This window comes from Megalobrama amblycephala, linkage group LG15 (assembly GCF_018812025.1).
Source record: "Megalobrama amblycephala isolate DHTTF-2021 linkage group LG15, ASM1881202v1, whole genome shotgun sequence".
Taxonomy (NCBI): domain Eukaryota; kingdom Metazoa; phylum Chordata; class Actinopteri; order Cypriniformes; family Xenocyprididae; genus Megalobrama; species Megalobrama amblycephala.
In genome coordinates, this window is record NC_063058.1 from 32,816,460 (window position 1) to 32,888,548 (window position 72,089).

General features: G+C 32.6%; 2 protein-coding genes across 2 annotated transcripts; one reads left to right on the forward strand and one right to left on the reverse strand.

Annotated features, from left to right (window-relative positions):
• Positions 1-2,616: 2,616 nt before the first annotated feature.
• Positions 2,617-44,684, reverse strand: spg11 (SPG11 vesicle trafficking associated, spatacsin). The gene is given in 43 exon segments (XM_048159153.1): positions 2,617-2,934; positions 4,286-4,437; positions 4,808-4,963; positions 7,457-7,533; positions 7,637-7,805; positions 7,965-8,072; positions 8,149-8,282; positions 9,644-9,781; positions 9,856-10,060; positions 10,177-10,257; positions 10,259-10,323; positions 12,804-13,341; positions 14,198-14,347; positions 14,564-14,778; positions 17,896-18,064; positions 18,146-18,253; positions 18,366-18,566; positions 18,640-18,912; positions 19,996-20,155; positions 20,647-20,755; positions 22,028-22,236; positions 24,219-24,384; positions 24,491-24,557; positions 24,729-24,893; positions 24,974-25,119; positions 25,251-25,357; positions 26,732-26,941; positions 27,017-27,218; positions 27,418-27,593; positions 28,666-28,793; positions 28,934-29,005; positions 34,533-34,709; positions 35,215-35,393; positions 35,466-35,621; positions 37,262-37,394; positions 37,648-37,793; positions 39,257-39,630; positions 39,710-39,847; positions 41,482-41,567; positions 41,569-41,669; positions 41,761-41,985; positions 42,063-42,229; positions 44,206-44,684. Coding segments are annotated over 43 exon segments (7,143 nt in total). The 5' UTR covers positions 44,430-44,684; the 3' UTR covers positions 2,617-2,753.
• Positions 44,685-45,495: 811 nt separating this feature from the next.
• ciao2a (cytosolic iron-sulfur assembly component 2A) lies at positions 45,496-52,749 on the forward strand. The gene is made up of 5 exons (XM_048159160.1): positions 45,496-45,687; positions 46,091-46,255; positions 50,230-50,279; positions 50,587-50,632; positions 51,845-52,749. The coding sequence occupies exons 1-5, from the start codon at positions 45,576-45,578 to the stop codon at positions 51,943-51,945; spliced, it is 474 nt and encodes a 157-aa protein (XP_048015117.1). The 5' UTR covers positions 45,496-45,575; the 3' UTR covers positions 51,946-52,749.
• Positions 52,750-72,089: the final 19,340 nt, after the last annotated feature.

Below are 72,089 nucleotides of genomic sequence, written 5' to 3' on the forward strand. Positions count from 1 at the left end.
GACCAATTAAAACCTAGTAAAAATTACTATTAATAAAATATTATATTTTGTTTTATTATAATGACACCACTGACCAATTAAAACCTAGTAAAAATTACTATTAATAAAATATTATATTTTATGTTTATTATAATGACACCACTGACCAATTAAAACCTAGTAAAAATTACTATTAATAAAATATCATATTTTATGTTTTATTATAATGACACCACTGACCAATTAAAACCTAGTAAAAATTACTATTAATAATATTATATTTTATTATGTTTTATTATAATGACACCACTGACCAATTAAAACCTAGTAAAATTTCTATTAATAAAATATTATATTTTATGTTTTATTATAATGACACCACTGACCAATTAAAACCTAGTAAAAATTACTATTAATAAAATATTATATTTTATGTTTTATTATAATGACACCACTGACCAATTAAAACCTAGCAAAAATTACTATTAATAAAATATCATATTTTATGTTTTATTATAATGACACCACTGACCAATTAAAACCTAGTAAAAATTACTATTAATAATATTATATTTTATTATGTTTTATTATAATGACACCACTGACCAATTAAAACCTAGTAAAAATTACTATTAATAAAATATTATATTTTGTTTTATTATAATGACACCACTGACCAATTAAAACCTAGTAAAAATTACTATTAATAAAATATTATATTTTATGTTTTATTATAATGACACCACTGACCAATTAAAACCTAGTAAAAATTACTATTAATAAAATATTATATTTTATGTTTTATTATAATGACACCACTGACCAATTAAAACCTAGTAAAAATTACTATTAATAAAATATTATATTTTATGTTTTATTATAATGACACCACTGACCAATTAAAACCTAGTAAAATTACTATTAATAAAATATCATATTTTATTATGTTTTATTATAATGACACCACTGACCAATTAAAACCTAGTAAAAATTACTATTAATAAAATATTATATTTTGTTTTATTATAATGACACCACTGACCAATTAAAACCTAGTAAAAATTACTATTAATAAAATATTATATTTTATGTTTTATTATAATGACACCACTGACCAATTAAAACCTAGTAAAAATTACTATTAATAAAATATTATATTTTATGTTTTATTATAATGACACCACTGACCAATTAAAACCTAGTAAAAATTACTATTAATAAAATATTATACTTTATGTTTTATTATAATGACACCACTGACCAATTAAAACCTAGTAAAAATTACTATTAATAAAATATTATATTTTATGTTTTATTATAATGACACCACTGACCAATTAAAACCTAGTAAAATTACTATTAATAAAATATCATATTTTATTATGTTTTATTATAATGACACCACTGACCAATTAAAACCTAGTAAAAATTACTATTAATAAAATATTATATTTTGTTTTATTATAATGACACCACTGACCAATTAAAACCTAGTAAAAATTACTATTAATAAAATATTATATTTTATGTTTTATTATAATGACACCACTGACCAATTAAAACCTAGTAAAAATTACTATTAATAAAATATTATATTTTATGTTTTATTATAATGACACCACTGACCAATTAAAACCTAGTAAAAATTACTATTAATAAAATATTATATTTTATGTTTTATTATAATGACACCACTGACCAATTAAAACCTAGTAAAAATTACTATTAATAAAATATTATATTTTATGTTTTATTATAATGACACCACTGACCAATTAAAACCTAGTAAAATTACTATTAATAAAATATTATATTTTATTATGTTTTATTATAATGACACCACCGACCAATTAAAACCTAGTAAAAATTACTATTAATAAAATATTATATTTTTTATGTTTTATTATAATGACACCACCGACCAATTAAAACCTAGTAAAATTACTATTAATAAAATATTATATTTTATTATGTTTTATTATAATGACACCACCGACCAATTAAAACCTAGTAAAATTACTATTAATAAAATATTATATTTTATTATGTTTTATTATAATGACACCACTGACCAATTAATTATTATATTAATAAAACATATTTTATTGTTTTATTATAATAACACCAATGACCAATTACAATCAAGCATTTAAAGACATACAATAGAGTCTTATTTTCTGAAAAATGAATCAAAATTAAGTTTGCTAAAAATAAGAACAAATATCTGCCAACGGAGTCAAAAAATAATCTTGTTTCCCTTTGAATTCAGATGATTTTTCTGACTCCATTGTCAGATATTTGTTCTTATTTTAATCATAAACTCACTTCATTTTAATCATTTTTTAGTAAACAAGTCTTAATATCTTCAGTCATTTTTCTTCTTCAGTTTGCTTCTTATCTTGATTTAAAAATGTTTGGATATTTCTGATGGAAATACTGAGGAAGAGCATCATTTTTTGGAGCATAGATGTCTTCACTTTAAAAATGAGTCAAAAATGCATAAAAATATGCTTTATCGCTCATTCCATCATTAAACACGTCGGAGTCTCTCGCAGTCACAATAACAGCAGTTAAACACAGTATTTTACCGTGTTAATGGAGTAAAAACTTCAACATCAGGACATAAACACAGACGTCTGAAAATGGTCAAAAATAGTATTTTTACTGGAAATTTAGTTCTGATTTGTGTACATATTCAAGTCATGGTTAGTTTTGTACAAACACTGCATTGGTTGCGTTCACACAGTCTGAAGCGTGTCTCAGGCGGGCGGAGGTCAGGTGCCCAGCCGGTCGCTCAGGTAGCTGTTGCTCCTGGAGTCCTGCAGCAGCATGTTGGCCACGTCCAGGAACTTGTGCTCGTAAGCCAGTTTATAATGCGTGTAAACGTCCTCGCAGTGAGACAGAAGCTTCTTCAGATTCTGACTGGAGCTCGCCGGAGCCTTCTGATGACACATTCTGACAAACACAAGAGGATCAACACTTAAAACACTGAATATAACACACAAATATGCTCTAAACAACTCCAGATAGACAAATGAAACAAAAAAACATAATTCTGTGAATGCACACAGAGACAAAACTCTTCAAACTGATGTCTAGACTGAATGTTTTATATAACAACTAATGAATAAATGGACAGACCGTCTGAAACAAATCAACTTTGGCTACTACTTAAATAAATATTATTATATTAATGAAATTATATTATAAAATAAATAAAATATTTGTGTTGAAATTATTTTAATATTATTATAATTATATATTTTATTATATAAAATAATATTAGTTTAAGTTTAATTTTTTATTGTCCGAGTTACTTTTATTTTTTTATTTTATTTACAAATATTTACCTTTATATTTATATTATATAATAATATAAACTAATATGCGAGTTAACATTTTTTTATTATGGGAGTTAGTTACTTTTTTTTAATTTCATTTACAAATATGAGACCTTTATATTTATATAATATAATAATTTAAAATAATATTGGAATTAACACTTTTATTATGGGAGTTACTTTTATTTTTTTATTTCATTTACAAATATTTGACTAATAATAATAATAATAATAATAATAATAATAAAATCACAATATATTGTATTTATATGATACAATAATATAAAATAATAATTATTTAATGTATTAATTTATTACTTTTATTTTTATTTCATTTACAAATATTTGACTAATGATAATAATAATAATAATAATAATAATAAATCACAATATACTGTATTTATATGATACAATAATATAAAATAATAATTAATGTATTAATTTATTACTTTTACTTTTTTTATTTCATTTACAAATATTTGACTAATAATAATAATAATAATAAAAAAATCACAATATATTGTATTTATAAGATACAATAATATAAAATAATAATTATTTAATGTATTAATTTATTACTTTTATTTTTTTTATTTCATTTACAAATATTTGACTAATAATAATAATAATAATAAAAAATCACAATATATTGTATTTATATGATACAATATAAAATAATAATTTAATGTATTAATTTATTACTTTTATTTTTTTTAATTTCATTTACAAATATTTAACCAAATCAACACCATTGACCAATTACAATTAAGTAGTAATAAAAATGACTATATTAATGAAATATTATATTCATATTCTAAAGGATCATAAATATAATAGTTGAGTTGAAATTATTTTGTTATGTGCATGGCTTTTATTTCATTTACACATATTTGACTGTAAAACGACACCAGTGACCGATTACAATCAGGTACTCCAGAAAACTGGCTAAACAGATTTCAGCCTACTTCTTGGAAATGTCCTCGAACAGGCCGGCGCTCAGCGATCTGTGGCGTTTAAACTCCTCCAGGTAGTTGAATTCTCCGTTCAGGATGACCTTCTGATAGAGGATCTCGGCCCAGTCCGGGCTGTAGTCGTACGCTTCGGCCAACACGAACGCCTGCGACACACAATGAGTTCACAGATCACCGAATCACAATAAATCACAGTCCCGCTGCCCCTAAATGTCACATGACTCTGTTCTCCAGTGTGTTCATGTCTTAAAGAAACACTATAAGACACGAAGCTCGTTTCCACCACAGAATAAAAGAATAAAAAAGACTTTTTATCTCATAATTCTGACTTTTTTTCTCAGAACTGTGATATAAAATGTGAGATTAAAGAAGTTGCAATTACCTTTACTGGTACACTTTACAAGGTTTCATTAGTTAACATGAACTAACGTAACTAATTTACGCCACATGATGACAGAAGATTCAGAAGAATCAGTTCAGCTGTGAGCCGTCTGTATATTAGTAATGCGGTGAAACCTGGTAACAGCGCGGTAAAGACACGATGGTGCTCTGGATGTCTGACGGAGGCAGGTTGATGACGCGCTGCTCCTGTCCGTGATTCAGGAAGTGCAGCTGGAGCGTCACCAGTTTGGCCATCTTCACACACTTCACGGCCTGACGCACACACGAGTCCTGAAATCACACACATTAAACAACACTTTCAATAGCTATTTCTTTCCAAACCTAATACTGAAGTGCCCCATTATGTTTTATTATGTAATTACATTCATCCAAAGTCAAAAACACTTTAATTTTCTCATAATATCCACTGCAGCATCAGCTCAAACGGTTCGTTTGGAGATTCGGTCTCTTCTGAGAAATTAATAAATAAATAAATAAATAAAAAATAAATATGAAGAAAATAAACAAATATAAAGAGAGATTGGTAAATTATGAAGAGAAATTAATAATCAGAGAAATTAATAAATAAAGAAATGAAGAAAAATAAATATAAAGAGAAAAATAATCAAAGAAATAATAAAAAATAAAATAAGTAATAAAATATGAAGAGAAATAAATAAATTAAAAATTAAAAATAAATATGAAGAAAAATAAAATATGAAGAAAATAAACAAATATAAAGAGAGATTAATAAACAGAGAAATTAATAAATTAAAAAAATGAAGAAATAAATATAAAGAGAAAAATAAAGAAATAATAAAAAAATTAAATATGAAGAGCAATAAATAAATAAATTAATTAATTAAAAATAAATATGAAGAAAAATAAAATATTAAGAAAATAAACAAATATAAAGAGAGATTAATAAATTACGGAGAAATTAATAAACAGAGAAATTAATAAATAAAAAATGAAGAAAAATAAATATAAAGAGAAAAAACAAACAAAGAGAAATAATAAAAAATAAATATGAAGAGAAATAAATAAATAAATATGAAGAAAATAAACAAATATAAAGAGAGATTAATAAATTATGAAGAGAAATTAATAAATAAAAAATGAAGAAAAAAATATAAAGAGAAAAAACAGAAATAATAAAATATAAAATATGAAGAGCAATAAATAAATAAATAAATAAATATGAAGAAAATAAACAAATATAAAGAGATTAATAAATTATGAAGATAAATTAATAATCAGAGAAATTAATAAATTAAAAAAATGAAGAAAAATAAATATAAAGAGAAAAATAAAGAAATAATAAAAAAAAAATGTAATAAAATATGAAGAGAAATAAATAAATAAATAAATTAATTAAAAATAAATATGAAGAAAAATAAAATATGAAGAAAATAAACAAATATAAAGAGAGATTAATAAATTATGAAGAGAAATTAATAAATAAAAAATGAAGAAAAATAAATAAAGAGAAAAATAAACAAAGAAATAATAAAAAAATAAAATAAATACGGAATAAAATATGAAGAGAAATAAATAAATTAATTAATTAATTAAAAATAAATATGAAGAAAAATAAAATATTAAGAAAATAAACAAATATAAAGAGAGATTAATAAATTACGGAGAAATTAATAAACAGAGAAATTAATAAATCAAAAATGAAAAAATAAATATAAAGAGAAAAACAAAGAGAAATAATAAAAAAATAAAATATGAAGAGAAATAAATAAATAAAAAATAAATATGAAGAAAATAAACAAATATAAAGAGAGATTAATAAATTATGAAGAGAAATTAATAAATCAAAAATGAAGAAAAATAAATATAAAGAGAAAAATAAAGAAATAATAAAAAAATAAAATATGTAATAAAATATGAAGAGAAATAAATAAATTAATTAATTAATTAAAAATAAATATGAAGAAAAATAAAATATGAAGAAAATAAACAAATATAAAGAGAGATTAATAAATTACGGAGAAATTAATAAACAGAGAAATTAATAAATCAAAAATGAAGAAAAATAAATATAAAGAGAAAAAACAAACAAAGAGAAATAATAAAAAATAAAATATGAAGAGAAATAAACAAATATAAAGAGAGATTAATAAATTATGAAGAGAAATTAATAAATCAAAAATGAAGAAAAATAAATATAGAGAAAAATAAACAAAGAAATAATAAAAAAAATAAAATAAATACGGAATAAAATATGAAGAGAAATAAATAAATTAATTAATTAAAAATAAATATGAAGAAAAATAAAATATTAAGAAAATAAACAAATATAAAGAGAGATTAATAAATTACAGAGAAATTAATAAACAGAGAAATTAATAAATCAAAAATGAAGAAAAATAAATATAAAGAGAAAAAACAAAGAGAAATAATAAAAAAATAAAATATGAAGAGAAATAAATAAAATATGAAAATAAATAAATAAAAAATTAAAAATAAATATGAAGAAAAATAAATATAGAGAATAAACAACAAAAATAAACAAACAAAGAAAAATAAATCTTTTTTAAAAATAAATAAAATATGAAGAGAAATGAATAAACATGAAGAAAAATTAATATATAAAACATGAAAGAGAAATAATAAATATGAAGAACAAAAATAATAAAATAAAAATCTGTTAAAAAATACAAAAAGGATTTAAAAGTTTATATTTAATTTTTAAAAATCTAAGCGTGACTCTGGGCTCAGTTCATGAAGCATCTTCTCATTGGGAAGCACAGATTAGAGCAGTGAAGTGAAGACCTTTGAGTAGCTCTCAGCGGCGTCTTTCAGGAGCGTCAGGACCTTCACCAGAGCGCTCTTCAGGTCTGCAGTGATCACTGCGCTCACAAACACACACATTCACCAATCAATCATCACCGTAACATCCACATCATTAAAAAAAGTCATAAACTTCTGTCTTTGCATGTGTTAATCTCTGACCCCACGGCTGCGACTCGATGATTTTGAGTTGCGTTCGCGCCGCTGCCTCGTGGTTTTCTCCGATCTCTCGGCACATGCTGAAGCACAGCGCCACCATGTTGTGTTTCTCGCTGTCGCCCGGCAAACAGCGCTTGATGTAGTCCAACAGAGCCGTCTTCAGACGCACGTTCTGGAACACACACATATCTTTAAGTTGTGTGTATTATAGCAGAAAACACGATATTTTTGTGTGTGTCCCTTTAAATGCAAATGAGCTGCTGCTCCCGCCCCCTTTCCAGAAGAGGGCGGAGCTTTAACAGCTTGCGCTTCGGTTGCTCAACCGACTCACCGACTCGACTTTCTTCCTCAGCAGCATCTCGAAGCGATGGTTCTGATGCAGCAGGTCAAAGATGTAGGTCATGTCGGTGTACCTGCCGATGCCTGTGAGGAGACGCACCTGTGGAGACACACCAGCTGAACCAGCGCTCACAGACTCACTGGTCAATGATTGATTCAGACGTCGATGAACTCACCAGGAGCCCGTAGCCGTCGCCGTGAGCCAGGTGCGTGTGACTCAGGTGTCGCGCCGCCTGCAGGACCCTCACGATGCCCTCCATGTTACAGGTCAGACTGAAGCAGTCGTGAGCCAGAATCAACATCTCCACAGCTGCAGACGCAGAGAGGAAGACGACTTCGGTTCATATAATTCATGCGCTTTAACGGATATGGATATTTATATTGCCAAAGCATTTGCAGCTTAAACATACAGTGTGACTAGAATAGAAACAAATTAAAATAAAATAATAAATAAACAGGCAAAGAAACTAATCAAAAATGGGAAGAGAAAACTAATTATATTACAGTAAAAATCAAATTACATGAGAGTACATTACAAAATTAAAATAAAAATTAAATTAAATAAGTAACAATAATAAAATATAAACAACAAAAAAATAAAAATAAAAACTAATCAAAAATGGGAAGAGAAAACTAATTATACTACAGAAAAAACTATTTAAATAAGACAAAATAATAAAATAAAATAAATAAATCTTTAAAAACAAAATCTAATTACATGACAGAATAAAAAAAAAGATTAATATTAATTAAATTAATAATAAAATAATATAAAACAAACAAACAAAAATAAATAAATTATAAAATAAAAATTAAACTAAATAATAAAAAATAATAAAATATAAACAAAATAAATAAATAAATTAAAATCTAAACTAATGAAAATGGGAAGAGAAAATTAATTATACTACAGACAAAAACAATTTAAATAAGACAAAATAATAAAATAAAATAAATAAATAAATCTTTAAAAACTAAATCTAATTACATGACAGTACATTACAGAGCAAAATTAATTAAATTAATAATTAATAATGATTAAATTAATATTAAAATAATATAAAACAAACAAACAAAATAAATCTAATTACATAACAGTACATTATGAAATAAAAAATTAATTAAATAATAATAAAAACAAAATAAAATATAAAAACAAACAACATAAATAAACAAAAACTAATAAATTAATAAAGCTACTTAAAATCTAAAATAATCAAAAATGGGAAGAGAAAACTAATTATACTACAGTAAAAACAATTTAAATAAGACAAAATAATATAAAATAAACAAATAAATAAATAAATCAGTAAAAATAAAATCAAAATTAATTACATGACAGTACATTACAGAATAAAATAAAAAATAAATAAGACAAAATAATAATATAATATATAAAATAAATATAATACAACATAAATAAATCAATAAATAAATTAGTAAAACAAAATCAAAATACATGGCAGTACATAACAGAAATAAAAAAATAAAAAAAAAATAAATAAAAAAAAAATAAATAAAAACGCTAAATAATAAAATAATATAACACAAACAAATATCATAAAATAAAATCTAAATAAACGAATCAAAAAATGGGCATAGAAATCTTTTAGAATGAAGAAGGGTTTTATCGGCACTAGAGCATTGTGGGTAGCAGTGGTTTGTACTCACTGCAGCTGAGCTCAGACAGCGGGACCGTCGGGATGCTGTCCAGCAGTTGGACGCCCACCAGGTTGGGATCTCCACACAGTTTGGCCAGCTGCAGAAACGCCTCTTTCCCCTCGGCCGGGCCGAACATCAGCCGTTGTCCTGAACGCAGACATGACAGCGATTACACACTGAAACGACTGACAAACCCTGAGAAGATGAAGCTGATTCCTCACCGGGTTCTCCCTCCTGAGACGAGGCGAGTAAACCCTCCAGCACAGCGGCGGAGACGAGCCGGGCGACGGCGTCGGGCTGCAGGCCCTGAACGCTGATGAACGCCTGCGCTTTCTTATAGCGGTCGGACTGCTGCGAGAGCAGAACCTTCCTCAGCACCGCCTCGGGCTCCTCGGACGAGATCTCCGCGTACGAGCACTGAAGCTCCTGCAAACACACACACACACACATTTAACACTGATACACTGGTGCTCAAAAGATGGGAATAATCAAGACTTTTCCTGACTTCTGCTTTACAGATGAACACGCGTGTGTCGTCTCACCTTCGAGAGCTCGTAGAGGCTCAGCACCTGTTTGCAGTAACTCTTGCCGTTGCAGCACTGATCCACTAGCTGCTTGAGCTGAACCAAGGACCTGATCGTCAGGTGACGGCAACACCACGAATGACGACAGACTGCTCATGCTGGGTGCTTCAGACAGAAGAGACGATTGATTACAGAAGCACAGAGAGAAAAGGTCTCAGTCTCACAGTTCATTCCAATAGAGTACAACTCACTTTAATAAGCATAAAATACATAAAATACACATATTACTGGGTGAAATGTTTACTTTTTAATATTATTATGAACCATTTTCTATTGATTCTTTTTGATATTTAATAAAAATGTGAATAAAATAATAGTTAGCCATTAGCATGTGGCTAAGCTAACGACTCAATGCTGTAATAAGCTCAAAAATACATAATACACGCTGCCCTCGTTTAGCAGCTGCAAGATCAGCGCGTCCAGCACAGAGAGAATTACTGATTCTTTTCAGTATTTAATAAAAATGTGAATAAAATAATAGTTTGCCATTAGCATGTGGCTAAGCTAACGGCTCAATGCTGTAATAAGCTCAAAAATACATAAAAACAAAGAATTATTAAGTGAAATGTTTGCTTTGGAGCATTATTGAACAATTTTCTATTGATTCTTTTCAGTATTTAATAAAAATGTGATTAAAACAATAGTTAGCCATTAACATGTGGCTAAGCTAATGGCAATGCTGTAATAAGCTCAAAAATACATAAAAACAAAGAATTATTGAGTGAAATGTTTGCTTTGGAACATTATTGAACAATTTTCTATTGATTCTTTTCAGTATTTAATAAAAATGTGAATAAAATAATAGTTAGCCATTAGCATGTGGCTAAGCTAACGGCTCAATGCTGTAATAAGCTCAAAAATACATAATACACGCTGCCCTCGTTTAGCAGCTGCAAGATCAGCGCGTCCAGCACAGAGAGAATGACTGATTCTTTTCAGTATTTAATAAAAAATGTGAATAAAATAATAGTTTGCCATTAGCATGTGGCTAAGCTAACGGCTCAATGCTGTAATAAGCTCAAAAATACATAAAAACAAAGAATTATTAAGTGAAATGTTTGCTTTGGAGCATTATTGAACAATTTTCTATTGATTCTTTTCAGTATTTAATAAAAATGTGATTAAAACAATAGTTAGCCATTAACATGTGGCTAAGCTAATGGCAATGCTGTAATAAGCTCAAAAAATACATAAAAACAAAGAATTATTGAGTGAAATGTTTGCTTTGGAACATTATTGAACAATTTTCTATTGATTCTTTTCAGTATTTAATAAAAATGTGAATAAAATAATAGTTAGCCATTAGCATGTGGCTAAGCTAACGGCTCAATGCTGTAATAAGCTCAAAAATACATAATACACGCTGCCCTCGTTTAGCAGCTGCAAGATCAGCTTTGCGTCCAGCACAGAGAGAATTACTGATTCTTTTCAGTATTTAATAAAAAATGTGAATAAAATAATAGTTTGCCATTAGCATGTGGCTAAGCTAACGGCTCAATGCTGTAATAAGCTCAAAAATACATAAAAACAAAGAATTATTAAGTGAAATGTTTGCTTTGGAGCATTATTGAACAATTTTCTATTGATTCTTTTCAGTATTTAATAAAAATGTGATTAAAACAATAGTTAGCCATTAACATGTGGCTAAGCTAATGGCAATGCTGTAATAAGCTCAAAAATACATAAAAACAAAGAATTATTGAGTGAAATGTTTGCTTTGGAACATTATTGAACAATTTTCTATTGATTCTTTTCAGTATTTAATAAAAATGTGATTAAAATAATAGTTAGCCATTAGCATGTGGCTAAGCTAACGACTTAATATTCTAATAAACAACAAAAAATACATATAAACAAAGAATTACTGGGTGAAATGTTTGCTTTGGAATATTATTGAACAATTTTCTATTGATTCTTTTTGGTATTTAATAAAAACATGATTAAAATAATAGTTAGCCATTAGCATGTGGCTAAGCTAACGACTTAATATTCTAATAAACAACAAAAAATACATATAAACAAAGAATTAATGGGTGAAATGTTTGCTTTGGAATATTATTGAACAATTTTCTATTGATTCTTTTTGGTATTTAATAAAAACATGATTAAAATAATAGTTAACCATTAGCATGTGGCTAAGCTAACGACTTAATATTCTAATAAACAACAAAAAAATACATATAAACAAAGAATTAATGGGTGAAATGTTTGCTTTGGAATATTATTGAACAATTTTCTATTGATTCTTTTTGGTATTTAATAAAAACATGATTAAAATAATAGTTAGCCATTAGCATGTGGCTAAGCTAACAACTTAATGCTGTAATAAGCTCAAAAATACATATAAACAAAGAATTATTGAGTGAAATGTTTGCTTTGGAACATTATTGAACAGTTTTCTATTGATTCTTTTCAGTATTTAATAAAAATGTGAATAAAATAATAGTTAACCATCAGCATGTGGCTAAGCTAACACTTCAAAATTTTCAACGTTTGCGGCCTAACAAAGCACTTTAGTGTTGGGAATGTGCATGTGACATCTTAACATGCTAAAGTAATCATAAAAACGGATGAAGGTGACTCACATGATGGCAAACTGCGTCGAGTTTCTCCATCGGGACTGTGAAGTTCAGGCTGCAGCTCGCCACACGCTAAACCACGGCACCTTAGAACCAGCCACAGGTCTCTGTGAAACGAGCCGAAATACCGACACACGCGGCTGGCCTCGTTCACGCTGCCCTCGTTCAGCAGCTGCGCGATCAGTGCGTCCAGCGCCACGCGCTCATCCTCCGACAGCACGCATGTGTCTTCAGACGCCGGGAGCCCATCCAGGCTCAAATGCGCCGGGTCGCTCAGAGCCGACATTTTGGAGAAGGAGAACTCTTTGAGGAGGTTTTCGAAGGAGTCTTCGGAGAGGGCAGAGGGCGCAAACAAACTCTGGCGCTCCAGAGCCGTGTGGAGAACCATTCGCTGGATTCGACACTCCCACTGCCGCTTCTCCAGCTGGCCGAGACGCAGGACGGGAATAGGAGCCTCACAGCGGGACAACCAGTGACCCGCCAGACCCAGCAAGAGACAGCGTTCCTGAAGCTGAACCAGCTCTGAATCCGACTGTATCGGCTCCTGACAAATTCATGTGAGAAACAATGGAAAAGCAACAATTTGTGATCAACTTGTGCTTAAAAACATCAAACGACATCAGTGTCAACTTAAACTAAAATGATTAAAAATCATTAAAAAAAATAAAAAATAAATAAATAAAAGCTAACTCAAAATATTAATAAATTCTAAATGGATTAAAATGTATAGAAATATGAATAAATACTAAATCAACAATGAACATGTTAATTGAATTAAGTACAAAAATGACTAAAATTAAAACAAAATAAATAAAAGCTTTATAGGACATAAAAAAAAATCATAAAATTACTGTACAATAAAAACTGAAAATATAAAAGCTTATTCAAAATATCAATAAATGCGAAATGTATTAAATATAATTACAATTATTAAAATATTAATAAATACAATAATAGTACATATATAATACATGTTCATTGAAATAAGCTCAAATAAAATATAAATATTAGATAAACCGCAAACGTAAAAAAATAAATTAAATTAACTTAAATTAAAATGATAAGAAAATAAAAAATATAAAAATATATTATATTATATAATACAAAAAAAAATCTATAGTATGAAATAAAGCTAAAGAGAACATTAAAAAAACGTAAAAAGCACATAAAATTACTATATAATGAAAGATAAAAAAATAAAAACATTTATTTAAATTTATAAAAATATGAATAAATAATATAATATAATATAATATAATATAATATAATATAATATAATATAATATAATATACTTTTAAGGAACACTTTAGAAATGTTCTTAAGGTGGACGGTCAATATGAATTGGAAAAGAGCATTAAAATGTCAAGTAAGAGATTGAGACGTAATCATGAAGCATCACCTCAGCCTGAGACAGGAAGAACTGACAGGCCGCCTCTGGTTGGACCTGATCTGTCTTGAGCTGTTCGTGACACCGTCTCCAGAAGGCCATCCGTGTCTCCTGCCGCTCCCACTGACGCTTGAGCTTGTGAGTGCACAGATCTCGCCGGAGCTTCAGACGGACACAAATGTGTGGAAGTTACAGCGTAAAGATGCGTCACGATTAGGTCAAAGCAGCCGTCCTCTACGTTTTATGACAAGCTTTATCACTATTCTTCTTTAAGATTACTTTAACATGATTATGCACACTTTAATTATGATAAATTTGATTATGATCAATCTATAAAAACATGGGTTAAAGATTTCTGATGTCGTGATGGTCACTCACTTCATTTATGATCAGGCAGTCAATGGGCAGCTCAGCTATCTGCGCAACCCTCCGCGCCTGTGTGAAGAGCCCGAGCTCCTGCAGCTCATCCATCATCCTCCTGCTCTCCCTCTGCAGGCCGGCGCTGGAATAATCCTCCAGCAGACACGCTGACAGCGGCACGGGAGTGTTGGCCAACACCTGACTCAACTGACTCAGCTTCTTAAAGTCAGGACCTGCAGCAAACGATATTAAACTACCGCTCAAGAGTCTGGAGGAGTTACGACTGTTAATGTTTGTGAAAGAAGATGTCTCATCTGCTCAATAAATTACATTTGACTATATATTCTCATAGAAAACAGCTATTTTAAACTGGAATAATATTTCACAATATTACTGTTTTTACTGTATTTTTACTCAAATAAATGCAGCCCTGGTGAACAAAAGTACAGAAGCTTGTTTCCACCACAGAATAAAAAAATAAAGGTAATTGTGACTTTTTATCTCACAATTCTGACTGTTTTTCCCTCACAATTGTGTTTATCTCTCGATTCTGAGATAAAAGTAAGGAAGAAAAGTAAGAATTGTGAGAAAAAACTTGAAATTTATAAACTATAAACAAATTGTAAATTATAAACTGTGAGAAAAAAAGTCAGAATTGCAAGAAAAGTCAGAAAGAAAAAAAAAAAAAAAACCTTGCAAATTGCAAATTATAAAGTCAGAAATGCGAAAAAAGTCAGAATTGCAAGAAAAGCCAGAAAAAAGTAAAAAAAAAAACAAACAAAAAAAACCTTGCAATTTATAAATTATAAACTTAGAATTGCAAGGAAAAAAGTCAGAATTGCAAGGAAAAAGTCAGAAAAAAGTAAAAAGAAAAACTTGCAAGTTAAAAACTAGAATTGCAAGGAAAAAGTCAGAATTGCGAGGAAAAAAGTAAAAAAAACTTGCAATTTATAAATTATAAACTTAGAATTGCAAGAAAAAAAGTCAGAATTGCAAGGAAAAAAGTCAGAAAAAAGTAAAAAAAAAAAAAAAAAACTTGCAAGTTAAAAAGTCAGAATTGCGAGGAAAAAGTCAGAATTGCGAGGAAAAGTAAAAAAAATTGCAATTTATAAATTATAAACAGAATTGCAAGAAAAAAAAGTCAGAAAAAAGTAAAAGAAACTTGCAATTTATAAATTATAAACTTAGAATTGCAAGAAAAAAAGTCAGAATTGCAAGGAAAAAAGCAGAAAAAAGTAAAAAGAAAAACTTGCAAGTTAAAAAAGAATTCAGAAAAAGTCAGAATTCGAGGAAAAGTAAAAAAAACTTGCAATTTATAAATTATAAACTTAGAATTGCAAGAAAAAAAGTCAGAATTGCAAGGAAAAAAGTCAGAAAAAAGTAAAAAAAAAAAAACAAACTTGCAAGTTAAAAAGTCAGAATTGCGAGGAAAAAGTCAGAATTGCAAGGAAAAGTAAAAAAAAATTGCAATTTATAAATTATAAACTTAGAATTGCAAGGAAAAAAGTCAGAAAAAAGTCAAAAAAACTTGCAATTTAAATTATAAATAGAATTATAAACTTAGAATTGCAGAATTGCGAGGAAAAAAGTCAGAATTGCAATTTATAAATTATAAACAAGCAAGAAAAAAGTCAGAAAAAAGTAAAAAAAAAACCTTGCAAGTTAAAAACTCAGAATTGCAAGGAAAAAGTCAGAATTGCGAGGAAAAAAGTAAAAAAACCTTGCAATTTATAAATTATAAACTTAGAATCGCAAGAAAAAAAAGGCAGAATTGCAAGGAAAAAAGTCAGAAAAAAGTAAAAAAAAAAAACTTGCAAGTTAAAAACTCAGAATTGCGAGGAAAAAGTCAGAATTGCAAGGAAAAAAGTCAGAAAAAAGTAAAAATAAAAAAAACTTGCAAGTTAAAAAGTCAGAATTGCGAGGAAAAAGTCAGAATTGCGAGGAAAAGTAAAAAAAATTGCAATTTATAAATTATAAACTTAGAATTGCAAGGAAAAAAGTCAGAAAAAAGTAAAAAAACCTTGCAATTTATAAATTATAAACTTAGAATTGCAAAGAAAAAAGTCAGAATTGCAAGGAAAAAAGTCAGAAAAAAGTAAAAAGAAAAACTTGCAAGTTAAAAACTAGAATTGCAAGGAAAAAGTCAGAATTGCGAGGAAAAAAGTAAAAAAAACTTGCAATTTATAAATTATAAACTTAGAATTGCAAGAAAAAAAGTCAGAATTGCAAGGAAAAAAGTCAGAAAAAAGTAAAAAAAAAAAAAAAAACTTGCAAGTTAAAAAGTCAGAATTGCGAGGAAAAAGTCAGAATTGCGAGGAAAAGTAAAAAAAAATTGCAATTTATAAATTATAAACTTAGAATTGCAAGAAAAAAAGTCAGAATTGCAAGGAAAAAAGTCAGAAAAAAGTAAAAAAAACCCTTGCAAGTTAAAAACTCAGAATTGCGAGGAAAAAGTCAGAATTGCAAGGAAAAAAGTCAGAAAAAAGTAAAAATAAAAAAACTTGCAAGTTAAAAAGTCAGAATTGCGAGGAAAAAGTCAGAATTGCGAGGAAAAAAGTAAAAAAAAATGCAATTTATAAATTATAAACTTAGAATTGCAAGAAAAAAAGTCAGAATTGCAAGGAAAAAAGTCAGAAAAAAGTAAAAAAAAAAAAACGTGCAAGTTAAAAACTCAGAATTGCAAGGAAAAAAAGTAAAAAAAACCTTGCAATTTATAAACCCATAATTGCAAATTATAAACTCAGAATTGCGCGAAAAAAGTCAGAATTGCGTTAAGTTTTAAAAAACCTTGCAATTTACAAACTTGCAAATTAGAAACTCAGAATTGTGATAAAAAAAAGTCAGAATTGTGAGAAAAAAAGGCAGAAAAAAGTAAAAAAAAAAAAATTAAAAAAAACACTCGCAATTTATAAACTTGCAAATTAAGAAACTCAGAATTGCAAGAAAAAAGGGTCATAATTGTGAGAGAAAAAAAGTAAAAAAAACTTGCAAGTTATAAACCAAGATTTGCAAATTATAAACTCAGAATTGCAAGAAAAAAAATTGGGAATTGTGAGGGGTGAAAAAAGTCAGAATTGCGAGATAAAAATATAAATATTATGTGGCAGAAACAAGCTTCCATACATTAAAGACTGTTCAATCTTTTGGTATGTTTACACGACAATGATGTACTAAAAACTAAAAGGTTTTTCTTAAAAACGCTGTATTCTGCTGCCAGGCCAGTAGATGACGATGTCAATTAAAAAAAGTCCTTTTCCTTTTTTAGTTGAAAACGGTGTCATGTAAGCACCCCCAAACGTGATTATATAAGCCCTTGTAACTGTGGTGTGGTGTCATAAACGCCCTCTGACCGTTGGATTTGAGCAGCCGCTCCATGTCCACCAGCAGTTGCAGCAGACGCCGCAGCTCGTACTGAGTCCTGCTCTGCTTCAGGAGCGTCAGCAGCAGAACCGACGCCTGAGACTCCACCCACTGGACCGGCAGAACGTCTGAGCTCAACACCACACTGCTGCTCCGCAACTACACACACACACACAACAAGAGTTACAGGACAACCAGCAGTTCAGGAGGAAGAGACCTGAGTGAGGCGTGTGAGATTACATTGAGCAGACACTTCTGGAACTCCAGCAGCTTGTCTTTGGCTCGCTGATAGTCTTTGTAGTCGGAGCAGAATTCATACATGTTCAGCATGTAAATGAGCGGCGACTCCTGCCAGGCAGACAGAGAACAAACACAGAGATTAACACTTTTATTCAGCATTAAACTGATCAAAAGTGACAGTAAAGACGTTTTTTATAATATAAATCAGAGCATCTCTTACCCTCTGAAACAGCTGGAAGCCACGAATCAGAGGCCTGATCTTGCTCCTGCACAGGAGGATCTTCCACAAGATGGAGAGATCATGGAGGTTCCACACGTGATGGGCGGGGCTCTCGTTGATGTGGGTGGTGGCCTCCTGAGTGACATCATCATCCACAGACGTCAGGATCCACACGCAGAGGCACTGGAGCAGCTCCGCGCCCTGTCAATCACATCACACGCGTCTCAGACTTCAGCAGAAGCTCATCTGTCAGAGTTTATCGTGGAGTACGAACCTGGTGACAGGCCGCCAGCACGGACAGAGGAGGACAGCGCTGACGGACGGCTTCGGACAGCAGGAACCTCCAGGGACTGGGCTTCTCCTGGCTCTGCAGCAGCACCTGGAACAGCTCTCGGGGGGGTTCGGAGCTCTCGTCTCGGGGAAGAGCGCTCAACACGCGCCCCTGAGCCTGCGCAGTCTGATGGGAGTTTGTCGGATGAAGATCTTGGAATGCCAGGGAAATGTGGGACTGCAGAGCCGGACTGAAGCCGAAAGCCAGAGATCTCACCTGGGCAGACCCCACAAAAATATACAAAAATAAAAGCTTCAGTTATTAGAAATGTATGTGTGTGTGTGTGTGTGTGTGTGTGTGTGTGTGTGTGTGTGTGTGTATATGTGTGTGTATATATATATATATATATATATATATATATATATATATATATATATATATATATATATATATATATATATATATATATATATATACACACACACACACACACTAATCCCATTATATTCCCATTACAAAAATGTTTAATCTTTTCCTTCATTTTAAGAATAATAAAAAACAAACAAACAGGGGAGGAAAAGTATTTAATACCACAAAAATGGTTTAAACATACTAGGAAAGTTTTAAAACATGCTATCAATGTCTTTTCCCCATATTTTAATATAATAAAAAAATATTTTTTCCAACAAACAAACAAAAAACAGGATAAAAAACATTTTAATCCCATTAAAAACTTTTGATCTTAAACATGATTTTTTTTATCCTATTAATATTTGTAATAATCTTTTTTTCATAGTTTAATAAAATTAATAAAAAAAAAGTAAGAACATTACAGTCCCATTAAAATGTTTTAATCTTTTTCCATATACAAAAACAGGGGAAAACCATTTAATCCTATTAAATTGTTTTAATAATATTTTTTCATATTTTAATAAAATAAAAAAACAAGTAAAAACACTACAATCCCACTAAAAATTTAATTTTTTTCCAAATTTAATGAAGAAAAAACAAAACAAAACAATTTAATACCATTTAATACCATTGTTTTTAGTCTTTTGTCAATATTTTAATAAAAAACAGGAAAAAACATTTTAACCTATTTAATTTTTTTAAATAATATTTTTTTTATATTTTAATAAAATACAAAAACAAGTAAAAACATTTCAATCCCAATTAAAATGTTTCAATATTTTATCAATATTTTAATAAAATAGTAAAAAAAAAAAAAAAAAAAATAGGATTTTTTTTTTTTAATTCCAATTATTTTTACCATATTTTGATAGAATAAAACAAACCAAAGCAAACCCCATTAAACAATCTTTTTCAATGATAAAAAATTAATTTAAAAAAAAGACGCACCTGCTGGGGCGGGTAACTGTGCAGCTGTACAAACAACAGGAAGTTGAGCCACTGTCCGTCACGAGCGCAGTCCTGTGGGTAGGCGGGGCTTAGAGGAAGAGCGTGGAGGTGGCAGAACTGGACAGGAAGTGCCCACTCCTGCGCCGCCTCGAACGACGAGCTGGCGTCCAATAAAACAGAAATATTAGATGAAAAACATGAACCAAAATTACAAATGCTGCCTTGGCAACTAAGAGAAATAAAATAAGTTTAAGTTCTAAATTAAGAAGTACTAAAATTATTAAAATTGAATTTTTTTTTAAAGCTAAATAGAAATATTAAAAATAATACAAAAAAACTAATAAAAAAGACAAAAAGCACATAACGAAATTTCTTATTCTAAATTAAAAAATTCAAAATATAAAAATAAATTGATAACATACAAATTTAAAGTACTTTTATTAAAACTTAGTGTACTTGTTTACTACAGAAAATTAAAAATTACATTGAAAAAATGAAATAAATGAATAATGATTTGGGATGTGATGAAAATTACAGTTACGGAAAAAAACGACTTCAACTAATAGTGTTCAATTATTAAAATAACTAGTGTGAGTGTGAAAAGCATGAGAGTTTAACTCTAAAGGTCCTGATATGCTGACGAACACTGACCGACTGATGCCCTTCTTCTCCAGACCGTCTCTGACCGCCGCCTCCAGATGAACCAGCAGCTCCTGAGCCGTTGCCTTCTCAGCCGTCACCAGCTTACTCGCCTTTTCCACTGGAAATCACAGAGAGAGAGATAAAATTAATATAATGTTGGTAAAATGTTGGCTTGACAAAGCCTTCTCTGAAAGTTTGATAGTTTTATAAGCTTCCTAGCATGTTGTTAACATGTCTAGCATGATTTAACATCTTGCTAGCATGTTTGTAGCATGTTTTAATACATTGCTAATATGTTTTAGTATGCTTTAACACATTGTTAACATGTTTTAACATGTTACTAGCATGTTTTAGTACATTCCAAACATGAATTAACATGTTTACTAGCATGTCTTACCAAATTACTAACATGTCGCTAACATGTTTGAACACTTTGCTAATGTTTTAACACATTGCTAGTATGTTTTAATATGTTGCTAGCATGACTTAACATGTTGCTAATATGTTTTAACATTGCTAGTATGTTTTGCATGTTACTAATGTGAATTAGCATTTTGCTAACATGTTTGAACACTTTGCTAGTATGTTTTAACACATTGCTAGTGTGAATTAACGTGTTGCTAGTGTGAATTAACATGTTGCTAGCATGTTTTAACACCTTCCTAGTGTTTTAAGACTTGCTAGTATGTTTTAATATGTTGCTAACATGACTTAACATGTTACTAACATGTTTTAACATACTGATAGTATGTTTTAATATGTTGTTAACATGTTTTAGCACTTTCCTAGTGTTTTAACACATTGCTAGCATGAATTAACATGTTGCTAGTATGTTTTAACATTGCTAGTATATTTTAACATGTTGCTAATGTGAATGAGCATATTGCTAACATGTTTGAACACTTTGCTAATATGTTTTAACACATTGCTAGTATGTTTAAACATGTTGCTAGTGTGAATTAACATGTTGCTAGCATGTTTTAGCACCTTTCTAGTGTTTTAAGACTTTGCTAGTATGTTTTAATATGTTGCTAGCATGAATTAGCATGTTACTAGCATGTTTTAACACATTGATAGCATGTTTTAAAACTTTCCTAATATGTTTTAACACTTTTCTAGTGTTTTAACACATTGCTAGTATGTTTAAACATGTTGCTAGCATGAATTAGCATGTTACTAGCATGTTTTAACACTTTGCTAGTATGTTTTAATATGTTGCCTTGGTATAAATTATGTGGAAGTAGTAATATGACTAACCCTGTAATAAAAACAAATCAAAGGTACACAGAAATATTAAAAAAAACAAAAACACATAATAAAATAATTAAAAGCTTCAAAAGCACAACATGTGGTTGAGTTTAACTGCAGGAAGAGGCGTGTTCTCACTCACCGAGCGTCTGTCTGAGTGAAGCTCCGGCTCCGTCCTCGCAACTCTGAGTCCAGAGTTTGAGGATGAGGTTCAGCGCTCGCAGATCCACCCTCAGTTTGAGGCTACACACTCCCATGAGCTCACAGAAACACACACACGCCGCCGACACACACGCGCTGCTGAAGCTCAACAGGCCGAGAGAGTACGCCTGATCCGCAGCCAGAGTCAACCTGAACATACACACAAATCACAGAATCATGACGATAAAAATATATCTAAATATTTAGCTATTAACATACTGATCTACTATTTAGACTAATGTTAGCTTGACATGCTAGCCATATGCTAGAAACATGTTAATTTATTCTAACAATGTGCAAAAGGGGGGTTAGGATCATGTTAGCAATGTGCAAAATCATGCTAGCAATATGTTATCATGCTAAATCATGCTAGCAACATTCTAATTCATGTTAGCAATGTACTAAACCATGCCAGAAATATGTTAACATGCTAATTTATGCCAACAACGTGCTAGATCATGCTAGAAACATACTGGAAATGTGCCAAATCATGTTAGGAACATGTTAGCAATGTGTAAAAATCATGCTAGCATGCTAACAATATGTTAAATCATGCTAACAACGTGTTAAATCATGCTAGAAACATACTAGCAACATGCATAATCATGCTAGGAACATGTTAAAACATGTTAACAATGTGCTAAATCATGCTAGCAACATGCTTAAACATGCTAGCAATGTGCTTGATCATGTTAATAACATGTTAAAACATGTTAGCAACATGTTAAATCATGCTAAAAACATACTAGCAACAAATGCTAAATCATGCTAGGAACATGTTAAAACATGTTAGCAAAGTGTTAAACAATGCTAACAACATGCTTAAACATGCTAGCAATGTGCCAGATCATGTTAATAACATGTTAAAACATGCTAGCAACATGTTAAATCATGCTAAAAACATACTAGCAACAAATTCTAAATCATGCTAGGAACATGTTAAAACATGTTAGCAATGTGCTAAATCATGCTAGCAGCATTCTTATTCATGTTAGCAATGTACTAAATCATGCTTAAACGTGCTAGCAATGTGCTAAATCATGTTAACATGTTAATTAATGCCAACAATGTGCTAGATCATGCTAGAACATACTAGCAAAATGTTAAATCACGTTAGGAACATGCTTAAAACAGGCTTTCAATGTGCTAATTCAAGCTAGAAACATGCTTGAAATGTGCCAAATCATGTTAGGAACATGTTAGGATCATGTTAGCAATGTGCAAAATCATGCTAGCAACATTCTAATACATGTTAGCAATGTGTTACATCATGCTAGAAATATGCTAACAATGTGCTAAACATGTTATCATGTTAGCAAAATACTTAATTGTGGTAGTAACATGCTAACAACATGCTTAAACATGATAGCAATGTGCTAGGTCATGTTAAAACATGCTAGCAACATGTTAAATAATGCTAGAAATATACTAGCAAAATGCTAAATCATGCTAGGAACATGTTAAAACATGTTAGCAATGTGCTAAATCATGCTAGCAGCATTCTTATTCATGTTAGCAATGTACTAAATCATGCTTAAACGTGCTAGCAATGTGCTAAATCATGTTAACATGCTAATTAATGCCAACAACGTGCTAGATCATGCTAGAAACATACTAGCAAATGTGCTAAATCATGGTAGGAACATGTTAAATCATGCTAGCAATGTGCTAAACAATGCTAACACATACAAGCAATCATAGCCTAGTTAGTAATTTGGGAAGGCATGGAATTAAACATGCTAGCAACAATGCTAAAAATGCTTGTAACATGCTAATTCATGTTAACATCTTATTAAAAACATGCTAACAATGTGTCAAAATATACTAGCCACTTGTTAGAACATGTTAATAATGCATTAGAATATATTTACAACATTTAACTGATTTTTAGTAAAATCCTCAATTTTCAAAGTTATTTCAAACTTTCAGGCCTTTCAAGCCTTTTTTTAAACCAACATCAAAGTTCGTAATCAATCTTTACTCATCTAGTTATTATATATTTTTACATTTATTATATGTAATATTTTTACATTTGAATCTTGAATCAAATGTAATTGTTAGTTCTTGTTAACAAACGTCATTGTAAAGTGTTAAAAAGTATTTTTGTGGTTTCATGAGTGTGTTTTGCTCACTGTAGCTTCACATTACTGCAGTTGACAAAATGCTGCGTGAGAAAAACCCCGAAGGCGAACGCCGGCCGGCCGTGCCGCAGGTAATACAGGAAGTCCAGATTCTCAACGACGGCAAATTTACTGACCAGGTGAGGGCTGGAGAAATGGGGCGGCTCGCTGGACGTTTCTGGAAGACATCAGAAAATCCATCAATTAGTCAATAAAATCTCTTTGCTTCTCAGTCCCAGGAAATAATGAGCTTTTCTGCAACAACGGCACAATTTTCCGCCTACCGGTGCTGCCCACGGCGTTGGCCGACTGCCATCCAAACAGTCTGGAGGGATCCAACGGATGCAAAGACTGCAGAAGGACACACACACACACACACACACACACACACACACACACACACACTGTTATATCTGATTCTCGAATCACTCCATCAGCAGGAGGGTGTTTCGCTTTCTTTCCCCCAGAATGTCCCATTAGAATCTAAAATGAACACTTGAGGGTGTGGAAGTGGAGCAGCACCTGCATGAGGTGGTAGAGGGACGTGTCGCAGGTGGAGGCGCCGCGGGGGCCGCTCTGAGGGAACAGGGCCGTTCTGAGTTTGGGATAGGCGCTCAGGGCCATTCTCAGCAGCTGAGGGTCCACTCTGCTCAGCGGGTCCTCGCCTCGCTCTCCCTCTCGCACGGCCTGCAAACGGGACAAACGCAAAGGGCAGAAGAGGAACTGACTGGAGAACAGTGTGGGACTGAAGCAGGACGGACGTTTACCTGGTCGATGCCGCCCGGTCTGAACATGATGGTGGACAGGGCGAGCAGACTGTGACCCTCCAGCAACATGCTGCTGATGCTGGCCTGACTGCCGGGCAGAAGGACCTGAGCCGCCGTCAGACTGGCCGCGAACACACGCTCGGAGTCTGAAACACAAACACGTTTCCCACCGAGACATTATATCACTGATCATTCAAATGTCTTGAGACGGACCGATGGACAGCTGTTTTATAGTTTTAGAAAACTATTTGTACACGTTAAATGAAAACAGTCACACCTTTAAGGTCTCGGGTGATTTTCTGCAGTTTCAGCATCATCTCGAACCAGGGGAAACTCTCAAACAGGTTCCTGTCGGTCAGAACCGCGCAGTTCTCAGGAGTTAACCTGAACGACAGAGAAAGAGAGCTGAGACATAATTTGTTAAAAATATTATATATTATTAATATTTTTTAATACTTAATATATTAATTTTAATTAATTCATTATATATATATATATATATATATATATATATATATATATATATATATATATATATAAATAAATAAATAATAGATATTTATAAATTAGATTTCTAAAAATTAATTCACGCAAAATGTACACAATTTTTTAAATAATTATTAAAATTATATATATATATATATATATATATATATATATATATATATATATATATATATATATATATAAAAAGTGTGTGTGTGTATATATAAAATCAAAGTGTATATATATATATATATATATATATATATATATATATATATATATATATATATATATATATATATGTGTGTGTGTGTGTGTGTATTCATATACATAATTATAAATATAAAATGTAAAATTATTTACAAAAATGTATATAAAATGAATTTGCATAAAATTAATAAATTATGTATCAAGAAATATTTTTTTAAAATGTAAAAAAATTATATTAATTCTGGAAATTACAAAAATTACCCAAAATATATAAAATGAATATATAACAATTAAATATATTAACACACACATATATATATATATATATATATATATATATATATATATATATATATATATATATATATATATATATATACACAAAAATATACAAAAAATATTTTATGCAAATATTTATATATAAAATATATAATATATTTATATTATATTATATAAAAATATTATTATATAAATGTTATATGAAAATATAATTTCAATAATTATTAATTAAAATGTAATTTATTAATTTTATGCAATTAATTTTATTTAATTGACATTTTGTTTTTTTTAGATATTTATAAAATTTCCATTACATTTTTAAAATAATTTTTAAATGTTACACAGAGACACACACATATTTCTTAATACTTAATATATTAATTTTATTTATAATACTTTATTTAATAATAATAATAATATATTTATTTATTTATATACACATACCCTAAACTGCATATATTTCTTAAAACTTATTAACATTTAATATATTTAATTGTTATATATTCATTTTATATATTTTTGGAATTAATTTCCAGAATTAATATAATTTTTTTACATTTAAAAAAAATATTTATTGATACATAATTTATTGATTTTATGCAAATTCCTTTTATATACATTTTTGTAAATAATTATTACATTTTATATTTAGAATTATGAGTATGAATATACACATATGTATGTATACACACACACATATACATATATATATATATATATATATATATATATATATATATATATATATATACGTTGATTTTTTTAACCTGTCACATGACTCACCTGTAGTGCTCCAGGTAGCAGTAGAGCAGGTACTGCAGGCTGTTCTCCAGACAGTGAAGGACGAAGCGCTGGTGAAACTCTTGACCCTGTGACATCTGGAACTGTAGGACGGGAGGGTCGTTCCCATGCTGCATCACTCCTCCGGCTTGACCCAGTCTCCACAGCAACTGCTCAAAGTCCTCCATCTCCACCTGCACAAACAGCCCCTGTCTGAACACAAACACTCACATCAGTTCTGTGGGGTTAAAGCCCGCTGGATCAGTCTGCGTTTGTGTCGGCTCTGACCGGGCGAGCAGGTCCAGGACTCGATCGCGCAGGTATTCTCCACAGCGGCTGCTGCCGTTGATGACGTGCGGTGTGAGCGCTGGCCAGCGGGGGGCAGTGTCGCTCTCTCCGGCCGAACCGCGTACCCATGCAGTGACCCGGACACAATCGTGCAGTGAGGTGAGATACGACCACAAAACAGCAGCATCCCACGAACCCTGAGCTGAAACAACAAGAGAAGAAAATCATTGGATTGCTTCATGAAAATGAGAATTTTGAGGGTAAATTGTCATGAAGATAATGTAAATAATTATTTTTTTGCTTTAGATTGAAATAAAATCAATTTTTGGCCGATAAATCCCATCTCTACTAAGAACGTAATGTTTGACTTTATTTTAACGGTGTAATCGTGTTCCACTCACTGGACGGCTGCAGTCGGGACAGAAGGATGGCGTTCTGCGTGTCTCTGTCCCAGTATCTGACCCAGTCCAGACGGACGGGATCCAGTACAGACCCGGAAGACGACGCCTCTCGTTCCTGCAGGATCTCTTCCAGAAGTCTTCTGCTGTCGGGATCGGACCGGGTCATCTGCAGAACCCTGGACAGAAGATCCACACACATTTTTACTCACTAGTCTTTACTGTTAAAAAAAAGCCTCATTTGCTATTTGCAAAATATAACATTATTTAAAATATTAACATTTTGACTGGCTTGTGAATTAAAGCTTGATGAATTAACTAAATCCTGTCTTTATGTTTGCTGGGATTGGGAATTAATTTGAACTTGCCTTTCTTTAATTCTTTCTCACTTTTTCTTTTTTTACAGAGTTAAAAAATGCAACAGATGGTTAAATATATGCAGGAAAGATAGACAAATCAGAATTCAGTATGCAAATAAACGCATGAAAAAGGACCAATCACAATCTCAGGATGATGTCATCATTGTCAGATTTCAAATGCAGAACATTTTAGCAAAACAAAAACAGATGGAATGAAAATTATGCAAAATAAGGAGTCTAAAACACTAGACTCCGAAAAACAGAATCTACTTTCCATTCTGCAAAATGTAATTTATTATTTCTTGATTTGATTTTGAGGTGTAATATGACCTGGATATGATTGTGATCTTAACAGAATAAAAGCTTAACAAATTAATGACATAAAAACTTGTTGGTAATTAATTTTAACCTGCTAGATTTTTAATTCTTCTTTTTTTCTTTACAAAATTCTCACTTTTTTGTTGTTTTTACAGTGACAAAAGGCAACAGACAGTTCAATGGATATAAGAAAGAACAACAAATCACAATTGAGTATGCAAATACACACATGAAAGAGGGCCAATCACAATCCAGTATGCAATATGATTATGTGATCACTTCAGATTTTTAAATGCAGAACATTTAAACAAATTAAAAAACAGATGTATAAGAATTCGTTAAGTAAATTGTCATGAAAATAATACAAAAAACCCTGCATTTGCTATCTTAAAGACATCTAATTCATGCAAACACATGCCATGCTTTGAAAATAATGCCCTAGTGCTCAAACTGAGCTCAAGTTTTCCTGTCCGCCCTCTTCTAAACATCATTTCCTGTGTTACTGTATCAGTTAAAGAGGGCAGAAATGGCCAGAAACAACATTTGAAAAAGAAAATCAGTGAGAAACACTCACCTGCTGGTGTCCAGACGGGAGGAGCATCTCGTCGCCGGTGTCGAACACAAGCTCTCGATCGTCTGAATGAACTCCACCTGCTCAAACTCTTCATGAGAGAGGAAATTCTGCTTCTGCAGCTCCTCCACCTGGGAATCACAGCAATAATAAACCATTAAAACGGCAAATATCATCCCTAAAATGACACTGAAGATTCACATATTTGACCAGTTTGTAAAGATCCTCCGGCAAATGTTTCAACTCTTGCACATATATTGTGTATTCTCACCATGAAGGCCCTTAGATCCCGATCGGCAGTGAAAACACAGATGCTGTGGAGCTGCTCCTTCACATTAAAGCCCTAAAAACACAGACACTCAGTCCTGCTTTATATTAAACTCTTTAAAATCAACATATGGGGTCAGTTAGATATATTTATATACTTTTATTAAGCAAGGATGCATTAAATTGATCAAAAATGACAGTAAATTCAGCAAATAATCCTGAAAAATATAATGCGTCACGGTTTCCACACATATATGAAGCAGAATATTTATCAACATTGATAATAATCAGTTTCTTGATCATCAAATCATCATATTAGAATGATTTCTTGAAGGATCATGTGACACTGAAGACTGGAATAATGATGCTGAAAATTCAGCCTTGATCACAGGAATAAATTACACTTTACAATATATTCAGATAGAAAACAGATGATTTAACCTGTTAACTGTCATCCCCACTTTTTTATAGACATGAAAATGCACTATCCAAACTTAAATGGTTGTAATTCAAGAATACTTTGGAATATAGACATAAGGTTGTTTTAAAGATTAAATTTGGCAGATTATTGTAGAAGTGAAATAACTTATGTAAGTAAAACAGAAAAAAAGTTACAGAAGTTTATGAAAATGTAAAATTTAAAAATGTAATAATATTTTACAAAACCTATTTTTCTAAAACTACAAGGAAATCAAAGCCAAAAATCTGAACAAGTTGTGTTCCAAATTTCAGATTGATATCTCAAAAAATGAGCTTTCAGTAAGATTTTGTTTGGGCGAAAAACGAACAAGTTGTGTTCCAAATTTCAGGTTGATATCTCAAAAAATGAGCTTTCAGTAAGATTTTGTTTGGGCGAAAAACGAACAAGTTGTGTTCCAAATTTCAGGTTGATATCTCAAAAATTGAGCTTTCAGTAAGATTTTTGTTTGGGCGAAAAAACGAACAAGTTGTGTTCAAAATTTCAGGTTGATATCTCAAAAATTGAGCTTTCAGTAAGATTTTGTTTGGGCGAAAAACAAACAAGTTGTGTTCCAAATTTCAGGTTGATATCTCAAAAAAATGAGCTTTCAGTAAGATTTTGTTTGGGCGAAAAACGAACAAGTTGTGTTCCAAATTTCAGGTTGATATCTCAAAAAATGAGCTTTCAGTAAGCTTTCAGTAAGATTTTGTTTGGGCGAAAAACGAACTACAAGGAAAGTTGTGTTCCAAATTTCAGGTTGATATCTCAAAAATGAGCTTTCAGTAAGATTTTGTTTGGGCGAAAAACGAACAAGTTGTGTTCCAAATTTCAGGTTGATATCTCAAAAATGAGCTTTCAGTAAGATTTTGTTTGGGCGAAAAACGAACAAGTTGTGTTCCAAATTTCAGGTTGATATCTCAAAAATGAGCTTTCAGTAAGATTTTGTTTGGGCGAAAAACGAACAAGTTGTGTTCCAAATTTCAGGTTGATATCTCAAAAATGAGCTTTCAGTAAGATTTTGTTTGGGCGAAAAACGAACAAGTTGTGTTCCAAATTTCAGGTTGATATCTCAAAAAATGAGCTTTCAGTAAGATTTTGTTTGGGTGAAAAACGAACAAGTTGTGTTCCAAATTTCAGGTTGATATCTCAAAAAATGAGCTTTCAGTAAGATTTTGTTTGGGTGAAAAACGAACAAGTTGTGTTCCAAATTTCAGGTTGATATCTCAAAAAATGAGCTTTCAGTAAGATTTTGTTTGGGTGAAAAACGAACAAGTTGTGTTCCAAATTTCAGGTTGATATCTCAAAAATGAGTTTTCAGTAAGATTTTGTTTGGGCGAAAAACGAACAAGTTGTGTTCCAAATTTCAGGTTGATATCTCAAAAAATGAGCTTTCAGTAAGATTTTGTTTGGGTGAAAAACGAACAAGTTGTGTTCCAAATTTCAGGTTGATATCTCAAAAAATGAGTTTTCAGTAAGATTTTGTTTGGGCGAAAAACGAACAAGTTGTGTTCCAAATTTCAGGTTGATATCTCAAAAATGAGCTTTCAGTAAGATTTTGTTTGGGCGAAAAACGAACAAGTTGTGTTCCAAATTTCAGGTTGATATCTCAAAAATGAGTTTTCAGTAAGATTTTGTTTGGGCGAAAAACGAACAAGTTGTGTTCCAAATTTCAGGTTGATATCTCAAAAAATGAGCTTTCAGTAAGATTTTGTTTGGGCGAAAAACGAACAAGTTGTGTTCAAAATTTCAGGTTGATATCTCAAAAATGAGCTTTCAGTAAGATTTTGTTTGGGCGAAAAACGAACAAGTTGTGTTCCAAATTTCAGGTTGATATCTCAAAAATGAGCTTTCAGTAAGATTTTGTTTGGGCGAAAAACGAACAAGTTGTGTTCCAAATTTCAGGTTGATATCTCAAAAAAAAGAGCTTTCAGTAAGATTTTGTTTGGGCGAAAAACGAACAAGTTGTGTTCCAAATTTCAGGTTGATATCTCAAAAAATGAGCTTTCAGTAAGATTTTGTTTGGGTGAAAAACGAACAAGTTGTGTTCCAAATTTCAGGTTGATATCTCAAAAAATGAGCTTTCAGTAAGATTTTGTTTGGGTGAAAAACGAACAAGTTGTGTTCCAAATTTCAGGTTGATATCTCAAAAAATGAGCTTTCAGTAAGATTTTGTTTGGGCGAAAAACGAACAAGTTGTGTTCCAAATTTCAGGTTGATATCTCAAAAATGAGCTTTCAGTAAGCTTTCAGTAAGATTTTGTTTGGGCGAAAAACGAACTACAAGGAAAGTTGTGTTCCAAATTTCAGGTTGATATCTCAAAAAAAAGAGCTTTCAGTAAGATTTTGTTTTGGGCGAAAAACGAACAAGTTGTGTTCCAAATTTCAGGTTGATATCTCAAAAATGAGCTTTCAGTAAGCTTTCAGTAAGATTTTGTTTGGGCGAAAAACGAACTACAAGGAAAGTTGTGTTCCAAATTTCAGGTTGATATCTCAAAAAAAAGAGCTTTCAGTAAGATTTTGTTTGGGCGAAAAACGAACAAGTTGTGTTCCAAATTTCAGGTTGATATCTCAAAAATGAGCTTTCAGTAAGATTTTGTTTGGGCGAAAAACGAACAAGTTGTGTTCCAAATTTCAGGTTGATATCTCAAAAATGAGCTTTCAGTAAGATTTTGTTTGGGCGAAAAACGAACAAGTTGTGTTCCAAATTTCAGGTTGATATCTCAAAAATGAGCTTTCAGTAAGATTTTGTTTGGGCGAAAACGAACAAGTTGTGTTCCAAATTTCAGGTTGATATCTCAAAAAATGAGCTTTCAGTAAGATTTTGTTTGGGTGAAAAACGAACAAGTTGTGTTCCAAATTTCAGGTTGATATCTCAAAAAATGAGCTTTCAGTAAGATTTTGTTTGGGTGAAAAACGAACAAGTTGTGTTCCAAATTTCAGGTTGATATCTCAAAAAATGAGCTTTCAGTAAGATTTTGTTTGGGTGAAAAACGAACAAGTTGTGTTCCAAATTTCAGGTTGATATCTCAAAAATTTAGCTTTCAGTAAGATTTTGTTTGGGCGAAAAACGAACAAGTTGTGTTCCAAATTTCAGGTTGATATCTCAAAAATGAGCTTTCAGTAAGATTTTGTTTTGGCGAAAAACGAACAAGTTGTGTTCCAAATTTCAGGTTGATATCTCAAAAAATGAGCTTTCAGTAAGATTTTGTTTGGGTGAAAAACGAACAAGTTGTGTTCCAAATTTCAGGTTGATATCTCAAAAAATGAGCTTTCAGTAAGATTTTGTTTGGGCGAAAAACGAACAAGTTGTGTTCCAAATTTCAGGTTGATATCTCAAAAATGAGCTTTCAGTAAGATTTTGTTTGGGCGAAAAACGAACAAGTTGTGTTCCAAATTTCAGGTTGATATCTCAAAAATGAGCTTTCAGTAAGATTTTGTTTGGGCGAAAAACGAACAAGTTGTGTTCCAAATTTCAGGTTGATATCTCAAAAAATGAGCTTTCAGTAAGATTTTGTTTGGGTGAAAAACGAACAAGTTGTGTTCCAAATTTCAGGTTGATATCTCAAAAATTGAGCTTTCAGTAAGATTTTGTTTGGGCGAAAAACGAACAAGTTGTGTTCCAAATTTCAGGCTGATATCTCAAAAAATAGGCTTTCAGTAAGATTTTGTTTGGGCGAAAAACGAACAAGTTGTGTTCCAAATTTCAGGCTGATATCTCAAAAAAATGAGCTTTCAGTAAGATTTTGTTTGGGCGAAAAACGAACAAGTTGTGTTCCAAATTTCAGGTTGATATCTCAAAAAATGAGCTTTCAGTAAGATTTTGTTTGGGCGAAAAACGAACAAGTTGTGTTCCAAATTTCAGATTGATATCTCAAAAAATAAGCTTTCAGTAAGATTTTGTTTGGGCGAAAAACGAACAAGTTGTGTTCCAAATTTCAGCCTGATATCTCAAAAAATAAGCTTTCAGTAAGATTTTGTTTGGGATTGAACAAGTTGTGTTCCAAATTTCAGCCTGATATCTCAAAAAATGAGCTTTCAGTAAGATTTTGTTTGGGCGAAAAACGAACAAGTTGTGTTCCAAATTTCAGATTGATATCTCAAAAAATGAGCTTTCAGTAAGATTTTGTTTGGGCGAAAAACGAACAAGTTGTGTTCCAAATTTCAGGTTGATATCTCAAAAAATGAGCTTTCAGTAAGATTTTGTTTGGGCGAAAAACGAACAAGTTGTGTTCCAAATTTCAGGTTGATATCTCAAAAAATGAGCTTCAGTAAGATTTTGTTTGGGCGAAAAACGAACAAGTTGTGTTCCAAATTTCAGGTTGATATCTCAAAAAATGAGCTTTCAGTAAGATTTTGTTTGGGCGAAAAACGAACAAGTTGTGTTCCAAATTTCAGCCTGATATCTCAAAAAATGAGCTTTCAGTAAGATTTTGTTTGGGCGCAGTACCACACTTTTTCACTAGATGACACCCAAGCTTCATTACTGACCATATAAGGGCGCCTCCATTTCCATATATGGTTTGAGTGATCTGAACCATTTATTTCCATTATTTTCATACTATTTATGAAGTAGACATCCTATATAGAAGTAGTGTGGGAAGTCTGGCACAATTTGATATGAATTCAGCCTCTAATAAACATAAAAACAACATGTATGTGGGTTATAGCTCGCCGCCACAATCATAAATGTGTTTTTTCTATTAAAAACATTTTCAGACCTTTTTTTTCCTCAAAAAATTGAATGGATGTTATCTTTTGAACTCTTGGCATGAAAACAAACATGTTTCAACCAATCTTTAATGATTTTTCATGTTCATCGCCATTTCAAAATAAAGGTCTGAACATGCCTTATGAGTATGAAAATATGCTTGTTGCAAATTGATAAATTACTGCTCCTCTGTGATTTATTTTGAAAATCAGTCACCAAATATGAAAACTAGAGATTCGAAGCTTTCGAATGATATATAGTTTGTCAATATTAGTCTAGGTTTAGTATAGGATATTACTGTTTTAAATATGTAATGGCAGTGACAGTTAACAGGTTAAATCATCATAATATTTCACAATTTTTACTGTATTTTTGATCAAATAAATGCAGTGTTGGCGAGCAGAAGAGCGGTTTGTTTGATCAGGGTCATGTGTACCATGTTAGTCAGCAGTGTTTTGGCCTGCGTCAGGTCTCTGTGAGTGAGACAGGTGAAGGCGAGCCTCAATCCCGTCTTCCTGATGTCCTCCAGACTGCATCCGACAGAGCCGCGTCTGCGCAGAAACGCCTGCGCGTGTGGGATCCGTCTGCTCAATACAGCGCGCTGCACAACATCCTGAAACACACAAGGAACAAAACTAGCTCTGATTGGCTGAGAGCCTTTTCCAGCCATGCAATATTCTGATATCACACGGAAACCGCTTCACGATTTGTATCACTCCGCTTATTTCTGCCGGATCTACACTGGGAGTATAGCGAGTGTCAATGGTGGAGGACCAAACCCACTAAAGATTTAACAAATACTACTGTTATTGTGTCACAAAATGTAGTTTTAAGAGTTTTTTAGGTGGGAATGTAGTCGTTTAGACCTCAAATATGCAACTTATATATAAACATAGCACCTATTTGACCATTTGTTTAGGCATTTTTAGAGTTGTGAGCTCCAGGCCGTTCAGTGCTCGAGTACCCGCTGAGAACAGCTATTATATATGCTTAAAATTAGCATGCATAAATATATATATCAGGAAAAATAAATTGGCTAAAGCAGCTGCAGCAGAACACAAACATGTCTGCTAGGACGCAGGTGCTTTCAACCGCAAGGCATGTTTTTGTTGACTGACCTCATCAGACAGCGACTGCCACTCCTGGTCGGCGCCGGCGGTGGGCGCTGGAGCGCGAGGACGCACGGAGACCTGCGTTTCGCCTCCATCTGTCCAGGGGAACTTCTTCATGAATCCACGCAGATCAGAGATGTAGCCGTCTAAGATCTGCACACACTCCTGCAGGTTGACGTCCAGCTCTACACACAACACAGCCTGTCAGTTTCAGGTTCACGTCACAGAACAAGAGCTCGACTCTCTGCGTGTTTTACCGTGTGCGCTGGTGAGGAGGACTTTGGTTTGCGTGTTGAGGAAGGTTAGCGTGATGCTCAGCAGCTGTTCACAGAACTGTTGACTCTGGGCTTCTGTGTGTGTGTCCCGTATGGCAGAACGCAGCAGATCCAGCGCCGGACACAGAGCCTGAACATCTGAAACACACACACACACACACACACACCAGTGATCAGAAGTGTGGAATAATTACGCCTTTTTATTGTTTGTGAAAGAGTCTCTTCTGCTCACCATGACTGCATTTATTTGATCAAAAATACAGTAAAAATTCTGAAATATTATTATAATTTAAAATAACTGTTTTCTATGTCAATATATGTTAAAATGTAATTTATTCCTGTGATCAAAGCTGAATTTTCAGCATCATTACTCCAGTCTTCAGTGTCACATGATCCTTCAGAAATCATTCTAATATGATGATTTGCTGCTCAAGAAACATCTCTGATTATTATTAATGTTAAAAAAAACATTATATAATTAATACATAATTATAAACATACATAAAAAACTAAATAATAAAATAATCAATTAATTATAATTATTAAAAAAAAAATACATTTTAAAATGTTTTTATATATTTTTCAAAATAATTTAAAATGTTATATTTTATTTTTATAATTTCTATTTTATGTTAAGTGAATGTCATTACAGCAAAACAGTAATTGTTTCTGTATTTCAAAATAAAAACACACACACACACACACACACACACATATGTATATATTTATATATACACTGTATATTATACTGAATATATGATACAAATTACATATATATTATGTAATAGATTTTATATATATATATATATATATATATAAATATATTTACTAATTAATAACATACATGTAGTTGCTAAACTATTTTATATAGATTAAAATATATTTATTTATATTTGTAAATGTAATTTTATTATATTTAATATAAAAATAAGAATAATATTACATTATTGTTATATAATATAAATATTATACTGTATATTATGCTGTATACATGATAAAAATTACATATTGTATATGTATTATAATAGATTTTTTAATATAATAGATTAAATAAAATATTTATTATATATTAATCTATAATAATTATATATTTACAATTTAATAACACACACATATATATATTTTTTAAACTATTTTTATATAGATTAAAATATATTTATTTATATTTGTAAATATAATTGCATTATATTTAATATAAAAATATATAATAATATATAATATAAACATTATACTGAATATATCATAAAAACACTTATGTATTTATTATATAATAGATTTTTAATATATAATAAATATTTTATTTAATCTATTATTAATATATATTTATATATTTACTATTTAATAACACACATACATATATTTTATAAACTTTTTATATATAATAAAATATATTTTTTTAATATTTGTAAATATATTTGTATTATATTTAATATAAAAATAAAAATACAATTATAATATAATATAACATATAATATTATATTATTATTATATAATATAAATATTATATTACAAACATATTTAAATAGTTCTGTTACAAGTTTAAAGTTTTTCTTTTGCTTTTTTCTGATAGAAATGTGACTTGGGCATATTTCATATTTCATGAGATCATCCCTTGAGGTCATGAGCTAAAATAGACGCTCTCCAGCTTCACATTTACGAAGTTTCTCCTGCCCTTCAATAACCGTCAGATCTGAGAGAAGACTTCTTAAGAACATTAATTGAGCTGCGGGTGGAGAAGGTCGTTAGCGATCAGAGGATCTCATTAAAGCGGCTCTTACTCCTCAGCTGTGTCTGGGTCGAGACGGCCGGCGTTTGATCGGGCAGAACAAACCCAGACGCGGGGCTCAGGATGTTCTCCTTACTCTTCAGAAAGAAATCGACCGTATCCAGCTGATGGTTCTTGAGGCCGGCCTGGAACGAACATCAGAACATATTCTCATATTCACTGAGAGTAACTGACATTTCAGACACAATGCAGTCAAGTTTGAGTCGAGGTTGTGTGAACCATGACTGAACGGGTTTCTGGGAGTTCAGAAACACTGACACTGATATAGAGAAGAACTTTTTCATGCTCAAACACCAACATTACACACTAAAGACAGATGAACATGTGAAAAAGCATCATAGGTCCTCTAAGTTCACATGACAGTCTCTGAGTTTGTACCTGTAGGGCATGTATTGGTATCGAACAGCGGCCCCAGGCGTTCAGATGGCAGAGCGAGTCGACCGTACCAGCCGTGCCAAAAACCATCAGCCTGTTCAACAGCTCCTCCTGCGTCACACTGAACAGAACCACGGACAGACCCGACGCTAAAACACACACATTACAGTCATCATTCAGTAACATGACGTTTAATCAGTGTAGCACGGTACCATCACAGTATATACCAGCTGAATGACCAGTTCACATTTCACATAATCACATGCAAAAAGAATTTATATTTTGCATAAAGAAAATTAAGCCATATTAATAATTTCCATTAATATTCTCTGTGCTGTTTTTTTTTTTTATATTACAATACAAAAAAGTCATACAAAAGGCAGTACATAATATTAATAATGCTGTAAAAATGCTTAAATAAAAATGCTTGAATAAGTGCTAAATTAAATAATGAAATAATTATTTAAATAGATTCCTAAATGCGTAAAATGCTTATATACATGCAAATTGCTTTAATAGATAAATAAATGTGTAAATAAATATTTACATAAATGATTATGTTTAAATAAAAGCTTAAATATTTAAATAAATGCCTAAATAAATAAATAAATTCTTAAATAAATATTTAAATACTTATTGTAAATGCTAAAATAAATGCTTGAATAAAAAAGCTTGAATAAATGCTAAATTAAATAATGAAATAATTATTTAATTAAATTCTTAAATGCGTAAGTTAATAAAAATGCTTAAATACATGCAAAGTACTTTAATAGATAAATAAATGTTTAAATAAATATTTACATAAATTATTGTTTAAATAAAAGCTTAAATATTTAAATAAATGCATGTTTAAATAAATGCCTAAATAAATAAATTCTTAAATATTTAAATAAATACTTATTGTATTGTAAGTTAAAATAAATGCTTAAATAAAAAAGCTAGAATGAATAAATAAATCTTAAAATAAATAAAAAAATTAAATATAATTAATTAATATAAAAATAATTATTTAAATAAATTCTTAAATGCACAAGTTAATAAAAATGTTTATATACATACAAGATGCTTTAACAGATAAATAAATGCTTAAATTAATATTTATATAAATGATTATGTTTAAATAAATGCTAAAATAATTAATGAAATAATTATTTAAATAAATTCTTAAATGCACAAGTTAATAAAAATGCTTATATACATACAAGATGCTTTAATAGATAAATAAATGTTTAAATATTTATATAAATGATTATGTTTAAATAAATGTTTAAATAAATGCTAAAATAAATAATGAAATAATCATTTAAATAAATTCTTAAATGCATAAATTAATAAAAATGCTTACATACTGTACATACAAAATGCTTTAATAAATTAATTAATTTCCATCAGTTTAATGAGACTTTTTGGGGGTAAAATGTTCCAATAAAAATCGATGGTCCTAATATAGGCTTAATTTTCTTGACTTTTGCGTTAAAGTGTAATCTAGCCATGTTCATTACCATCTAATGAAACCGATGATCAAATTCTAGCCAGTGCATTAGAAATAAACAGGTAATATTTTGCTATGTGTCATAAGGTCAGAGGTCAGATAGCTGTGAACACGTCTCACCCTTCAGTAACAGACACAGGTGTTCGTCAGCTGATCTCTGGACGGGTACGGCAGGAGCGTCTGACCGCTGGTACGTGACGCTTTGACCTTCCAGATCCCAGTAGGCCAGAACCGTGTTTGCGTTCGCAGGGGACACAAACGTAACCAGCGCGGAGAACTCGGACACGTTCAGCCCTGCTGCCGTGGCTCCCTCCGGCACATCAAAAGACGTCACGGCGCCCCCTGGCTTCACGGAGGGCTGGGAGAGTTTGGCAGTGGCGGCCGCCCGACGGCACTCGATGTGCGGGAAGTCTCTGTACCAGGGTGACCTGCGTCCCGGCCGGTCCGGACCTTTAGATCGGCTGTACAGCAACGACAGACGCGCCTCCCACGACCTGAAGACATCGGAAAACGTTGCATTATGGTAGAAATCGAAAACAAGATCGCTGACATAGTTGTTTATTTATTTAGTACCTGTCCGTTTGAAATGATTTATCCAGTACCGTCAGGCTGTGGGCGGAGCTTGCGAGGCTGTCCTGATCCCATGATTCAGTGGGCCTGAGAAATGGCCGATCAGGGGCAGCGCGACAACACAAGTGATCTGGATACATCCTGAAATCCACAAATAAAACATAAGGAATAGATCTGGAAGATGCAGTTTACTTCATGATATTTAACAACAATAGAAAATTATATAATAACAATAATATAAAGTATACAGATGTAATTAATTGATATATATATATATATATATATATATACACACACAGTACTGTATATTATTAATAGCAGTATTTAATATGCAATTATGCAATATGTAAGCACTATTAAATAATGTTATTAATATTATACTGTATTTTGTAAATACATATAGTATTTATATAAAGTAAACATATATTTATAAATAAATAAAACATATCAGATGAAAAAACATATCCACATATCCACAAAAAAACCCAATAAGGAATAAATCTGGAAAATATATTGCAGTTTACTTCATGATATTTAACAACAATAGAAATAATAATAATAATAATAATAAATTATTAAAAAGTATACAGCTGCAATTAATTGTAATTTTATATATAATAAATTAATACATATATCCATTATATATAATATAATAATAATAATATTATATATATGCGCTACTGTATATTACACATTTATTTATATAATATATATAATATATATATATAATATGAAATATTATACAGTAGCATATATATATATATTATTTATTTATTTAAATATTATTTGTATAATATTATTTTTTTAAATTATTAATAACAGTATTTAATTATAATACATAATAAGTAATAATACATAATAATAATAATAATAATAAACAAATTATTAAAAAGTATACAGCTGCAATTAATTGTAATTTTATATATAATAAATTAATACATATATCCATTATATATAATAATGATAATATATATATATATATATATATATATATATATATATGCTACTGTATATTACACATTTTATTTATGTATATATATATATATATATATATATATATAATATGAAATATTATACAGTAGCATATATATATAAATAAATATATATATATATATATATATATATATATATATAATAATTTATTTATTTAAATATTATTTGTATAATATTAATTTTTTAAACTATTAATAACAGTATTTAATTATAATACATAAGTAATATATATAATAATAATAATAATAATAATAATATGAAGCAGACAGCAGCAACTAAATGTAATTTTATATAAATATATTAAATTCATACATATACCCAAGATTATTAAGTATATAGTACTGTAGAATATCAATATTAATATTATTATTCATATTATTATTATTAAGCATACAGCTGCAATTAAATGTATATATATATATATATATATATATATATATATATATATATATATATATATATATATATATATATATATATATATATATATATATATATATACACAAATTCATACATAAATCCAAGATTATTACATTTATAAAATATATTAAGTATGTAGTACTGTATAATATTAATATTATCTGTAATTATTAATAGCAGTATTTAATATGCAATTATGTAATATATACTAGTATTACATAAATTTATTAATGTAATAATAATCATCCTAACATAATAATAATCATCTTAGATGGAAAAAATGTACAAATTTCACAAAAATATTACAAGTGTCCACTTTCAAACCAAACCAAAAGGAGCTCGTTGTGATCACATGTGCGCACCGGAAGTAGTCGTTGAGGTCGACGGCGAGGGCCTGGTTCTGCCGGGTGACGGTCACGGCCGTACTGAGATCCTGTGAGATCTGGAAACAGACAGAAGGACGTGACGGCTGGAGAAACGTCTGCTGCGCCGCAGTACGAAGGAAAGTCCAGCGTAGCCATGAGCTTCCCATCAGTGCTGTCGAACACGTCTGACACACACCGTCAAAGAAAACACAGAGTAATGGAGGCGTTTCCACTCACAATCAACTGAACTGAGCTAAAACATGTGGTGAAGGATACATGTGAGTCCCGTGCTGAGCAGAAGGAACAGCGTTCCCCGAACGAGCCGCTGATCCACACAGACGTCCTCCGTCGGGAGCGGCTGGAGCCGGCAGCAGGACAGCGAGTGCAGACACGAGCTCTCGTCCGTCCAGCGCAGCTGCAGCAGGACACACGTGTTCACCAGCAGCACACAGCGTCCGTCAGCGAAGCTCAGCGGCCGCAGCGTCCTCAGATCACACACGTCTGTCAGGAGAAGGGCTGATGAAGATCACAGGAGCAGCGTTAATGTGACCTGTGTGACGGTGTGGTCGTTCACTCACCGGGGTGTTTGTCTTGGACGCAGCGCAGCAGCCAATCAGAAGGCCTCTCGCACACGAGCAGCACCTGGTCATGTGGATCCAGCTCATACAGCCTCAGATCGCACTGAGAGTCCAGCAGCAGCAACTTTGGGCTCACGTCCCGATCCGACAGATCTTCCCACAGGAAACTCAACCGCAAAAAAACAAAAAACATTTATATATACATATACAAACATACTAGGGCTGTAACGATAATCGTGATTATCGTGTACAAAATAAGAGTTTACGTAATATATGTGTGTTTGTTTTGTGTATAATTCTTATGTATATATAAATACACACACATACATGTATGTATTTAAGAAATATTATATATATATATATATATATATATATATATATATATATATATATATATATATATATATATATATATATATATTTATATATATTTATATTTTATATAAATGCAAATATTTTTAATAGAAATAAGATATTTTTCTTAAATATATACATGAATGTATGTTTATTTATATATACATAAGAATTGTACACAAAACAAACACACATATATTACGTAAACACAGACTCTTATTTTGTACACGATTAATCACGATTATCGTTGAACAGCCCTAAAACATACATATATATATATATATATATATATATATATATAGTAAAAATGTTGCATTTATTATATATAACATTTCAATTGATTACAGCTGTATGCTTTATTTTATAGTATTATTATTATATTATTTATTTTCTGTTATTTTTAAATTATCATGAATTAATGATATTACTAAAATGCTATAAAAATAAAGACAGCTTCAATTAATATTAGATATTAAATATTACTATTAATACAAAATACACATTCATTTGTATAAGTAATAATAATAATATATAATTATTTTATTCATTAAAAATAATAATAATTATTATTATTAGCATTTTGTAAAAATAGATATTATACAATATATTTTTAAACACAAACAAATAAATAAATATTTTTGTAGTGGTTTTACTTTTATAATTAATGGTAATTATATTGCACATGTTACTATTATAAACATTATTTCAGTTTACTCCATGATAGTTAGCAATAACAGCAAAGGTAATAATAATAATAATAATAATAAAGATAAAGTATACAACGGCAATTAATTGCAATGTTATATATAACAAATGCATACATATTGAAAACTTCTATTAATATTATTATACAGCACTGTATATCTTATGCATACACATATATATACATATATACATATATACATATACATATATATATATATATATATATATATATATATATATATATATATATATATATATATATATATATATATATATATATATACACTTCAATGGACTCCAAACGGTTGAAGGTCAAAATTACAGTTTCAGTGCAGCTTCAAAGAGCTTTAAAAGACGAGGAATAAGGGTCTTATCTAGAGAAACCATCGCTAATTTTCTAAAAAATAAATAAATAAATAAATAAAAAAATTATATAAGTTTTAACCATAAATGCTCATCTTGAACTAGCTCTCTTCTTCTTCTCTATTAGAATTCCGGCAGTGTAGACACTGCTAAGAGTATTACTGCCCTCCACAGGCCAAAGTTTGAACTAAATTGTTATATACTTGCACTAGCATATTGAATATGACAATTTAGTTCAAACTTTGACCTGTGGAGGGCAGTAATACACTTAGCAGTGTCTACACTGCTGGAATTCTAATAGAGAAGAAGAAGAAGAGAGCTAGTTCAAGATGAGCATTTATGGTTAAAACATTTTTTTTTTTTTTTTAGAAAATGGCCGATGGTTTCACTAGATAAGACTCTTATTCCTCGTCTGGTATCGTTTAAAGCTCTTTGAAGCTGCACTGAAACTGTAATTTTGACCTTCAACCGTTTGGAGGCCAGTGAAGTCCACTATAAGGAGAATAATCCTGGAATGTTTTCATCAAAAACCTTCATTTCTTTTCGACTGAAGAAAGAAAGACATGAACATCTTGGATGACATGGAGGTGAGTAAATTATCAGGAAATTTTAATTTGAAAGTGAACTAATCCTTTAACAGCAATAGAAATTGGAATAATTGAAATATGACATATACAGGTGCAATACTACATTTAATATCATCTCTTGCGGACTGACTCACTCAGTGCAGGTGTGCTGTAGTGTGTGAGGAGATCTTCTGGCCTCGGACAGGTTCCTCAGCCTCACTTCTCCTGCAGCGCTCACACAGCACAGCACTGACGGGCCTGTGCTCAGCCTGACCGCCGCCGTGTCCTCCACACCTGCACACACTCCAGTGTCCGGCAGCAGGTCCACCTGCAGCACGCGCTGAGCGCGCGCATCTGACCGGCTCAACGCCTTCAGCATCCCGAACCTGCCCGAACACACCGCTGTCAGATGAGGAAGTCACTCAGCTCAGGCCCGCGAACATACGGGGAATAAAAGACATCCTTCATCTCAGAGGAGCAGAAAACACAAACCAAGAGACCATCGAGATGAAGAAACAAAGTCCTCAACAAAGAAACTAAAGCGTTTGTTCTAATGTGAAAATATGAGCCTCCATGAGCCAAACAAACCACAGCTGATCATCACATGCTCATCACGTGACAGCAGGAAAACCAATCGAACACAGCACCCGTTTCCTCCTCCACCTCAGATAAAAATAATGCTTTTGTAAATCATAAAAAGTAAAATATGCCATACTAAGTCATATTTATGAGATGAAATGTCATAATTATGACATACTAAATCGAAATTATGACATAAGAAAGTCATAATTTCGACTTTTGTATAATATTAGTAATTTTAACAATTTTAACAATAATTATTATTATTTTGTATAATAATATGCTTTTGTAAATCATAATTATGACATAAAAAGTAAAATATGTCATACTAAGTCATATTTATGAGATGAAAAGTCGAAATTATGAAATAATAAATCGAAATTACGACACACTAAATCGAAATTATCAGAGCCGTTGAAATTTTAATTTAACGTATTTAACGGCTCTGGAAATGATGACATAAAACGTCATAAGAAAGTCATAATTTTTACTTTTGTATATTAGTAATTTTAACAATTTTAACATAATTATTATTATTTTGTATAATAATAAAAATGCCCCGAATAAATAAAAATCGAAGTTAATATCAAATATATATTTTTTCAGACATGCGCAATAACAGAACTTTTGAATAGCTTATGTTTTGGATGCTAATACAAAATATTTAATATATTTATATCTAACTTTTTTTTTAGATCGATTTGGCAGTTTGGCTTTTTACGAATATTTTTAGTATTTTCGCCAAGTATTTTATATTTAGTATTTTCGAAAAATACAAATAAAAGATCACATCAATTTTAATATCAAATAAACTTTTCCAAACCATTTACTAACGGTTTTATGATTTGACTTTCTCTGCTCGGCCGTTGATCGCTCTGGTCTGCGTGAACGCGGAAGAGCAGAAGCGCGTGACCGCTTAAGCAATGGCGATGGACCGGACCGGATCATGGAGCTTGTGTCCGGACTGCTGAGCCGAGTCCGGCTTCTGACAGGACTTTCTGAGCTGACGAATGACAAGAGAAGCAAGAAGATGGAGGAAAAAGCGCTGGAGGTGTACGGTGAGTCACGATGACCTTAACAAAGGCGTTTCACGGTACAGTGATGGTGTCAGATGGTACGTTTTATATATATTTAGCCATGGAATTAAATAATTACCATATTAATATAACATATAACACATATCTGTCACTAAATAGATGTTACCATGGTACATATCCACGATAAAAAGAAGGTTTTACCATGGTACAGAAATGATCTTGTGTTTGTATACCATGGTAAACATTACCATATTATTTATAAATAATACCATCATATTACTATAGTACATGTCCAAAATAAAAAGAAAACAATGTATTACCATGGTACAGTACCAAAGTTATGAAATATGGCATTTTGATGGAAACCAAGGTGAATGTTACATGTTTTCACAGATATTTCCTTGTTTAAATGATGTTTTCACAGATGTGATCCGGACGATTCGGGATCCGGAGAAGCCCAACACTCTGGAGGAGCTGGACGTCGTGACGGAGAAGTGTGTGGAGGTGCAGGAGCTCGGGGATGATGAGTATCTGATCATCATCAAGTTCTCTCCCACCGTACCGCACTGCTCTCTGGCCACTCTGATAGGTGTGTGTGTGTGTGTGTGTGTGATAAGGACAAACAGTCACATGACCTCAAACGTACATCGCTGCACCTCACAGATAACAGTACAAACAATGCAGAAAACACGTGTCATATCTTTTGTTGACAATGTCAAAATCACTCTGTACAGCATTGCAATCATTTTTTGCCATACAGATAATCATTATAAAGCGTTTAAACTTTTATTTGTGTTCACTCACAATACCAACAAAACGTTACGAATCTTTTGTTTCGAATCAGTGGTTCGGAGCGTGAATCAAACTGCCAAAGTCACATGAATTACTGAAATTTTGAAACGTTTCGAAACACTTGTGACGTAACGAAGCCTCGTTTACTGAAATCATGTGACTTTGGCGCTCCGAACCACTGATTCAAAACAAAAGATTCGTAAAGCTTCATGAAGCAGTGTTTTGAAATCGTCCATCACTAGATATTGTTGAATAAAGTCGTTATTTTGTTTTTTGGCGCACAAAAAATATTCTCGTCGCTTTATAATATTAAGTAGGGCTGGGTATTGACACAATTTTCACGATTCGATTCGATTACTATTCACATGCTTTCGATTCGATTACGATTTCGATATCGATTATTTCGGATGTATTATATCAGTTACAGTACATGGAGGAAAAAAATCTCTCAACTAATGCTGTAATGTAATGGGGCGTTCACACCAGACGCGACTTGCGTGAATAAACCGCGCTATTCGCGCGTAGTTGGACTCTTGAACATTTTGAGTTAACTCGCTTCATTCGCGCGTGAAATTCACTTCACAACAGACACAAATTTGCGTCATGAGAGATGCTCTCTTCCACTTCTTTCTGCACACTTCCTCTGAATAAACACAACTCGTCAGCGGGAAAGTAGTTGTAAAATATGGTGAATAAGCTCAATTTGTCGGCTTTAGCTAGCTTGTAGTCTCAATATGTATAGTAGTATGAAGATTTATCGTACAGCGACAATGATTTTGTCCTCCATTGTTGTTTCGGATTTCTGCCTCCGCTCGTAATCACGTCACTACTAGAGCAGGCTCCTGATTGGTTAACGCAGCACAAATTTTCGCCAAAGTTCAGATTTTTCAACTTCGTTTGCGATTTGTGCGAATTATGCACGTCAAACATCCGAAACGCTCAATTCACGCAAATCGCGTCATTTGCGCCGCAGGATGCCTATTCGCGTCTTTGCATTGACTTAACATGTAAATCACTCGCGCTTAACGCTTCATTCGCTTAACGCACCATAAGTCAGCTGGTACTACTATAATAATATAGGTTAAATTAACTTATTTATATACAAACACTTAAATGATGTTTTTATTATAAATAAAGTTTAGAATTACATAATCATATTTCTACTCCAAATCGTTTTTTTGAAATATAAACATTTAAATCGTGGCTGTCGTAACTGATGTATTCAAACATGCATTAAATATTGAAGAACATTAAAAATTATAATGAATATGTAACGGTGCATAGCTATATTTATCTTTCTAGAGTTCACTTTTCTAGCTGACTAATGAGTTTATGGTCACTGAATATGTTTTTCTGAGGTAAATGTGACGTTACGTGACATTGAAGCTGTTTTATTGACGTCTTTCTGAGGTTGAAACACTGATTGAGCGATTACACAAGACATGATACGGATTTCAGTAAGTTGTACTGTATATTTTAACATACCTTCAGATGTTCATGCATGTTTATTTCGCTGTAACTGGTATTAAAACGGAGGAGAGGATGATCACATGCTTCTCTTTAACTGAGGCGCTAAAGCGATCCGTCACGCCACATTAAACAGCGCCAAAACGGTATTTATTTTTTGAATCTCATAATAAGATGGATGTCATTTGAAATCTGAGACTTTGCTTCATATCAAAAGTAACAAAGATTATTGTGATTTATTGGATGGGAGGCGCTACATATTCTGCTCATTCATCAACTGAAAACAGACTAGACTAATCGATTCTTGGGATTTAAGTAAAAATGAGAATCAATTAAAATCGAGAAATCGATATTTTTTACCCAGCCCTAGTATTAAGGTTGAACCACTGCAGTCACATGACTGTTTTAAATATGTCTTTAGTAGCTTTCTGGGCATTGAAAGTGTTAATTATCTTGCTGTCAATGCAGGCCTCACTGAGCCATCGGATTTCATCAAAAATATCTTAATTTGTGAACTAACCCTTTAAGGTCCATGTAAACGGCTCTACTGTCTTAACGAGCGAGTCGTTGAATCATTTAGTCAAACAATTCATTCTAAATGGCTGATTCATTCGGGGACAAAGCACGTAGTCGTTGAATCATTCATTAGACCGATTTGTTCAAAAACGCAGATTCATCCACGTGATGTAAAAGAAAACGCGATTCACCTTCTTCCATTGCTCCTGTCCCCGGTTCACCACTGTTCCTTCCTTGGAGCACTTTTGATAGATACTGACCACTGCAGGATGAAGAATTCCTATTAAAAATGAACACGATTCATGCGTTTTTGATGTTACAGAATAGTTGGTTTTGAAGGTCTAACGATCTGATTAATGTGACGATCTGCTCAGTGTCAAGAGCAGCTTGACTGTCTGAATGTTAACAGAGTTTCTAGTAGCGAACCTTATCAATAAATAATTGTACTTATTAATAATTTCAAGCCACAGCATGCGATAGTGGGTGAATCTCACAGGGACATATTTCACTTCAAAATCAAAAGACAAATTGGAAATTATGTTTTGCATTAGCAAAATGACTTATTTAATTATTAATTATCAAATAATGTAAATAATCACACACATTTTATATATATATATATATATAGTATAAGCTATTCAATAAAATTATTTTTTTAAATATTTATTTAAATTGTCATAAAATGTGTATATATGTCATAAAATGCATTAATAAATACATATAAAATGTAACAAATTAAATAATAATAATTTAAATTAATTGTAATGTATATATTTTAATAATATAAATGTAAATAATAATATAAAATAATAAAACAATTTTTAAAATAATAAAAATATTAAAATAATATACAATTATAGTATTTATTTTTATTTATATATATATATATATATATATATATATATATTACACACACGTATAAACTATTCAATAAAATTATTTTTAATATTTATTTAAATTGTCATAAAATGCATTAATAAATACATATAAAATGTAAAAAATTAAATAATAATATATATAAATTATGTATATATTTTAATAACATAAATGTAAATAATATAAAATAATAATACAATTATTAAAAAAATAAACCTAAAAATATTAAAATAATATACAATATAATTATTTTATTTATATATATGTGTGTGTGTGTGTGTGTGTGTATATATATATATATATATATATATATATATATATATATATATATATATATATATATATATATATTTAAAATAAATCAAATGGCAAATGACACATGCATCAAAAATAAATTAAACTAAATAAACATTCAAATTAAATAATTATTATTTTATAGAATATTTACCCCAAAATCATTTTCATTCTGGAAATGTTTATCATCCATTGACAAAGGGTTTCAGTTTTGATGATTTCAACACAGTGTTACACAAACAACGTAATCTTTTCCCTTGTTTAGTTTGTTTTTTGGCGACGAACCTGTGGCAAAATGCCATGAAATGGATTTGAACACGCAGCGTTTGTGTTCTGGTCTCAGTGAAACTCTTTTATAATTTCTTGAGATCAAGATTAGACTTGAGCTGCACTTGATGTTTGTTTCCTCGAGTCGATATGTGGAGAGTTTAATTAACCCCTATCGGTCACACAGACTTGTAAATATCCCTCATTATCCGTGTTTCACCTCGACCGGTTGATCTCAGGAGACCCGCTCCAGCGCTCCGCACAGGAAGGGCTTTGATGAGGTCGACCGACTGAATCACAATGAACGCCTAATTAAACTCACTTTGGCACCTGTTCTTCCTCTTCCTGCAGGTCTGTGCCTACAAGTCAAGCTTCAGCGCTGCCTGCCGTTCAAACACAAGGTGCGTCCTCATCATTAAAGCTCAGCGTTATTACTGCTTCCTGAAAGAGGGAGAAACACTTTGATTCCCTGGATGTGGATGGTGTATTTTTAGGAGTGTGGAAATGGGAACGAATGGGAAGAGTAAACAATCTCCTCGTGCCGTGTAGGTTTTTAATGAGATGTCACATTGATGAAAGGCCGTTAAATGAAAGCGACCGCGACGGCCATTGTTGCCCTTTCTGTTTCTGTGATGCTTCGTGTTTCTGATGTCCTGTTCTTTCTGCTGCCTCTGATCGTATTTTCTCTCCGGCTTTATTCCCTTCCAGCTGGAGATTTACATAACTGAGGGAACGCACTCGACCGAGGAGGATAGTGAGTGTTCATTACAACAATTTCTGCCTTTTTAAAAGCCGCTGGAATGACTTTCACACGACCCTGAGGCCCAAATATCCTCCACACAAGTCCATGAACACAAGATAACAAGCTTGTTAGATGTGCACTTCACACTTCATTAATAAAACTCTCATTAAATTTTAATTCGGTAATTTTTTGTTTACAGTAATTGTGTGTATTTATAAACAAAACAATTATATATATATATATATATATATATATATATATATATATATTTGTTTTGTTTATAAATACACACATATATAATGCATTTTATGGTTTTATTTTATTAAATTTATTTAAATAAGTAAATGCATGATTTTATTTAATAATTTAAAAAAATAGGTTGAATTAAATAATCATATATATATTCAAAATTAATTGTTTCATTTTTAATTTAAATTGTCAAAAAATATTTTTTGACTTATTTTTTATAACATGCATTACTAAATATTTGTAAAAATGTATGGAAAATTAAATAATAAATAATATATAATTTTTAATTTATATATTTTTATAATAAATAATAATCATTTTAATTTATATATAGTGTGTATATATATATATATACACACACAAATATAATGTATTTTATGAAAAATTAAATATATGATTTTATTTAATAATTGTAGTTATTAAAATAAGTTTTTATTAAATAGTCATGTATATATATTAAAATACATTTATTTTCACAAAATTAAAAAATTAAAAAGTAAATAATATATTGTTTTGTTCATAAATACACATATATAATGCATTTGTTAAAATTATTGCATTTATTAAAAATAAGTTTAATTAAATAATCATACAATTATTCAATAAAATTGTTTGTTTTTATTTAAATTGTCATAAAATGTGTGTAATAACTTATTTTTCATAAAATGCATTTGTAAATACTTATGAAAATTTAAATTATAAATAATGTATATTTTTTTATTTATATATTTTTATAATATATAAAATGTAAAAAATAATTTTAATTTATATATTTTTTTTTTTTAAAGGTTAAAACAAACTCTTCGATTAATTGTACAGCGGCGTTTGATTACTGGTCCTTATCTCGAAATATTCCTCAAATCTCGTGTTTATTTGGCTGATCTGCTGCACACGTGCGGCCCGTCGTCCAGCGGGAGATTGTATCTGTGCATGATGGAGTCGTTGCGTCTCTGAACTGATTTTCCTGTGTCTCAGTTAACAAACAGATCAACGATAAGGAGCGCGTGGCGGCCGCCATGGAGAACCCCAACCTGCGTGAGATCGTGGAGCAGTGCGTTACTGAACCAGACGACTGAGTTCGGCTCACACCACACCGTCTACACGTGTTTGCTTTCTCAAACGGGCTGGAAGGATAATATCTGATGAAACTGAAGCCAAGCTGTCGATGCGCAGCGCTCGTCTTCATAACAGCTGCACAGCAGGACTTTTGCAGACGCCGAGAAGCTGTCTGGATGAAGGATGAAGGTCTCTGTCCTTTCCGCCTGCTTCCCGTTTGTTTTGATTCATTGAAGAACAACATTCCTCAAGCTGAGAGACAAAACAGCAACTTCCTGTTAAACTTCCTGGGTAAACAACCAAAATATTGCATCAGATCACAAAAGAACACCTTTAAAGGATAGTTCACTAACTCTCATGTCCCCAAACATCTGACTTTTTGTGTTTGTGCAACTGTTTCCATACAGTCAGAGTGGATTGTAATATAAACTGCTGAAAAATGCAGAAAAACCACTATAAAAATGATCATTTATGAGCGAAAACAGTTGTTCTGTTCGTCACACAAAGCTCCAGAAGACTTAATGATGTTTTATGGCACTTTTGGAGCTCATCATCATCCGTCCTCGTTCTCTTTCATCGTGTGGTGAAGAGCAGCTCAGACTTTCTGCCGAATATCACAGAAGTCATATGGGTTTAAAACCACATGAGAGTCAGTAAATGATGACAAATTTAAACGTTTGGGGAAACAAAAGCAAATTTCGACTAGTTTTTAAAGATTTTTTTTTGTGATGGACAATAATGAGTTTGTAAATAATTTGATTTTGTAAGGGAAAAGTTTATATTTGTAGAATTCAGGATCTTACAAATAAAACCCTTCTCGGAGAGGTGACGTGAGGAGTGTGTTTTTAGGTATATATGGTTCCCACACTCATGGAAAACACGTTTTATAGGCCTGGAGAAGTCATTGAAGTTAATTAAATCTTTGATTTGTGTAGTGAATATAATTTAATTTCGAATTTGCTAGAAATGAATTTTCATGTGAGTGAAATATCTATAAATTATTTTTACAAGTTAATTGAATTAATAATAATAATAATTTATTTCATACTAAATAAATTATACATGTATATTTTAATTTATAAACTTTAAAACATTTAAATATTAAATAATAATAATCTAATTCATACTAAACAATAAAGGTATATTTAAATTAAAAAATGTACATTTTAAATATTAAATGATAATCTAATTCATCCTAAATTTATAAAATGTATTTTCCAATTAAATATACAAAACATTTAAATATTAAATAATAATAATCTAATTCATACTAAACAATAAATTTACTTATCTTTAAATGAGATATTTTTTAAAATATTAAATCATTAATAATTTAAGTCATGCTAAATGTATAAAATGTATATTCAAATTAAAAAATGTAAAATTTAAACATTAAATAATAATAATAATATAATTCATGCTAAATAATAAAGGTATATTTAAATAAAAATATGTTTTAAATATTAAATGTTAATCTAATTCATACTAAATTTATAAAATGTATTTTCAAATTAAATATGTAAAATATTTAAATATTAAATAATAATCTAATTCATACTAAATAATAAATATACTTATATTTAAATTAAAGATTTTTTAAAAAATTAATTAATAATCTGTCATGCTAAATGTATAAAATTAAAAAATGCAAAACATTTAAATATTAAATATTAATAATAATCTAATTCATACTAAAGGTATAAAATGTATAGCCTAATTAAATGTAAAATTTAAACATTAAATAATAATAATAATAATAATCTAATTCATGCTAAATAATAAAGGTATATTTAAATAAAAATATGTTTTAAATATTAAATGTTAATCTAATACTAAATTTATAAAATGTATTTTCAAATTAAATATGTAAAACATTTAAATATTAAATAATAATCTAATTCATACTAAATAATAAATATACTTATATTTAAATTAAAGATTTTTTAAAAAATTAATTAAAAATCTGTCATACTAAATGTATAAAATTAAAAAATGTAAAACATTTAAATATTAAATATGAATAATAATCTAATTCATACTAAAGGTATAAAATGTATAGCCTAATTAAATATAAAATGTAAACATTAAATAATAATAATAATAATAATCTAATTCATATAAAATCATTTTAAAAAATAATAATTATATAATTATCTTTAATAAAAAGAATAATAATTAGATCATTATTTTGCCCAGCAGGTCTTGATCTTTATATTTTCCCAGCTGTTGTGGATGCTGTAATGACAGAAGATGCCAAACGGTGGCGCTCAGCATCCTCGCACCATCAGCTTCAGCTGTGCACATCGACGGGAGACAGTCTGACATGATCCGTTTGAGCGCCTCAACACAACACACACTCCATCAGACACCATCTGACAGGCTTCATTTTTACATCGATTCACAGATTTACTTTACATTGCAGGCTAAAAAGCTCTTTTTAAAAACATTTTACGTAACCAGACGGGTCACTTCAGAACGAAGTCTTCTTTACGATGATCATAAAACATTAAAAGTTAGATAAATTCCTCTGGACATCTGACTGACTGCGGCTTTGACATCTCAAGTCAAGCATCAAGTATTCACCAGACTTCAGCCGTCACACAATCAAGGCCGTTTTAATGAAGGCGTCAAATGAACATAAACGCAGATAATGAAGTTGCTTATGAGTATAAATAACTCTGAGAAATGAGTGATTAAGACTGCCGGAACAATCCATTTCCTCACATATTTATTTAAAAGCTCTTGCTAAACAATGTTAATTGGTTTACAGTGTGAATACTGATTGTGTTTATTGATTGTTGGCAGTCTCCTGTTAGAGACGCATCGAGCTAATAGCTTCTAATTTACAGAAGGTGCTTACGTTCACAGAAAGATCATCAATAACGTTAAAGTAATTCATTAGTGAATTTCTAGGTCATTTTCTGTGAAAAGTCCAACTAAATTGTGTTTCGGTGCTTCTAATTAGCCACTTGTCAATATTAAAGAGTCCATATTATGCTCTTTTACAGTCTTGATGTTGTTTTTGTGCTCTGCTAGATTGAATGTTGATTATTTTCCTCATATTCTCCATTGTTGCAGCTCCTCTCTTCCCAGTCTGTCAGTAACACTCTTAGTTCCTGTCTCTATGAAGCTCCTCCTTCTGAAAAGCACAATGTGCTCTGATTGGTCGGCTGGAGCAATGTGATGTGATTGGTGTTTGGGAAATGTCCCGCCCCTTACCATACTTTCAGTACCCGGATCCTCCTTCTACGCAGCCATGATGTTGTAATTGATGCAGTATGTGGTCTGGCATTGTCATGTTGGAAAATGCAAGGTCTTCCCTGAAAGAGACGACGTCTGGATGGGAGCATATGTTGTTCTAGAACTTGGATGTACCTTTCAGCATTGATGGTGCCTTTCCAGATGTGTAAGCTGCCCATGCCACACGCACTCATGCAACCCCATACCATCAGAGATGCAGGCTTCTGAACTGAGCGCTGATAACAACTTGGGTTGTCCTTGTCCTCTTTAGTCCGGATGACATGGCGTCCCAGTTTTCCAAAAAGAACTTCAAATTTTGATTCGTCTGACCACAGAACAGTTTTCCACTTTGCCACAGTCCATTTTGAATGAGCCTTGACCCAGAGAAAACGCCTGCGCTTCTGGATCATGTTTAGATATGGCTTCTTTTTTGACCTATAGAGTTTTAGCCGGCAACGGCGAATGGCACGGTGGATTGTGTTCACCGACAATGTTTTCTGGAAGTATTCCTGAGCCCATGTTGTGATTTCCATTACAGTAGCATTCCTGTATGTGATGCAGTGCCGTCTAAGGGCCCGAAGATCACAGGCATCCAGTATGGTTTTCCGGCCTTGACCCTTACGCACAGAGATTGTTCCAGATTCTCTGAATCTTTGGATGATATTATGCACTGTAGATGATGATAACTTCAAACTCTTTGCAATTTTTCTCTGAGAAACTCCTTTCTGATATTGCTCCACTATTTTTCTCCGCAGCATTGGGGGAATTGGTGATCCTCTGCCCATCTTGACTTCTGAGAGACACTGCCACTCTGAGAGGCTCTTTTATACCCAATCATGTTGCCAATTGACCTAATAAGTTGCAAATTGGTCCTCCAGCTGTTCCTTATATGTACATTTAACTTTTCCGGCCTCTTATTGCTACCTGTCCCAACTTTTTTGGAATGTGTAGCTCTCATGAAATCCAAAATGAGCCAATATTTGGCATGACATTTCAAAATGTCTCACTTTCAACATTTGATATGTTATCTATATTCTACTGTGAATAAAATATAAGTTTATGAGATTTGTAAATTATTGCATTCCTTTTTTATTCACAATTTGTACAGTGTCCCAACTTTTGGGGAATCGGGTTTGTACATTTTGTGAATACTGAAACGTTTGAAAATGTTCTTGAAACATGATGTACTATCAAAACGCTTGACTTGATTGGTCAATGCAGTCATTATGCACTCAGATATTTTTGCATAAGTTGTTTCCTTCATATATGTTCTACTTTCAGTAGTTTCAGTCTGGAGTCACGAGGTCTGTGCATAATTTGTGAAAGTGTATCTTGTACCGATTCCAGGTAATCAGTCTCCCTTCCTCAAGGAAAACGCCTTGGCTGGAAACACGGAGACACATTATCTCTTAAGACCACACTATGAATGACAAATGAAGGCGAATCACACCCGGCACACGCTTAGAGCCCTAAAACCCTGAAGAGAATTAGCATCCGAGCCGGAGATTCCCCCGGCAGGCGTACTTTCAGTTTATGAGCATGTTAAAGAGCACCTGTTTTGCTTTTTTCATCATTCTTTAGTGTGAAACGTTGCTGTTTGAGCATGTAAAAGTCCCTCCAGCAGGAGTTCTTCTCTATATCAGTGTCAGTGTTTCTCCCTGAAACGCCTCCATCGTAGTCTTGAGTTTTCTTCCAGGAACAAACACGTCACAATATTCCTCATTTAAATAATTCATATGCAAAATAAAGGGGCGGGGCCTGGTTGAGTTAGTTATTTAGTTAGTGAGTTAGTTAATAGTTTGAACTAAATTGTCATATACAATATGCTAGTGCAAGTATATAACAACTAGTTCAAACTTTGGCCTGAGGAGGGCAGTAATACACTTAGCAGTGTCTACACTGGCGGTATTCTAATAGAGAAGAAGAAGAGAGCTAGTTCAAGATGAGCATTTATGGTTAAAACGTATAAAACTTTTATTATTTTTTTAGAAAATGAGCGATGGTTTCTCTAGATAAGACTCTTATTCCTCGTCTGGAATCGTTTAAAGCTCTTTGAAGCTGCACTGAAACTGTAATTTTGACCTTCAACCGTTTGGAGCCCAGTGAAGTCCACTATAAGGAGAAAAATCCTGGAATGTTTTCCATCAATAAACCTTAATTTATTTTCGACTGAAGAAGAGAAAGACATGAACATCTTGGATGACATGGGGGTGAGTAAATTATCAAGAAATTTTAATTTGAAAGTGGACTAATCCTTTAACTAGTAGCGTGACCTTATTGTAAAGTGTCACACCATCTAGTTTGGTTTGCAATGACATGCACAGATGGATGAATCATTCACAATATGAGCAGCAACCTGAATTAAGAGAGTAAACAGAGTCAGTTTTGAATGTCATATGAACAATAACAGTAACTGTGAATGCAGTGAGTTCAGTCGCACTTAAGCTGCTCGTGCGTTACGCAACAGCAACTCTGTTGTTATGCAGAAAGTGCTCTGGTCTCTAATCTAACTTCCCTCATTTTACAGGTTCAGGAACAAAAGCGAAGACGACACGAGACGCAACGGCCGCCTGCAGGGACAGGCGAAACAAATAGACAGCGTTCATTCATCAAAGACTCAATCAGACCCTTTACACCAGACACATCTCGCTCATGCTACACCAGGACACAGTTGTTTAGGGAGCTGTGTGGCGCGGATTTGTGTTTATGAATATATAATGTGCATTAGAATATATATTAGAATCGTGTTCCCTACAGGTGTTTCGATTTGTTTTGTTTACCGTGTCCATGTCGTACACAGGAGTTGAGGAAAATATTCATTGTGCCATAATTCAGAGGATGTTATTGGGTTCAGGAGGGGATATTCATGGCTCGCGCTCTCCGTCGCTCATGACGTCGACAAACCAATATACTGATCTACTGTTTCTGAGACTGAATTGTTTTCCTTGAGTTTTCAAGCTACACCCACCAAACTCTGCTCAAAACTTCAGACCTTTCTGACTCAGAATGCTGTTAACTGATTTGATTTTCGTTAAATGGATGATCAAAACTATGAAAAGTCCCATAGACTTACATTGAGGGGGTGAAGACTTTTGTAGAATAAGCTAGCAATGTATTAAATCATGTCAGCAACATGTTAAATCAGGATAGCAACGTGCTAACTTGTGCTAGCATTGTTAAATCACTCTAATCATGCTAGCAAAATATGCTAAGACATGTTAGCAATAGGTGCATCCCAATTCGCGTACTTATGCACTATTCTATGACGTGCAAGTAGTGCGTTCACACTGAAAATAACAAAAAGAAAAAGTAGCCTTCACTTTAAATACCTGGATGATGCGCTAAAATAACGGAAAAACGAAGTGTGGAACGTTGGACACTTCATGCACTCAACTGTCGCAGCTTTAATTACGTAACAGAGTCTGTTGTTAAATGACAAAATAACCTTATACAATTCATGCACTACATGGATGAGTGCATAGTGCATAAGTACGTAGTGTATAGTGCGTCATTTGGGATACACCAAATGTGTTAAATCATGCTAGCAACATGCTAATCATGTTAGCAATGTGTTAAATCATATTAATAACATGCTAACTCATGTTAGCAAATGTGTTTTCAACATGTTAATCATGCTAGCAAAACATGCTAAAACATACGAGCAACATGTTAGATAATGGTAGCAACATGTTACATGTTTACAATCATGCAAAGCTAACAACATGTTAAATTATTTTAAATCATGTTAGGATAGCATGTTATGCACATGCTAGCTAACTTATGTTAAATCATGTTAGTAATGTAAGTATGCACTTTGTTAGCAATGTTTAGCGTTAAACATGTTAATCATGCTAGCAACATGCTAAAACATACTAGCAACATGTTAAATAATGGTAGCAACATGTTACATGTTTACAAAAAGCAGGCACATGTTAACTCATGGTAGCAACGTACATGTTATCATGCTTACAAAAAGCAGGCACCATGTTAACAACATGCTAATCATGCTAGCAACATGTTAAGAACAAGCTAACTCATGCTAGCAACATGTTAATCATGCTAGCAACATGCCAAAGACTATAGAATAACACAAGACGTGTCACTCGTATTGTTTTGAATGGGAGAAAGTGTAACGCGCAATAAGGCGGAATAAGTCCCGCCTTCTAAATAAGAGCCAATTGCCGACTGTTAAAGTCATTGCGTCACTTCAGCGGCCGTTATAATTGCCGGTTTCTATAGAAACAGTCAGACGCGTGCCTCCGAAGAGACACGCATTTAGGTCTGCGCATGCACATTAGCTTGATCCAGCCTGAAAAATACAGTTTTTTGTCATGATTCGATCGTTTAGAAACTAAATTTATGAGCCGGTTGTTGTTAGATTTCATTGGTGATTTCAAATATGAAATTTAATCGTAAGGTTGGCGAACAGTTTTGTAGAATTTGATGTTTCCCCATTCAAAGAGATAGGGCATGATGCCCAGGATGCCCGAGAGGCGTTACAAAGATGGCCACCAAGTGAAATGACTTGTCTTAAAAGGGACATTGAACACATTAAATAATGGTAGCAACGTTACATGTTTACAAAATGCAGGCACCATGTTAACTCATGGTAGCAACGTACTTAATCATGCTATTATCATGATAACAACATGCTAATTATGCTAGCAACATGTTAAGAACAAGCTAATCATGTTAGCAACATGTTAACAACATGCTAATCATGCTAGCAACATGTTAATCATGATAGCAAAATGCTAAACATACTAGCAACACGTTAAATAATGGTAGCAACATGTTACATGTTTACAACATGCAGGCAACATGTTAACTCATGGTAGCAACGTACTAAATCATGCTATCACCATGATAACAACATGCTAATCATGCTAGCAACATGTTAAGAACATGCTAATCATGTTAGCAACCTGTTAACAACATGATAATCATGCTAGCAACATGTTAAAACATGGTAACTGTGTTAAATAATGCTAAGAAAATTGTGAAAATTATGTAATATTGACATGTTAAAACATGCTAGCAATGAGTTAAATCATGTTAAAATGTTAAAAATAATAGCAATGTGTTCAATCATGCTAGCAACATGTTAACAAAAAGCTAATCATGCTAATAAAATGCTAAATCATGCTAGAAATTTGTTCAAATATTTTAGCAAAACAGTAGCAAAATGATCATGTTAGTAACATGTTAAAACATGCTAGCAGTTTACTAAAACATGCTAGCAAAATGTTAAATGATGTTGGTAACATGCTAGCAACATGTTAAATAATGCTAGCAACATGCTAATCATGCTAACAACATGTTAAAATTTGCTAGAAAGTAATAAAACATTTTAAAATTTTTTAACTTTCAGACTTCAAGCCTTTCAAATTTATTTTAAACTTTTAGACCTGGCTTTGCCAAGCCAACATCAACGTTTGTCATCAAACTTTACACATCTAGTTAATGAATAATCTCTTTTATTAAAGCGTGTGCGGATGTGATTTATAGGCCTACTGTCCTGTGTGAGAGCTGCCTGTCAGATTCTATTATGCTAACATAGGCCTATGTAAATGTAATTAAGGTGTGATCATGTTTATCGTTGCGTCGTGAAATCCATTCAGGAATCCGCGTGATTGAAAGAGCGGAAAGGTTCCTAATGCAGATTGCTCTCATTTTCAAGCTGCTTGGTTTGAAAGTGACTTCTGTGCTTCATACATTGCTATTGACAATGAACAATGCCTTTATCAACTGCAAAATTGCTGAAAATTTGCTAAAGATCATGCTTTCACATTAATGTATCCTTAATGAATAAAATAATTAATTTCTTTAAAAAAAATCTACTGACCCTAAAAATTTTGACGAGTATCACAGGCTGCTTTAAAAGCAAATTTTGGTGGATTTTGTCATTGAAAATCTCAAATGCACTTCAGACGAAATGCACAGTGTACCTGGTTTTAGGAACAAAAGTGGTCTTTTACAATCTGCAAACTGATGACAAAAATGGTTCAGTTTTATTAATGTCAATCGGTCTGCGGCGTTCGGTTCGGGCAGTTTCATCCTCTGAAGAGACATTCAGTTCTGGGGATTGAAAATAAAAGGAGCTTTTCACTGTTTTACTCTGAGGATTGGCGTTATATTTTCAGGGGTTTTTTAGGAAGGCAAACAGAAAACAAACAACAAAGAATCTGGTATGTCGGGTCTCTCTCAGCACAAACGCTACAGACACCAATTATGATGCGCCATATGGCCTGAGTCTGCCGTATAATCTGCATAATTACAGACCTCAAACTTATACCGCAATGCAGCAGGGTTTTGTTTTTTACAAGTGAGAATCAACAATTACGTGTGACGGAGAGAGAGATGTGTGAGAGTTTAGCTAGAGATAGTATGAGGACAAAAAGAAGTGAACTTAATGTGCACTTAGTGTACTTCTGATCTTAATAGTATATTTTTTTAAAAAACAATACTTGCAGATAATATAACATCAATAAAATATAAGGCTACTTTAAGAGAGTCCACTTTCACTTACACACTTTTAAATAATGTCAAGTTAAAATATTTATTTAAAAAGTACATTTTAAATCATCATGTTTTAATAATCTTAATCTTATAATTGTAACTGTAGTGTGTTATTCGATATTTAAAGATCATATATTTTAAACAAAATATATGACATAAAAATGATATTAAAGTGTTTTTGTTTACCATACACATTAACCATACTTAAAAGACAATAGAAATAGTTATAAAATTGCATATAAAGATGTACTTAAGCACTCATAAGTTTAACCAATTGCATTCAGTATAAATTTAAACAATAATACATTTAATTTTATTGTTTATAACATGCAATTAAGTGTCTGAAAACACCACACTCGGTCTGCATTTACAGTAAGTAATTATTTTTAATTATATTATGTCTATAATTCAGTATGTACTCTACACTTTAGCATACTTCTTTTTCGTAAGGTGAATAAGGTGTTTTTTATTTTAAACTTAGACTATATACTTTTTTTAATTCATGGTCTTATTGATGTTAATTTGAGACCTTTTTATTTGCATAATGGACAATTATTTTGGCATATTTTATTTCAGATTAATCTGCTCCTAATTGCACTGCAAAAAAAAATGTTCTTATAAAAATTAAGTGAGTTTGTCTTTAAAACAAGAACAAATATCTGCCAATAGGATAAGAATATAATCTCTTTTTCCCTTTGAATTAAGTTTATTTTTCTGACCCCACTGGCAAAAAATTGGTTCTTGTTTTAAGCTTAAACTCACTGCATTTTGATGCATTTGTCTGAAAACAAGACTTAACATCTCTTTAGTAATTCTGTTTCTCCAGTAAATGTATCTTGATTTAAGAATATTTCGATATTTGTACTGGAAAACAAGACACAAATACTGAGGAAGAACATCATTTTTTTGAAGTGTGGCACGTTAAAACAAAGCATACAGGTCAGTCAGCAGTCTGGAAATGAAAAAATGAAACAAAACATTAATCAGAAACAAGTGCTTTCAACCACACTGATTCTTGGAGATGTGCACGTGTGAGTATGTGCTATTTTCAGATCCCCTGCCTTACATTTCACATATAATGTATAATGCAGAGCGCCGTCATGGTCATGCAGCTCATGTTCAGCAGCAAATCCGCTCTAATGACACACACGTGCACGTGTCTCCACAGGAAATGGCTCTCTGATTAGAACGCAACCAGTCATTAAGCTTAGCGTGTCACATTAGGATGCATTCGCTCGTTGCATTCGGTAAAATCTACACGTCATCACAGGCACCGAGGATACTTATGGCATTTACGCCAAATAATCCCTCAGAAAACTTCACAAATGTCATCGGAAATGCCATCTGTGAAATTAACCTTCACGGGTTGCAGTGTAAGAAAAAAGCTACACTCATTAGACTATTTAAGCTATGTGTCCGAAATCACACAGTAAGTCTGCGATTTCGTACGGCAGAAGTTGGTCATCTGAATACTTTTGTCTATGATTACTATGAATTTAAACATGCTTCCTTTGTCACATACTGTTTTCACCTACTATATAGTAGGGAAGTATGTGATTTCGGATGCAGCCTTAGTGTTTAATAGTGTCGTCTCGTCTTAGTCACGGAACAAAAGGTTGTCAATGAACATTTTTCGTCATAGTTTTTGTTCACACTACGTTAGACACTCACACACTCATTAGGGAACATCCCTCTTGTGTGTGTCCTGGTTTTAGCAGTTCTCATGATGCCTCAGGGAGTGTTCAAATCCCTCTAGACTTACAGGTTTTAGGTGTCAAATTTAGCTCTTTGACTAACAGGCCTCAAGCTGTTTGTTATGTTTGTGAAATGAATTTTAAGGAAGTTTAAGAATAAATGTTCGTCTTCTGAAAATATTACAGATATTTTGGATTTAGGCATGTTTGTTTGTCAATTTTAGAGCATTCTTTGTCCTCAAACCGGTGGTTCATGACCCAGAAAGGTCTGATAGGGAAAAAATAATGATGTAAAAGTGTCAAAAAGACCAAGTTTCTCCTTTGAATTTGACTGACGATCTTTGAACTCTTTCAAGCAGAATGATTTTGACCATCAGATCTCAGTGAGACGTCTGTTCTGCCACAGGTCATTAGACTCAGATCTCAGAATCTCTTACATCCTTTAGACCTTCGGAGTGACATTTTAGTGAACAAACCATCCAAAATCTCACTGTGTGGAGAAAATACTGAAACGCAAAAGTCAGAACGTTGTTCTTTCAGCTGTTTTCTTACACATGATGAAGTTTTGTCAAGATATGATGCTAACCTAAATACTTTACAAGCGTTGATTTATTACATGTTGAAACAGGATATGTTGCCAAATATAGTCAGTGGGCGGGGCATTCTCATTATAGACAGCACCTGATTGGACAAAGGTGTTTATGTGCTTGAGTGCATCAAAATTTTGAATGTATTTGTTTTCAGTGTTGTCATGCTATTTTACAAATTAAAAAAAATAAAGAGTCATGTAATCTCTATTGTAGCTTGTCAGAGACTAAAAAAATATGAAATATCAGAAATTATGAACTCCGATTGTGTTTAAAAAATGTTAGAGGTCAGTTTGATTTTTGATCAAAATTTGCTGCACGGATACAAAATAAAAAAACACAATAAGTGGGTTATCATGGGGTTTTTTAGGGCGTTATGGGTGGTTTCCAGACATTATGGGTGGTTGCCAGGTAGTTGTTAAGGTGTCAGGGTGGTTGCTAGGTAGTTGATAGGGTGTTCTGGTAGTTGCTAGATTGTTTAAAAACAAATGTGGGTCAGATTGACCCACAACACAATAAGTAGATTAAATTGGGGTTGTTATTAAGGTGTTATGGGTGGTTACTAGGTAGTTGCTATGGTGTTCTGGGTGGTTGTCAGGTAGTTGCTACGGTGTCAGGGTGGTTGCTAGGTTGTTTAAAAAACAAATGTGGGTCAGATTGACCCACAACACAATAAGTGGATTAAATTGGGGTTGTTGTTAAGGTGTTATGGGTGGTTACTAGGTAGTTGCTATGGTGTTCTGGGTGGTTGTCAGGTAGTTGCTAGAGTGTCAGGGTGGCCTGGTGGTTGCTAGGTAGTTTAAAGTGGGTGTTCTGGTGGTTGCTAGATTGTTTAAAAAACAAATGTGGGTCAGTTTGACCCACAGCACAATAAGTGGATTAAATTGGGGTTGTTGTTAAGGTGTTATGGGTGGTTACTAGGTAGTTGCTATGGTGTTCTGGGTGGTTGTCAGATAGTTGCTAGGGTGTCAGGGTGGTTGCTAGGTAGTTGATATAGGGTGTTCTGGTGGTTGCTAGATTGTTTAAAAAACAAATGTGCGTCAGATTGACCCACAACACAATAAGTGGATTAAATTGGGGTTGTTGTTAAGGTATTATGGGTGGTTACTAGGTAGTTGCTATGGTGTTCTGGGTGGTTGTCAGGTAGTTGCTATAGTGTCAGGGTGGCCTGGTGGTTGCTAGATTGTTTAATAATCAAATGTGGTTTGGACTGACCTGCAACACAGTAAGTAAGTTAAATTGGGGTTGTTGTTAAGGTGTTCTGGGTGGTTGTCAGGTAGTTGCTAGAGTGTCAGGGTGGTTGCTAGGTAGTTGATATAGGGTGTTCTGGTGGTTGCTAGATTGTTTTAAAAACAAATGTGGGTCAGATGGACCCACAGCACAATAAGTGGATTAAATTGGGGTTGTTGTTAAGGTGTTATGGGTGGTTACTAGGTAGTTGCTATGGTGTTCTGGGTGGTTGTCAGGTAGTTGCTAGGGTGTCAGGGTGGTTGCTAGGTAGTTGATATAGGGTGTTCTGGTGGTTGCTAGATTGTTTAAAAAACAAATGTGGGTCAGATTGACCTGCTACACAATAAGTGGATTAAATTGGGGTTGTTGTTAAGGTGTTATGGGTGGTTACTAGGTAGTTGCTATGGTGTTCTGGGTGGTTGTCAGATAGTTGCTAGAGTGTCAGGGTGGTTGCTAGGTAGTTGATATAGGGTGTTCTGGTGGTTGCTAGATTGTGCGTCAGATTGACCCACAACACAATAAGTGGATTAAATTGGGGTTGTTGTTAAGGTGTTATGGGTGGTTACTAGGTAGTTGCTATGGTGTTCTGGGTGGTTGTCAGGTAGTTGCTAGAGTGTCAGGGTGGCCTGGTGGTTGCTAGATTGTTTAATAATCAAATGTGGTTTGGACTGACCTGCAACACAGTAAGTAGGTTAAATTAGGGTTGTTGTTAAGGTGTTCTGGGTGGTTGTCAGGTAGTTGCTAGGGTGTCAGGGTGGTTGCTAGGTAGTTGATATAGGGTGTTCTGGTGGTTGCTTGATTGTTTAAAAATCAAATGTGGGTCAGATTGACCCACAACACAATAAGTGGATTAAATTGGGGTTGTTGTTAAGGTGTTATGGGTGGTTACTAGGTAGTTGCTATGGTGTTCTGGGTGGTTGTCAGGTAGTTGCTAGAGTGTCAGGGTGGCCTGGTGGTTGCTAGATTGTTTAATAATCAAATGTGGTTTGGACTGACCTGCAACACAGTAAGTAGGTTAAATTAGGGTTGTTGTTAAGGTGTTCTGGGTGGTTGTCAGGTAGTTGCGAGGGTGTCAGGGTGGTTGCTAGGTAGTTGATATAGGGTGTTCTGGTGGTTGCTTGATTGTTTAAAAATCAAATGTGGGTCAGATTGACCCACAACACAATAAGTGGATTAAATTGGGGTTGTTGTTAAGGTGTTATGGGTGGTTACTAGGTAGTTGCTATGGTGTTCTGGGTGGTTGTCAGGTAGTTGCTAGGGTGTCAGGGTGGTTTCTAGATTGTTTAATAATCAAATGTGGTTTGGACTGACCTGCAACACAGTAAGTAGGTTAAATTAGGGTTGTTGTTAAGGTGTTCTGGGTGGTTGTCAGGTAGTTGCTAGGGTGTCAGGGTGGTTGCTAGGTAGTTGATATAGGGTGTTCTGGTGGTTGCTAGATTGTTTAAAAATCAAATGTGGGTCAATTAATGGGTGGTTGCTAGGTAGTTGCTATGGTGTTTGGTTAGTTGCCAGGGTGTTCTGAATGGTTGATTGTTTAAAAATCAAATGTGGGTTAAATTGACCCGAAGCACAATAAGTGGTTTAAAGCCACCAAAGTCCAATTTTGATGACATTTCTTAATGTTTTTATTTAATTATTTTAGTTTAATGTAATGCCACGGTGCAAAACATAGCTGTTTTTTGAACAGAAATGCGAAGAAGCTTAGATGTTTATCCTAAAATATTTTAAACAGGTCATGGCTTGTTAAGGTATATTTTGAAAGTAAAGATGGACATGCAGGTGTTAATGCAGTCAATTGGAAATGTTGACAGACTCTCAGAGATGTGACCATCAAATGAACCATAACAGATTCACACCAGCGCTTGACATGCAGGTTATGTGCTCTCTTCTTCTCTCTCAAGTACATAATGGTATAATTGTGAACTCCTCTTTGCATTTGATCTGTGTTTTCTGTGCAGACTTTCTGCATTATTTAGTCACCGTCCTCTACTGAAGTGTTTATGTGCAGTCATGACACATGCACATCACCCTGCAAAGGAAACGATTTGTTATAATGAGCACTAGTGTTCCTGATCTTTTTTGAATCAACTTGTGTTTTTTTCTCCATCTGTCAAGGTCTGGAAGCAGCAGGATAATCGGTGTTCGGAAAATCATGCATTGTATTAGGCCCGCGAAAAGCCTGCTTTTCACTATCTAATTAAATCCTAATAGATAAGATCAAGTGCTGCCACATCATGCTTGAAAACATTGAAAATCACGTTTCACTCAGAGATATATCTTATTACGGAAGTAAAATGCATGGCAAACAAGTTTTGACAACTTAAAATGAATAGTCCACTCCAGTTGCATGTGAAGTGATATACAGTATGCGCCTCTGCATTTGTGCACAGTTGAAGAGCGTGCGACGCGAGCAGGACAGGAAATTTCTGAGGTGAGATTGAGAGATTTTTTATTTCGTAACAAGTTACTAAAATAACATTCGAATAATATAGCCAGACAACATCTAATCTGACCACAGATACTGAATCAGAACAATGCATTTTTCTCAAGCAATCTTTACTTAAACTGCGTCTGACAGAAGAGTTAACAACAGCTTTCACGCAAGTCTTTCAAAATAAAAGTCTCGTATAAAAACATTCAGAAAAAAAAACACTTATTTTATTTTGTCCGCGACCCAATCAAAACGGTCTACTCTACTAGAAATTATTTACTACTAAGCTAGAAAAGGCAATGAATGACATTTTACTGAATTTGTGGGTGTGTTTATCTGAATCTGACGATATTAAAATGGGAGGAAATCATTGAGGAGAGTTAATGAATACTGAGCGTACAGATCAATACCTGTTAGCCTCTGCTTCATTATAACCTCAGTTTCTTTTATGCTCCATTATTATGCTGATTATAGTTCTGCTGAACTGCAGCTCTCAGGATTAATAATAATGGTGTTTAGTTGCGGCAATTTGGATTGACAGAGGCCAAGATCTGTACTGAAATGCTTGAGTAATCCGCCTCATCCTCATTAGTGCAGACGACAGTAGAATTCAAAATAAAGCCTGAAAGATCCTGATCCTCTTTATGAATTACATTGTCTTATAATAACCTCAGATTTTTAGCTAAACTTGATTTTTACATTTTCTGAAGAAAATACGAGTGATGTTTGTATGTGAAAAACTTGTTGCTATGATGCTATAGGGTGTTCTGGATGGTTGCTAGATTGTTACTATGGTGTTTTAGGTGGTTGCCAAGTACAGTAGTGACCAAAAGTGATGTCCAGCCTAAGAAAATTGACATCAACCTTTTTTAGAATATTATCAAAAATGTGTAATTTGATAAGCATATTGTGTGGTTGTGCTTGGAGTCAATTGTTTTCTTTGTGATAACGCAATGCTATCAAAGTTGCTAGGGTGTTCTGAATGGTTACCAGATAGTTGCTATGATGTTCCTAGTGGTTGCTAGGTAGTTGCCAGGTAGTTATTAAGGTGTTTTGGTGGTTACTAGGGTGTTCTAAATGGTTGCCAGGTATTTGTTAAGGTGTTATGGGTGGTTGCCATTTAGTTGCTAGGGTGTCAGGTTGGTTTCTGGGTAGTTGCTGGGGTGTTTTGTGGTTGCCAGGTAGTTGTGTATGTGGGTGTGGCAGAGAGGAGAGTGGTCCGGAACTGCGTGACACCGGGTAGTTGCTTGGGTGTTCTTGGTTGCTATATTGTTGCTAGGGTCTTTTGGGTTCTTGCCAGGTAGTTACTAGGTGTGTTCTAGTGGTTGCTAGATTTTTCCTAGGGTGTCAGGGTGGTTGCCAGGTAGTTGCTAGGGTGTTCTTGTGGTCGATAGATTGTTGCTTCAGTGTTTTGGGTGGTTGGTAGATTGTTGCTATGGTGTTTTGTCTGGTTACCAGGTAGTTGCTAGGGTATTCTTGTGGTTGTTAGATTGTTGCTAGGGTGTTTTGGTCTGGTTGCCAGATAGTTGCTAGGGTATTCTTGTGGTTGCTAGATTGTTGCTAGGGTGTTATGGATGGTTGCCAGATAGTTGCTAGGGTGTTCTTATGGGTGCTTGATTGTTGCTAGGGTGTTTTGGGTGGTAGCCAGGTAGTTGCTAGGGTGTTCTGGTGGGTGCTAAATTGTTGCTAGGGTGTTCTGGTGGTTGCTTGGTAGTAGCTATGGTGTTGTAAACCATAGGAGTCCACTTATTCTTGTAGTTGCTTGATTGTTGCTGGGGTGTTTTGGGTGGTTGGCAGGTAGTTGCTAGAGTGTTCTAGTGGTTGCTAGATTTTTGCTAGGGTGTCAGGGCGGTTGCCAGGTAGTTGCTAGGGTGTTCTTGTGGTCGATAGATTGTTGCTTCAGTGTTTTGGGTGGTTGGTAGATTGGTGTTTTGGGTGGTTGCCAGGTAGATGCTAGGGTGTTCTTGGTTGCTAGATTGTTGCTAGGGTCTTTTGGGATTCTTGCCAGGTAGTTACTAGGGTGTTCTAGTGGTTGCTAGATTTTTGCTAGGGTGTCAGGGCGGTTGCCAGGTAGTTGCTAGGGTGTTCTTGTGGTTGCTAGATTGTTGCTAGATTGTTGCTAGGGTGTTATGGATGGTTGCCAGATAGTTGCTAGGGTGTTTTGGGTGGTTAGCCAGGTAGTTGCTAGGGTATTCTTGGTGGGTGCTAAATTGTTGCTAGGGTGTTCTGGATGGTTGCCAGATAGTTGCTAGGGTGTTTTGGGTGGTAGCCAGGTAGTTGCTAGGGTGTTCTGGTGGGTGCTAAATTGTTGCTAGGGTGTTCTGGTGGTTGCTTGGTAGTAACTATGGTGTTGTAAACCATAGGAGTCCACTTATTCTTGTAGTTGCTTGGTTGTTGCTAGGGTGTTTTGGGTGGTTGGAAGGTAGTTGTTAGGGTGTTCTTGTGGTTGCTAGATTGTTGTTAGGGTGTTTTGGGTGGTTGCCAGGTAGTTGCTAGGGTATTCTTGTGGTTGCTAGATCATTGCTAGGGTGTTTTGGGTGGTTGCCAGGTAGTTGCTAGGGTATTCTGGTGGTTGGTAAATTGTTGCTAGGGTGTTCTGGTGGTTGCTAGGGTGTTGCTAGGGTGTTCTAGTGGTTGCTAGGGTGTTTTGGGTGGTTACCAGGTAGTTGCTAGGGTGTTCTGGTGGTTGGTAAATTGTTGCTATGGTGTTCTGGTGGTTGCTATGGTGTTGCTAGGGTGTTGGATGTCCGTGGCCGCAGGTTAAACACCAATCACCAAAGCAAAATCTGAACAAGAAGATAACATCAACTTCCTGTTTCAATTTTAAATATGTCAGAGTGGGAAAATGTGCAAATTACACATGCAGCAATTCTGCAGAGGGAAGTGAGCAGGTCTTGTGCACTTATGGGATGAAGCGATGTGCCGTTGCCCTCTGGACGGCTTCCTTCAGTCATAATGAGACGTTCCCGCTGGTGTGAACGCATGACCTCATCTGGAATTCTGTCCTTCCGTGAGGTCAGGCCAACCGGAACGGATTCACTCCACTGTTCTTTCTGAGCTAAATCATCCCACAAACCTGTGCAGAGTGCCATTATTTACAAAGAAAAAGAAGAGGAGTACAAAAACAACTGCAGACATGTTTCTTAATCACTGTTTTTGTCTTCCCAGTTAATTATCTAAACAGCTCTCTGTCATTTACTTGATTGCATGAGACATTGAGACTTGTTTTCAAAGAATATGTAACAAAACTTCGGGAGGTTTAATCTAGTCACAAAGCACTAATTAAAAACAAAATGTTTCTACTGCATAGAGAGCAAAGGTTTATTAAAAGCCCATCTTGCATGTTGGGATTTTCTCTTTTAATACCGAAAATGTTTATTTTTTTCAAGTGTGATTAATTTCTTTATCACATTTTATTAATTTAGACATTATGCATTACTGTTTGGTGTCAAAATAACTATTATTCTTTATTCTTTATTATTATTATTTACTATTATTGCAATTATTCTTTTTTTCCTCCACTAAAGACTTTAAAGTGAAAAATAAAGTGACCTTCATGACAGAGAATAACAATAATGCATGGCCAATTACAAGTCACTATTTCTGCATTCTGCATGAATGTTAATCAGGATGTAGTTTGTGCTTCTTGCATTAATCAGCAGCACTTTGTTTCATGGTGAAAGTCAGTGAACATGAGGATGGACTCGAGCTGAAGCGATCCTCGCGGGAGCATCAGGTGTGTGCGGACACGGTCATGCTCAGTTTCAGGGCATAATTGATTCTGACTGGTTAAATCGATGTGTTTTGGAGGCCAGAGTCGAGGTCACTCGTGTCACTATAGAGATGAATCCAGCCGCGGTCTGTCAGACACTGCCTCTTTTTCAACACGACAACAGTGACTAAATGAACAGGCGATTTACTCGTTTTTCACTGATGTGAATTTGAAATTATTTGGGTTACACTTTACAGTAAGGTTTCATTTGTTAACATTAGTTAACTACATTAGTTAACAATACTACTACAGCATTTATTAATCTTAGTTAATGTTAATTTAATCAATTACTAATACATTTTAAAATCAATAGTTGTAATCAAATAATATTATAAATTTATTAATAAAATAAAGTCGGATGCTCCGTTACACATTTGCATGTTGCATAACCTGATTTTGCTGAGTTCAACATGTTCTTGGGTCAACATTTTTGTTGATCCTGGAACAAAGTGCAAATCAACCAATCAGATTTGAGGGACAAGTTTACAGATTATGTCAAATTTAGGCTTAAAATCATGAATTGGTGCTTCTACATCAGTGTTATTCATCTATCATTTCCCTCTGATTTTTGGGATAACTTATGGGTAGGGTTAGGTTTACGGGTAGGAATAGGGTTAAGGCTAAATTTTCAGACTAGAATGTTGTTCCAGGATCAACAAAATATGTTGGCCCAGGAACGCATCTAACTCAG

Bases quoted from the DNA above. Each gene is read 5' to 3' on its own strand.
- ciao2a (XM_048159160.1), top strand. From the start codon at position 45,576: ATGGAGCTTGTGTCCGGACTGCTGAGCCGAGTCCGGCTTCTGACAGGA. The intron at 46,256-50,229 runs GTGTGTGTGTGT...CTCTTCCTGCAG, and splicing joins CTCTCTGGCCACTCTGATAG to GTCTGTGCCTACAAGTCAAG. The intron at 50,633-51,844 runs GTGAGTGTTCAT...CCTGTGTCTCAG, and splicing joins GCACTCGACCGAGGAGGATA to TTAACAAACAGATCAACGAT.